The following is a 72,089-nucleotide window of genomic DNA, read 5'->3' on the forward strand; positions in this document are numbered from 1 at the left end:
CTTGCTTCGGCCTCCCAAAGTGCTTCGATTACGGGAGCCACCATGCCCAGCCTCAATGTCAGAATTATGCTGTTGCCCAAAATTGCTTAATTCTTTATGGGTTTATTATAAGAATGAATGTCCTTTCTCCATCTATCAATATTCTTTTCATGTATCTAAACGGGAGCCTTCTCAATTCTAAAATAATAGAACCTTCACATACAATAATATCTCTTTTTGGTTAATATAGCATAATAAATCTTGCAAACATATTAAGCTACTGGAGTGAAGTCTTACGGTTTTCATTATTTCTAGTAATTGAGTCCATATTGATCGCATACGTGAACACAATAATGACTTGTGGCCAAACAGGGTAGTTGGTCTTTGCCTGAACTTTCCAATGCTGTTTATCTTTTTAAGACCTAATTTGAATAGCTCCCTTAAAGTCTAATTTATTCAGTGGAATGTTTTAAATGGGATTAAATATGAATTAGGTACTCTGCCAGAATTATGGAACATTTTAGGCTTACACAGTACAATGCTAATGATGTAGTATTTTAAACCCTTTTCCTTCTGGGTGCCGACTTATTTTAAATTTGATATTGCATGTAACCATTATGAGATTAGATGCTATATTTTGAAATTAGTTCTGTTATGGCAAATTCATATTGCTTGTAACTGAAAATTAGAGGTTCAGAGGTACACATTGATTAAACAATTTAAAACAATTAACAATGGATCTTCAGAACATTGTAAGGCTTAATTGCATTATGAAAATTAATACATCTTATATGCTAATATCTCACTTTATCAAATGATTATTGAATTTGGTACTCACCATGTTGATCTTTTAAGTAATAGCTGTGAAGTGATGGCAGTAATTTACTGAAGTGATTGAAATTAGGGGTAGTTATTTTGAAGAAAAATGAATGCTTTTGGTCACCAGGAGGGTGCCTGCACATCACAGCCATGTTCATAATTCATTATTCATTATTCATTTTACACTTATTACAAGGGTAAAAAGTCTTTATCTAGAAGTTTGGTGATGTTTTGGGGACCAGAAATATCCCTTAGGAACTTAACTCTTGTTTATATGAATTACCTTAAGATAAAATTGGTTTCTTTTTCTTTCTTTTTCTTTTTTTGGGACATGGTCTCACTCTGTCACCCAGGCTGGAGTGCAGTGGTACAATCTCAGCTCACTGCAGCCTCTACTTCCTGGGCTCAAGCAATCCTCCACCTCCACCTCCCAAGTAGCTGGGACTACAGCTGTGCACAACCACACCCAGTTAATTTTAAAATATTTTTTGTAGAGATGAAATCTCACTATGTTGCTCACACTGGTCTTGAACTCCTGGGCTTGGCCTTCTGAAGTGCTGGGATTACAGGCATGAGCCACCACACCCGGCCAGAACTGGTTTCTTTATACATTGTTTGGCTTAAAGTCTCTGTTTCCGGAAACCTGTTCACAATTTTAAGTGAAGACTTCACTGTAATCCTGAAAGTAGAAAAGGAGAAAAAGCTGAAAGTATAAACAGAGCCAAGTGTATGCATTTTATAAATTTTGATAGATCTGCAGAAATATCCAAATATATTGCAAGCTGATAAAAGTACCAAAGGGATATTGAAGTTAACCTACTTCTTCCTGCAGAATGGAACACACTCTCTGTTTACATTCCTGTTAGGTGTAGTCACCTTGAAAAGTTCCCAGGAGTATAATCACCGTACACATAAAATACAAAGGATGGAAATCATTCTCGTGGGGCCATTTTCCAGGACATTCCTATGAAATATGATATCCAGGCACACTTAAGGCAGTTACGTGACTCTGCTGTGGTTTATTAAGATTATCAAAGCAATAGAAGATCAGAGAATAAAGTGTCCAATAAAATAGCTGTTTTCATGAATAGCCTACCTCAATATACTAGATAAAAATACGAAGAAGTCAGTGGCCACTTATATGGCCATTAAAGTAGTTGCATCATTAAAGTAAAAAGGATTAATTTGGTATTAAGTTGGCTATTAACAGATATGAATTTGTGCTTTCTGTTATAAATTATATATTAAAAATTATAATAATACAAATAATACAGGCTATATTAATTAATGTATCAATATTTAAATAATATAATGTATATTAATATAGTATTAGGTTTGTGCAAAAGCAATGGCAGTTTTTGCATTACTTTTAATGACAAAAACCACAATGACCTTTGCACCAACCTAATAAAATATTGCAATTTTAATTAGATGTTACAAATTATGTATTGACATAATTTCTCCTTTATTAAAATAATTAACTCTTACAAAAACATCAATTTATTTACATTTTATTATCCCACTTGTTTTAAAACCTTTAAATGCCTTACATTTCTAAGCCCACTATTCTGCAACAAATTTACTCCATAATAGATTAGAAATAACAAAACACAAATATGTATACATACATGATGTGTGAGTGCATATACTGCAGGGGTGAGTTGTATCATTGGACATATTTTAGCAGTAATTTATTTTATTTTATTTATTTATCTATTTTGAGACAGGGTCTTGCTCTGTTCCCCAGGCTGGAGTGCAGTGGTACAATCATAGCTCACTGTAGCCTCAACCTCCTGGGCTCAAGCAATCCTCTCTCCTCAGCCTCCTGAGTAGCTAGGACAATAGGCGCATGCCAAGATGACTGGCCAATTTTTTTTTTTTTTTTTTTGTAGAGATGAGGTTTTGCCATGTTGCCCAGGCTGGTCTTAAACTCCATGCTCAAGTGACCCTCCTGCCTTGGCCTCGTCAAGTGTTGGGTTTACAGGCATGAACCACCATGCCTGGCCTAACAACAATTTCTCTCTTTTTTTTTTTTTTTTTTTTTTGAGACAGAGTATCTCTCTGTCCCCCAGGCTGGAGTGCAATGGTGCAGTCTTGGCTCACTGCAACCTTTGCCTCCCGGAGTCAAGCGATTCTCCTGTCTCAGCCTCCCGAGTAGCTGGGACTACAGGCGACTGCCACCACACCCAGCTAATTTTTGTATTTTTAGTAGAGACGGGGTTTCACTATGTTGGCCAGGCTGGTCTTGAACTCTTGACCTCGTGATCCGCCCATCTTGGCCTCCCAAAGTGCTGGGATTACAGGCGTGAGCCACTGCACCCAGCCCCAGCAATTTCTTATATTTCATAACTTTAATCACCCAAGTATATAAGAATTTATAAAATTCGAAGGTAAAATTAGTGAATAATAAAACACCTTATAATATGTAAACCTCCACTATCTATTTATTTGTAAAATACATTCCATGATTAAGTAGTGGATATACAATAATCAGAGTGGAACTCAGCAAGGACCCCCAAAAATAAAATAATGAGAAAAAATGGTTTGCTATTGTTTGGTGTTAGGTTAAGGCATTTTCTTGGCAATCACAGGAGCAGTAACTTCAAAATTAATGTTAAATATATGAGGCATCGTATCAGGATTGGCTAAAATTTTAAATTGTAAGTAATCATTTTATTAAATAATGTTCATATCTCACATTTTAGAACGACATATCTTTGTGAGGTTCATAAAACTAAGTATGTTTGGGGTTTCTCTGTCTGCTTTAAAATTTTTAAGTATAATTCTTCAGTCATTCATATCCTTTTAATCAAGAGGACCTTCTGGTTCAGGTAGATTAAATGATGCATCTGAAACAAAAAACTGCTACACATTGACTAAAATGATTCATCGCCTAGTGAGTAGGGGAGCCAACATGTCAGCCATGCCGTTTATATTAAATGCTATCCCAAACCAGGAGTCATGTCACTTTGCTATGGCACATAAACGTCCTTAGGCCATTGAAGACAATCGGTCCAAAATGCCCTATAGCTGGAGAAAATGAAGTAACTCAGTGATGACTGACATACCGAAAAGAAACATGATAGGAATTGAGCAATTCCAAGGAGTCCAGACACTCCAAAAAGATGTTGGAAGGCATGAATAACCTGTTTGATGAACCAAATCCCTGCGGTTTGTATTTTCTCCTTTTCACTGCTTAGCATGAATGGGGCTCATCTTAGCTAAAACGTCAATATAAAATGTTTATAGGGAAAATATCATGTCATGATTTTCCTTGGAACCCTCAAATTGTTTATGAATAAGTTTTAACACTGAAAATATCATTTATATATATTTATATACATTATATTTTATATATTATATATTTATATTATTTATATAAATATGTTATACAAAATATAAGTATTCATATTTATTTCACTATATATAAATATATGACATCTATAAATGTATATGCACATTTTTATACATAAATTTTATATTTAAATGTATATATTTATAGATCTTATATATAAATGTATAACATCTATATATCTATAGGTGTTACATATAGATATCGATATAACATCTATATATCTATAGCTATTATAGATGTTATATTTATTATATATAATAAATATATTTATTATATATAATAAATATATTTACTATATAAAAATATATTTACAGTAAAATACATAAAAATATATTTACTATATATATAGTAAATGTTTATATATATATATAAGCAAAAATAAAATTTAAAGGTCCCTCTAACCATCTGAATGGACCCCTCCTCTTAGCCAAGGTCATTCCAGAGTGAACCTGAAAAACTGGTTCAAGCCATGATGGAAGAGGGGGTAGGACATGCCTCCTTATACCCCTCCAGCATTAACATCAACACAGATCTTAAGTATAAGAAACATATATAATCTATTCTATCTCTGAGGCCTGCTACCTGGAGGTTTCATCTGTATGATAAAACCTTCGTCTCTACAACCCCTTATCTTAACCCAGACATTCCTTTCTACTGATAATAACTCTTTCAATCAATTGCCAATCAGAAAAATGTTAAATCTACATATGACCCCACTTCCAGTTCTCCTGCCCTTCCAGATTGAACCAATGTACATCTTACACGCATGGATTGATATCTTATATCTCCTTAAAATGTATAAAACCAATCTGTGCTCTAACCACCTTGGGCACACTTCATCAGGACCTCCTGAGGCTGTGTCACAGACATGTCCATAACCTTGGCAAAATAAACTTTCTAAATTGACTGAGACCTGTCACAGATATTTTGGGCTCACTATATATGTATGTATAAATGTAATTCCTATAAGAAGGCATCACTAAATAGGGTATCAGAACATGATTTCCAAGAAGTATCCTCAGTTAATATTGGTGGTTCCAGCCACAACAATCATTCTGAAAAATGCTCAAGACTGTCTTCCATCAGTGGTGAGAGCTGAAGTTCTGCTAGAGCACCTGCTTGGACATCTTGGCTTTCCAGCATAAAGAATCTCATTATTTTATGAATTTCTCAAGACACATACAGTAAAATAGCCATATTAAGGTTAAAGGACATATCTTTTTATTGCTCAAATTTTCTTCTACTTTGTCTTAGAATATAAAGCAATTCTGATATGCGAGTTAATTCCTAACATTGCTGAGTAGGAATGGACTGTGCATATTTTATTTGGAATCTCCATTTATTGAGTTCATATTGTATGTCCAACTCTTTAATGAACTTCCAGATAATCTAAATTGATTTCCACAATCATTTTTGGAGTTAGTGCTGTAATCTCTAATAAAGTAATGGGAAGACTTAAGGTCATGAAGATCCTAGCACCTATCTCATTCCACATTTCTAGAAGTTTTAAGGCTCGTTTTCAGTACATCTTTAATAATTCCATGATGGGGTATAGTTCTGTTTTAGTGATGGTCCATTTCTACCAATGTTTAGTCCTAGATTTTTAGACAGCGTGAATTCTGTACTTATTCCCAAATTCCCAGTCACTCTTGTTTTGTTGGTTTGTCATAGTTGTTGTTTTATTCTGTCCACATTTCTCTTTGGATGCAAATTACACATGAAAACATGGCATATTCATATTTCAGACTATGGCAATATTAACTGTAATTTTTACTCTCCCATTGAAGATTGCATGATAAGCTTGCCAACAGTTATCAAAGAATTTGTCCAGCCTTATTTTGTAAACAGTATCCACTGGTGGTTTATCCAATACAAAAAGAGAATGGATAATGCCCTTCCATCAGAGACACTTAAGAGTTTATTAAAAACATTGACGCATTCTGTTGAAACTCAGGCTGGAAGATTTGACTACTATAGCATTCTTAGAAATGGTCAAGTGGTCAAAGCTTTTGGAATGTTAAATATTGCAAGAGTATTTGGCCCTCTACAGTAAAACGCTTTCTCATGCAAATCTCCAATGGAGGTTTCTCTGTTTAAATTGATTTATAATATTTACATGAGAAAGACAAATTATTTCCGTCAACGATCTGTTCTGATCCTTCACTCCAGAATTGTGCATTATTTCTTTGATCTATACATAAGTATTTGCAACCTCTATGTTATTGAAAGTAATTTTGCCATTTGTTCACTTAATCTCCCAAGTAGTAAAATCTCTGGCCTATTCTTTGGTAGTAATGAATTTGATTTTCTGAGTTTGGAAGATTAAAGGCACTCATTTGTATTTCAAATGCAAGGGAGCCCCTATTAGCTTCTCTTGACAAACACCGAAAAGGGCAATCTTACATCAAATGTCATGGCCCTTCAGTTTAAATAGCAATCACACAATAAAAGCTGTTGATTTCCTCTACAAATAGTGAAATCTCAATGTGGATTGATATTTCTGGTTGAATATTGTGGCTTTTCTATTGGACTTATGATTGGTAACAATTTATTATAATAAATATGAGTTTTAAAATATATTTTTAGAAAAAAGCACATTATTTTTCAATTTCACACGTTTTAAGATTGCTTTACAAAATTCTGTATATGGATTTAGGAAGCAAAGTTATAAACATCAGATACTTCAATCTGTACCAAACCATTAAATCTGTTAGTCTGTTTCAGCATATGTTCAATTGTTTCCAGAACAATAGGTAACTTATACTGAACTTGACAGTTTCCTTCACCTTCTATTCAAGTTCAACCAGTGATGGATCAATGTTAAATAGATTTTAAATATAAAGTAGGCATTTTCAGAAAATAAAGATATAATCAAGATCTCTGTCTTTCACCTAATTCACGGCTGAGGTTGCTCATGGGTTCTGGAGCAAAACACACATAGCCTAAAACATAAGAAGACTTTGAATAAAGAATGTAGTGAACAAGGTCTGTACTGACTGGCCACATAAAGCAAAGGAAAATAAAGTTATTTGACAGTAAGCTCTAGATTAAAGAAAGGAGACCAACTTCAGGGTGACAGCTTCCGACTGAAATAGAATTTAAAAAATGCACAGGTTCAAGCCTTGAAGATATAATTAATATTTTTTCAAAGTTGTGTTTGGAGAATGTAATTTTTAAGTACAATATGCTAAATAAAAAAGTATCCATAGTGGTAAGCAAATATAAGAAAATGCACATCACAGGAAACTAAATTATTCTAGAAGATTGAATGCAGGGATTATCGTAAAACGTAAGAAAAAATTACGTATGCTATGAACAAGAAAACATAGAAACATCAAAGGCAGATACAGCAGAACCCAAAATGACATATAAAGTATAAATATTCCTGTAAAAGAAGCATAAACAGTTGGATCAGGAGTATAGCCAAAGATGTATAAGAAGAATACATTCCTGACCCTAAAAAGTCTTTCTGACTTTTCAGAAAAAGAAAAAAAAAGATTGTGTGCAGACACCTGTCTCTCTCTCTCTCTCTCTGTCTCTCTCTCTCTCGCATACACTTACACTAACAAATTCTAACAGCAGAGAAACCTTTGAAAGGAGCTAAAGATAGGTGTTACGCGCCCACACACACACACACACACACACACACACACACACAAATCGGTGTTGAGAAGGGCAACGGTGGAAACTAAGAATCTCTGGAATCATCTTTTAAAATAGTTGACGGACAAAAATTAACAGCCAACAATATTAAAACCAATTAAGCAGGGGAAAATGAACACTTTTACACTGTTGGTGGGAGTATAAATTAGTTCAACCATTATGGAAGACAGTTTGGCAACTCCTCAAATATGTAGAAGCAGAAATACCATCTGACCCAGAAATCCCATTACTGGGTATATACCCAAAGAAATATAAATCATTCTACTATAAAGATACATGCACACATATGTTCATTGCAGCACTACTACAATAGCAAAGACATGGAATCAACCCAAATGCCCTACAATGATAGACTGGATAAAGAAAATGTGGTACATATACACCATGGAATACCGTGCAGCCATTAAAACGAATGAGATTATGTCCTTTTCAGGGACATGGATAGAGCTGAAGGCCATTATCCTCGGCAAACTAACACAGGCACAAAAACTAGACACCACATGTTCTGACTTATAAGTGGGAGCTGAACAATGAGAACACATGGTCACATGGGAGGGAGAAACACACACTGGGGCCTGTGAGAGGGTGGGGGTGCAGGAGGAAGGACCGCATCAGGAAGAGTAGCTAATGGATGCTGGGCTTAATACCTGGGTGATGGGTTGATCTTTGCACCAAGCCAACATGGCACATGTTTACCTATGTAACAAACCTGCACATCCTGCACATGTGCCCAAGAACTTAAAATAAAATTTGAAGAATAAAAAACAAGCTATTATTCATGGAAGTAATTAAACATATCTTTACTTGTAACGATTCAAAATTATTGCACGATTATGCAAAAAGTGGAAGAGATTTCCTGCTGTACTCGGATATTCATTTTCCCACTCCCATAGAAGAAGACCCAAAATGTTGTCTTTTACTGGGCTGGCCAGAATAAGCTCTGCTTAGTTCTAGCCCGTGGGAGGTGAGCTCACTTTCTCCTCCTCCTTGGAATGAGATTGTGGTGGTGAACATTTAGAACCATACAGAGAAGAGGAATTCCCTAGATCAAACAAATAGATACTTGTATATTCAACGACATGGGCAACCTAGGGATCCTTCTCTGTTGTCAACTGGTGTCTCATAGGAGGATAATAAGAATCTATTTTAATTATTCACTCCATTACTATTTTGAATTTCAGTCATAACGGAAGAGCTTGGGACCTAAATAATACTAAATTGTTTCACACCTTACTTGGAAAATTATTGGAGTTTCTGAAAGAAAACACAGCCTTCCAGACAACAGAAGACCAAGAAGAGTTGAAACTGTGCTAGGACTGCCATAGCGAAATAGAATGATGAAGTATGTGAACCCCGAAAATCTGAGACAGGTCTCAATTAATTTAGAAAGTTTATTTTGTCAAGTTTGAGGACACGTGCCAGTGACACAGCCTCAGCAGGTCTTCACAACATGTGCCCAAGGTGGTCAGAGCACAGTTTGGTTTTATACATTTTAGGGAGACATGAGACATCGATCAACATATGTAAGATGAACATTGGTTCCATCTGGAAAGGAGGGACAACTCAAAGCGGGGAGCTTTCAGGTCAAATGGTTGCATTCCATTGAGTTTCTGATGAGCCTCTCCAAAGCAGGCAATCAGATATGCATTTATCTCAGTGAGCAGAGGGGAGACTTTGAACAGAATGGGAGGCAGGTTTACCCTAAGCAGTTCCCGGCTTGACTTTTCCCTTTAGCTTAGTGATTTGGAGGTTCCAAGATTTGTTTTTCTTTCTTTCACAATTATACAAGAGAAATTTAGTTCCTCACAGTTCTTGGGCCTGGGAAGTCCATAATCAAGGTCCAAGAAGGTTCTGTTTCTGTGAGGGCTTCCTTCTTTGCTTACAGACATCTAGCTTCTCACTGTGGCCTCACATGGTGGGGAGAAAACAAGAGGTATCTCTCTCTCTTCCTCCTCTTATAAGGCCAGTAGTACTACAGAATTGGAACTCCATGGATATGTCCTTATTTAACCTGAATTGTCTCCAAAAAGTCCTATATCAAAATATAGTCACATTGTGGGTTGGGACTTCAACATATGAAGTGTGTGTGTGTGTGTGTGTCTGTGTGTGTGTGTGTGTGTGTGTGTAAGGGGTATAATTCAGATCATAATATTTCATTCCTACCTATTCAAAATTCATGTCCATATATCATACAAAATACAGTCATGCTGAGGAGAGAGGCCATTTCTCTTACTGTCTCCTGTCTCTAAAGAGAAGGAGGAAGTAAAAGCTGAAAAACAACAGGAATGAAGTCAGTGGCAAGACCAACCGGCACCACTGACCAGGCCTGAGGTTAAAGATTAACCCCCCACTCTAACCACATGTGCTATCTATAGATCTCAATCTATCACAACCCTTTCAAGTGTACCCCTTAGAGTTGTAAGCCAGGAACTCTTTCTTCAGAGAGCTCAGTTCTTGAGACGCAAGTCTGCTGATGCTCCTGGCGGAATAAAGCCTCTTCCTTCTCTAACCCCAGTGTCTGAGGGGTTTTGTCTGTGGCTTGTCCTGCTACATTTCTTGGTTCCCTGACTGGGAAGCCAGGTGATTATTGGATGGTCGAGGCAGCCCCTTAAGTGACTTAGGCCTGTCCCACAGAGCATCACTGCAGGGAACTCCAGCCAGTTTGAGCCATGTGGATCCTGAGAGCACTCCTGGGTAGGCATTTGCCCTTGTGGAGTGCCTCGTTAGAGCGGTTCATAGCAGGCCCCCACAGAGGATCAATGCAGTGGCTGAACACCAGGAAGGAACTGGCGCTTGGAGTCCGGACAACTGGAATATGCTAGGACTGGTCCTGGGAACTTGCCCACTCCATTTGAATGGAAGCGTGGCCTGATCACCCATGGTATACCCTTATCGGCTCTTTGGTCTCAGTATTGATTTTGATTTGGCTTGACTTGTTTGCAAAAAGGAAAGTGAAAGTGAGTGAGTGCTTGAGTTTGAGACAGGCGAGGTGAGTGAGTGACCCCTTTACCCTTTCCTTCTTGTGGTATAAGTGTTGTTTTGTCTTGGGAGGAAGACGGGTGGAACACAAAGTAAGCCCACTCCACTAGGAACTATGTTGAAAAATTTCAAGAAAAGATTTAATGGAGACTATGGAGTTACTATGACACCAGGAAAACTTAGAACTTTGTGTGAGATGGACTGGCTGGCGTTAGAAGTGGGTTGGCCGTCAGAAGGAAGCTTAGATAGTTCCCTTGTTTCAAAGGTATGGCACAAGGTAACTGATAAGCCAGGACACCCAGACCAGTTTCCGTACAGAGACATTTGGTTACAACTGCTTTTAGAGCCCCCACAGTGGTTAAGAGGACAGGCAGCAGTAGTACTAGTGGCAAAGGGACAGACAGCCAAGGAAGAATCCCACTGCACCCGCCGAGGGGAATTGGCTCCTAAAGTCCTGTCCGACCCTACATCAGAGGATTCATGGCAAGAAATGGCACCAGTGGCTCCCCCGCCCCTTTCACCAAGAAGGAAGGCCTCCCACTCCTGAGCCCACTGCGCCTGAGCTTCCCCAAGGCCTACATACCGCTAGGCCACCCAGAGTAGAAAAGAAAGGATGTGAGACCTCAGGAGAAACCCCTCCCTTGGCAGCCCATTTGAGGCCTAGAACTGGGTTACAAATGCCTCTGAGAGAGCAATGGTATACGGGCGTAGACGAGGATGGGCATATGGTGGAAAGGCATGCCTTTGTGTATCAACCCTTCACCTCTGCCGATCTCCTCAACTGGAAAAACAATGCCCCATCATATACTGAAAAGCCTCAAGCTATGATTGATTTGCTCCAAACTATTATCCAGACCCACAACCCCACCTGGGCTGGTTGCCACCAGTTGCTCATAGACCTCTTTAACACAGATGAAAGGAGGAGAGTGCTCCAAGTGGCAACTAAGTGGCTGGAAGAACATGTTCCAGCTGATTACCAAAACCCCCAAGAGTATATGAGGATCAAATTACCAGGAACAGACCCCCCAGTGGGACCCAAATGAAAGGCGAGGTATGCAAAGGCTAAACTAGTACAGGGAAGCCCTTCTTGAAGGGTTAAAGAAGGGATCTCAGAAGGCTACAAATGTTAACAAGTCTCTGAGGTCATTCAAGGGAAAGATGAGAGCCCGGCACAATTCTACGAGATACTATGTGAGGCCTTTTGTATGTATACTCCCTTTGATCCCGATAGCCCTGAAAATCAGCACATGATTAACATGGCTTTAGCTAGTCAAAGCACAGAAGACATTAGAAGAAAATTGCAGAAACAGACTGGATTTGCAGGCATGAATACTTCACAGTTATTGGAGACAGCCAACCAGGTGCTTGTGAATAGAGATGCGGTAAGCCTCAGAGAGAACTGCAGAAAGAACGAATGCCAAGCCCGGCAAAGCGCCGACCTGCTAGCTGCAGCTATTAGAGGGGTCCCCCCAAAGGGGCAAGAGAAGGGGGGCCCCAGCAAAAATACCCAGTATGGCCGTCCACACTTGCAGAGTAACCAGCGTGCTTACTGTAAGGAAATAGGACATTGGAAGGACAAGTGCCCCCAGTTGAAAGGGAAACAAGGTGACTGAGCAGGAGGCCTCAGACAAGGACGAAGGGGCCTTGTTCAATCTGGCAGAAGGGTTACTGGACTGAGGGGGACTGGGCTCATGTGCCCCCAAAGCGCCCATGGTCAGGATGACAGTCGGGGTCAAGGACATTGAGTTTCTTGTCGATACTGGTGCTGAGCATTCAGTAGTAACCACCCCGGTTGCCCCCTTATCCAAAAGGACTATTGATATAATCGGAGCCACAGGGGTTTCGGCAAAGCAAGCTTTCTCTTTGCCCCGGACCTGCACTGTGGTGGGGGGGCGGGGGGGGCATGAAGTGATTCACCAGTTCCTGTACATGCCTGACTGCCCCTTGCCTTTGCTAGGAAGGGACCTACTTAGCAAGCTGAGAAACACCATCTCTTTTACAAAACACGGCTCTTTACAGCTAAAGCTACCTGGAATGGGAGTCATCATGGCCCTTACAGTCCCTTGGGAGGAGGAATGGAGACTCTTCTTAACTGAGCCAGGCCAAGAAATAGGACCAGCTCCGGCTAAGCAGTAGACAAAGGTGTGGGCGGAAGACAACCCTCCAGGGTTGGCAATCAACCAGGCCCCAGGACCCATAGAAGTTAAGCCCAGGGCCCAGCCGGTCAGGCAAAAACTACCCAGTCCCCAGAGAAGCACTTGAGGGTATCCAGGTCCATCTCAATCGCCTGAGGGCCTTTGGAAATATAGTCCTTTGTCAGTCTCCATGGAACACTCCCCTCCTGCCTGTTCCCAAGCCAGGGACCAAGGACTACAGGCTGGTACAGGATTTGTGCTTGGTCAACCAAGCTACACTGACTTTGCACCCAACAGTACCTAACCCGTACACGTTGTTGGGGTTGCTGCCAGCTGAGGACAGCTGGTTCACCTGCCTGGACCTGAAGGACGCTTTCTTTAGCATCAGACTAGTCCCTGAGAGCCAGAAGCTGTTTGCCTTTCAGAGAGAGGATCCAGGGTCAGGTGTCACCACTTAGTACACTTGGACCCGGCTTCCCCAAGGGTTCAAGAACTCCCCAACCATCTTGAGGGAGGTGCTGGCTTGAGACCTCCAGAAGTTTCCTGCCAGAGACCTCGGCTATGTGTTGCTTCAGTACGTCAACGACCTCCTGCTGGGACACCCCACGGCAGTCAGGTGTGCCAAGGGAATGGATACTCTGCTCCAGCACCTGGAGGACTGTGGGTATAAGGTGTCCAAGAAGAAAGCTCAGATCTGCAGACAGCAGGTACATTACCTGGGATTTACTATCCGACAGGGGGAGTACAGCCTGGGATCAGAAAGAAAGCAGGTCATTTACAACCTACGGGAGCCTAAGACCAGAAGGCAGATGAGAGAATTCTTAGGAGCTATGGGGTTCTGCAGGTTATGGAACCCAAACTTTGCAGAAATGGCCAAACCCCTGTATGGAGTCACAAAGCGGGGCTACAAGGAACCTTTCAAATGGGGGACCCAACAGCAACAAGCTTTTCATGAGTTTAAAGAGAAACTCATGTTGGCCGCAGCCCTGGGGCTGCCTGACCTGACAAAGCAATTTACACTATATGTGTCAGAGAGAGAAAGGATGGCGGTTGGAGTTTTGACCCAGACTGACTGTGGGGCCCTGGCAGAGGCTGGCGGCCTACCTCTCTAAACAACTAGACAGGGTTTCTAAAGGTTGGCCCCCGTGTTTGAGGGCCTTGGCAGCAACTGCCCTGCTAGTACAAGAAGCGGATAAGCTGACTCTTGGGCAACACTTGAACATAAAGGCCCCCCATGCTGTGGTGATTTTAATGAATGCCAAAGGACATCATTAGCTAACGAATGCTAGACTAACTAGGTGCCAAAGCTTGCTCTGTGAAAATCCCCACATAACCATTGAAGTTTGCAACACCTTGAACCCCACCACTTTACTCCCGTTATCAGAGAGCCCAGCTGAACATAACTGTGTAGAGGTGTCGGACTCAGTTTATTCTAGCAGGCCCGACCTCCAAGACCATCCTTGGACATCAGTAGACTGGGAGCTGTACATGGACGGGGAGCAGCTTCGTCAACCCACAAGGATAGAGGTGTGTGGGATAAGCAGTGGTAACCCTGGACGCTGTCACTGAAGCCAAATCATTGCCCCAGGGTACTTCAGCCCAGAAGGCTGAACTCATTGCTTGAATTCGGGCCTTAGCGCTAAGTGAAGGTAAGACTATAAACATTTACACTGACTCTCGGTATGCCTTCTTAACTCTGCAAGTGATGGGGCATTATATAAAGAAAAAGGTCTTTTGAACTCTGGGGGAAAAGGCATAAAGTATCAGTGAGAGATCCTGCAAGTATTAGAGGCAGCGTGGAAGCCCCAAAAGGTGGCAGTCACGAGCTGCAGAGGACACCAGCGAGCTTCCACCTCGATTGCCTTGGGGAACTCCCGAGCTGACTCAGAGGCTCGAAAAGCAGCATCCATCCCTTAATGGGCATCAGTCACAGTCCCCCGGCTCCCTTAGGCACCTGACCTTGTACCTACTTATTCTAAAGAAGAGAGGGACTTTCTCCGTGCAGAAGGAGGGCAGATGATAGAAGAGGAATGGATCCGATTATCGGATGGAAGAATAGCTGTGCCACAACTTCTAGGAGCTGCAGTCATATTGGCTGTGCATGAGACCTCCCACCTAGGCCAAGGGTCACTTGAAAAGTTGTTAGGCCAGTACTCCTACATCTCGCGTCTGTCAGCCCTTGCCAAAAGAGTGGCACAGCAGTGTGTCACCTGCTGACAGCACAATGCTAGGCAAGGTCCAACCGTCCTGCCTAGCATACAAGCTTATGGAGCAGCCCTCTTTGAAGATCTCCAAGTAGGTATCACCGAGATGCCCAAATGTGGGGGTAACAAGTATTTGCTAGTTCTAGTGTGTACATACTCTGGGTGGGTGGAGTCCTATCCAACACAAACTTGGAAAGCTCGTGAAGTTACCCGTGTGCTTCTCGGAGATCTCATCCTTAGGTTTGGAGTGCCCTTACAAATCGGCTCGGACAATGCGCCAGCATTTGTGGCTGACTTGGTACAGAAGACAGCAAAGGTATTGGGGATCACATGGGAACTACATACCGCTTACCAACCACAGAGTTCCGGAAAGGCGGAACGGATGAATCGGACTATCGAAAATAGTTTAGAGAAAGTGTGTCAAGAAACAGGATTAAAATGAGTACAAGCTCTCCCTATGGTATTGTTTAAGATTAGATGTACCCCTTCTAAAAGAACAGGATATTCCCCTTATGAAATATTATATCATAGGCCCCCTCCCATACTACGGGGACTCCCAGGCACTCCTTGAGAGCTAGGTGAAATTGAGTTACAGCGACAGCTACAGGCTTTAGGGAAAATTACACAAACAATTTCAGCCTGGGTAAATGAGTGGTGCCCTGTCAGCTTATTCTCCCCAGTTCACCCTTTCTCCCCAGGTGATCAGGTGTGGATCAAGGATTGGAAAGTAGCCCCTTGTGATGGTGGAAAGGACCCCAGATGGTCATCTTGACCACACCCACAGCCGTAAAGGTAGAGGGAATCCCAGCCTGGATCCACCACAGCCATGTAAAACCTGTAGCACCTGAGACCTGAGAGGTGAGACCAAGCCCGGACAACCCCTGCAAAGTGACTTTGCAGAAGACAACAAGCCCTGCTCCAGTCACACCCGGAAGCTGACTGGTCCATGCATGGCTGAAACATGAGGAAACTGATCGCCGGACTCATTTTCCTTAAATTTTGGACTTGTACAGTAAGGACCTCAACTGCCCTTCCTCAGATTGAGGACTGTTCCCAATGACATCAAGTTACTGAGGTAGGGCAAAAAGTTAAAACAGTCTTCCTGTTTTATAGTTATTATGAATGTACTGGAACTCTAAAAGGGACTTGTTTGTATAATGCCACCCAGTACAAGGTATGCAGCCCAGAAACTGACCAGCCTGATATGTGCTATAACCCATCTGAGCTCCCTATAGCTACAGTTTTTGAAATAAGATTGAGGACTGGCAACTGGGGAAAAGCTGATATGAGTAAAGTAATAACCAGAACAGAAGAAAAAGGAGTCCCCAAACAAATTATCTTAAAATTTGATGCCTGTGCAGCAATCAACAGAGACCTGTATGGAAATAGAATAAGTTGTGGATCTCTAGATTGGGAAATGGGCTATATAGTAGAAAATAAGCATGTTTGTCATGAATTAGGACTGTGTAGTGATGAATGTAGTTACTGGTCCTGTGTCATTTAGGCCACCTGGAAAAAGATGAGAAGGACCCTGTCTGCCTTCAAAAAGGAAAGAGTAACTCTTCCTGCACTAGTGGTCACTGTAACCCATTAGAACTACTAATTACCAATCCCCTTGATCCCCGTTGGAAAACAGGAGAGTATGTAACTCTAGGAATTGATGGAACTGGACTGGATCCCCGAGGAAATATTTTAGTCCAAGGGGAGGTCCACAGGCACTCTCCCAAAGCAGTGTTCCAGACCTTTTATGATGAGCTGAATCTACCAGCACCAGAGCTTCCACAAAAGAAAAAAAAAAAAAAAAAGACAAAGAACTTGTTTCTCCAGTTAGCAGTAAATGTAGCTCATTCCCTCAATGTTAATTCCTGTTATGTATGTGGGAGAACCACTATGGGAGACTGATGGCCTTAGGAAGCCCGAGGATTGGGGCCTACTGATCCAGTTCCAGTCCAGAAGGCCCAAACTAGCAACTTCCGGGTCTCGAAAACCTCGATTATTGGATAATACTGCATAGCTAGAGAAGGAAAAGACTTCACCATCCCTGTAGGAAGGCTCAATTGTCTAGGACAGAAGCTGTATAACAGCACAACAGGGACAGTCACCTGGTGAGGTCTAAACCATTCTGAAAAGAATCCCTTCAGTAAATTTCCTAAATTACAGACTGCTTAGGTCCATCCAGAATCTCATCGAGACTGGACAGCTCCCGCTGGACTATACTGGAGATGTAGGCACAGAGCCTACAATCAGTTACCTGATCAATGGGCAGGGAGTTGCGTCATTGGCACCGTTAAAAACCTGCATGTTACTCCCCTGTATGTTACCCGTATTTCTCCAGTTACTAAGAGGCTTCGTTACCACCTTAGTTCATCAAAAGACCTCAGCACAAGTGTATTACATGAATCACTATCAATCTGTCTCGCAGGAAGACCTGGGTACTGAAGATGAGAGTGAGAACTCCCACTAGTGCGTGAGGTTCTCAAAGCGGGGAGTGAGGAGAGAGGCCATTTCTCTTACTGTCTCCTGTCTCTGAAGAGAAGGAGGAAGTAAAAGCTGAAAAACAACAGGAATGAAGTCTGTGGCAAGACCAACCGGCACCACTGACCAGGCCTGAGGTTAAAGATTAACCCCCCACTCTAACCACATGTGCTATCTATAGATCTCAATCTATCACAACCCTTTCATGTGTACCCCTTAGAGTTGTAAACCCTTAAGAGGGCCAGGAACTCTTTCTTCAGAGAGCTCAGTTCTTGAGACGCAAGTCTGCTGATGCTCCCGACTGAATAAAGCCTCTTCCTTCTTTCACCCGCTGTCTCAGGGGTTTTGTCTGTGGCTCGTCCTGCTATAATTCCAACTACTAAGCCATAAAAAAGAATAAAATAATGTCTCTTTTAACAACTTGGATGTCACTGGAGGCCATTATTCTAAGTGAAGCAGCTTAGGAATTGAAATCAGACACTGCATGCTTTCACTTATAAGTGGGAGCTAAGGTATGGGGACACAGAGGCAAACACAGTGTTATAATGGACACTAGAGACTCAGAAGCAGGAGGCTAGGATGAACGTGAGGGATGAAAACTACCTATTGGGTACAATGTACATTATTCTGGTGATAGGTCCACTAAAATCCCAGATTTCATCACTATATGATTCAGTCATGTAACCAAAAGCCGCTTGGAGTTCTAAATCTATTGAAATTAAAACACACACACACACACACACACACACACACACACAGAGAGAGAGAGAGAGAGAGAGAGAGAGAGACAGAGAGAGAGAGAGAAGCAAAACAGGATGAAAGTGGCATGCACACAAATGCCCCCAACTCCAAGGTCTCATTCAAAGCTTATCTCCTTCTTTACAAATTCATAAAAGGCTTCAGCTGTCTCATTCTCAGGACCAGCATCCAGGGGATATGGCTTCTAGTCAGGTGTTCGTTATGTCAAAATCTATAAGAAAACATGTCTTTTAGGACTCATTACACTGGTATTGAGTCCTTGGGTGATAATTAGAGTAAGTAGGTATGAGAGAAGAGGAACCAGGAAAGAAGTTATTGAAAGAACAGTCCAGTAGAGGAGGTTGGGATTTTCTTATTAAGAATTTTACAAAAATTGTGTTGTATTTGTATATAATATACACAATAAAAATCCAGGTTGTTATTAGCACTGTAAAAAATGCATTCATTTCACCTCAGTCATTGAAATGGTTTAGCCATATATCTGGTATATTATATTTAATATTAAAAGGATGAGACACATATGTAATACATGAGTTCATAAATGACCATTTGCGGAAGTTGATTCTGAAAAGATAATACCTCTAACACAGCTTGATTCACCTGCACTCCAAGTTCCAGCAACTGGACCCTCCTTGACTCAATGGCTGAGGCCCCCATAAAGTTGTACATGAGTGAAGTTTGGATGTAGTTGGAAGAGCAGCAATGAAATTTACGTGGAGCGCTCTCCTTCATGGATGCCATAAGGATCAGAAATGCAATTCCAGGGAATCTCAGGGTGAGGACCAGAATGTGGCAGATTATGGCTTGAAGATTTCCTCCAGAAATGCCAGAATGATGGAAAGTGAGTGAGCCTGACTTCTGTTATCCACAGACTTCCTCCAGGAACTTCCACAGGCTGCGGATAGTGTTCTCTACTGACGAATGGTCCCATGGTGGTTGAGACCATTTTATCTGTAAATTCCAAGAAGGCACAGCCATTTAGAATACTCTAATGGCATGGCCTAAAATCCAGTGAGTCAGCAAAACAATGAGTTATTCAAGTCAGGAGACCCGGGAATCAGAACACACAGATGACATTCCCAGCAAACCAAGCTGTTGCAGGAAACAGATGGCAAGTTGTACAAACAACAAAATGTTATTAGTAACAATAACATTAATATTAATAATAGCAACAGCATATAATGAAAAACTATAGCACTTAAGGAAGTTCAGCCCAAAAGCTATTTTCTGAGTTAAATAAAAATATTCTAGGTTGGGCACAGTGGCTCACTCTTGTAATCCCAGAAGTTTGGGAGGCTGAAGCGGGAGGATCACTTGAGCCTAGGAGTTTGAGACCAGCCTGGGCAATGTGGTGAGGCCCTGTCTCCACAAAATTAAAAAAAAAACTAGGTGTGGTCGTACATGTCTGTGGTCCCAGCTACTCAGGAGGCTGAGATGGGAAGATCACTTGAGCCCACGAGATTGAGGCTGCAGTGACCTGAGATCACACCACTGCACTCCAGCCTGGGCAACAGAGCAAGACCCTGTCTCCAAAAAAAAAAAAAAAATTTCTAGTAAAAAAAGCACTGAACTAATTAAAAGGATTTTCATTGTTGACACCTAATTTAAAGGTCTGCAAAATCAAATTTGCACATATCTCAACAGAGAAAGAATGAAACCCTGGAGAATGATAAACCAAAATGGATAAGGTTATTATCTATGAATGTGTTACGTAATTGTCAAAATAAAGTTACTGGAAGCAAGAAATATACCATAAAGAAAATTGTAAACTAGACAGGCTTTAATGCACTAAACTGACTCAGTGAAAATTTAGGAGTTGGCAGAAAAATAAGTTAATAATTATATAAAACTAATTTTATGAATGAGAAAGAGAGTAGGAAATAAACAATTTTAGAGACATTCAAACTATAGTGAGAAGTAGCTGGAATTGTATTTGCAAATAATGTTAGCAAAATATATGTACTTGCATATGAAAGAAGTGCTATTGTTAAGAGATAGGAAGAAAGAATGGAATAGGTTCAAATCCTACCTAAGTAGAAATAAAAATAAAAGAATAGGATAACTTATACATTATCAAGAGAGAATATGGAATGAATAGTAATTGAGCCACACCAGCAAAATTGAGAAAGAAGAAAATTTTACATTACATATGACAAGAAAACATGCTAAAATTACAATTAAGGAATCAATAAAGGCAATTAACCACTTGGAGAAAGTATAACCTATAACACCTACAAAAATTTGTCTGGCCAGGCTCAGTGGCTCACACCTGTAATCCCAGCACTTTGGAAGGCCAAGTTGAGAGGATAACTTGAGCTCAGGAGTTTGAGGTCAGCTTGCGTAACACGGCAAAACCCCATGTCAACAAAAAACACAAAAATTAGCCAGGTGTGGTGGTGTGTGCCTGTAGTCTCAGCTATTTGGGAGGCTGAGGTAAGAGGATCACTTGAGCCAGGGTAGTTGAGGCTGCAGTGAGCTTTGATGGTGCCACTGCACTCCAAGTTGATTGACAGAGTCAGATTCTGTCTCAAAAACAAAAAAAGTGCCAAAAGTTTGCTAGTAGGATTCACGTTAAGAAATAATGCTTTTCCCAGAAATAGAAGACAAGATCTCCAGAAAAAAAAAAATTAATTCTCAGCACATTAATAAAATAGACTCACATCAGTACATCATGGTGAACTTTTGAGACAAAGATAAATTCATAAAATCTGTCAGGGAAAAAAGTAACATCAAAAGATCATACAGCTAAATGGCTTTACACTTCTGAAGAGCAACACAGAAATTCTTCAAGTCTTCACATTTCTGAGCACAATAACTGCTAAGCTAGAAATACTTACCTACTTAAATGCTTTTAAATAAATGGGCTGATTAGAGCATTCTTTGTTCAAGAATCTAGTGAATATGCCATTATATTATAATAATCATTATAATAATGATTATAATCACTATAATATTATATTCATTGAGCTGAGATTACTTGCTTATGATTATAAATTTACCTTTATTTTCTCCTAATAAATATTACCAGAGTTTCAGGAAATTTATTCAGCATTGATTCTCTGAGCTGAGGTTCTTTCTTTTGAGATATAAAAGTTATTCAACTGAGATTTATATATAAATAATAAATATATTAACTATAAATCTCAGTTGAATAACTTTTATATAATGAATAAATGTATAAGCATAAGCAAGTAGTGTTGTTGAGAGATTAGTTCTGTTTTGTTATCACTTCTTGCAAAAAGAATAGCTAAGTTACTAATTATTATATTTATGAAGAAATGAGATTAAATGTTTTTATTAATTTGATGTTATGCATTAATAACTATTTTATCTTCTACAAAGTATGATTAGAGTTTAATTGTAGAAACTGTTTAAGTAATATATAATATGATCTGCAGTGTACAAAAATTTATAAAGAAGTTCTGAGAAATTAATAAATAATAACCTTCCCTCTTGATAATCTTTTTATGCATACATACAAAATAATTGAAAAAATGAATTTATTATCCAATCCATACTATGGCTCCAGTTTATAAATTTATGTAATAACTTTATATTTCTGTTGAAAAAATAAACACCACTATTCTTTGCAACTCAATCCTCAATTTAAATATAGATCCAGAATTTACGAGGAACTCAAATAACTCAAGAAGAACTAAAAACCATATAACTCCATTAAAGAGTAGGCAGGGGACTTGAATAGCTATTTTTCAAAAGAAGATAATCAAATGCTTATACAAGCATGTGAAAAATTGTTCTAATAATTAGAGTTAAAACCACAATGGGATACCATCTTACACCAGTTAGAATGACTATTATTAAAGAAAAAAGTAACAGATATTGGTGATGACACAAAGAAAAAAGAATGCTTCACACAGTTGGTCGGAATGTAAATTAGTACAACCTCTGTGGAAAACACTATGGACATTTCTAAAAGAATTAAAAATAGAACTACCATTTGATCCAGCAATCCTACTACTGGGTATTTACCCAAGAGAAAGAAATCATTACATCAAAAACATACCTGTACTCATATGTTTATCACAGCACTATTCACAATAGGATATGGAAACAACCTAAGTGCCCATCAATAGATGACTGCATAAAGAAAATGTGCCTTAATGTGACTCCATACACAATGGAGTCGTATTAAGCCATAAAAAAGAATAAAACCATGTTTTTTGTAGAAACATGGATGGAACTGGAAGTTATTATCTCAGGTAAAACAACTCAGAAACAGAAAGACAAATACCACATGTTCTCACTTATAAGTGGTAGCTAAGTAATGTGTACACGTGGACATAGAATGAAGAACAGGGATCCCTAACCCCCAAGCCATGAACCAGTCAGTACCAGTCTGTGACCTGTTAGGATTCGGGCCGCACAGCAGCTGGCAAATAAACAAAACTTCATCTGTATTTACAGCCGCTCCCCATCACTTGCATTACCGCCCAAGCCCTGCCTCCTGTCAGATCAGCGGCGGCATTAGATTCATAGGAAGATTCACCCTATTGTGAACTGTGCACGTGAGGGATCTAGGTTGTGCACTCCTTATGAGAATCTAATGCCTGATAATCTTAGGTGGAAGAGTTTCATCCTGAAACCATCTCCACTCCCCCTACCAATCCATGGAAAAATTGTCTTCCACAAAACCTGTCCCAGGTGCCAAAAAGGTTGGCGACCACTGGTATAGAACAATGGACATTGGAGACTTGAAAGGGTGGGAAGGTGGGAGGTGGCGATGAATGAGAAATTACTTCATGGGTACAATGTACCTTATTCGGGTGGTGGATACACTAAAACCTCAGACTCCATCACTACTCAGTATATCCATGTAACAAAATTGCACTTGTACCCCTTAAATGTACACAAATTAAAAATAAACGAAAATGGAAAAGCAAAAAAGAAACCCCAAAATGCAGATGAAATATTTATTTCTGGTTCTAAGAAAGCCAGGAATAGTTCCTCCAGTATAATAAATGTAAAGTGTCAAAGAGCTATGAGTATGTAAAGCCTACTTGTCAACAGGTGGTATCTGGATACTCTGAAAAGCAACAATTACCTCTCAAAGTTTATTTAGTATACCAGTTTCTGTATTTGTTGGTAATTGGAATGTAATGACATCTGTATAGATGTACCTTATACTATCTATTGGTTTACACTTCTTTTCATTCAAGCTAGTTGTCTTATTTTTTTCAGTATTTAAAGATAAGCGGCAGATGCCATTACATTCCATTGCCCAACACTTTAGCATACATATTATTGATACTTGCTTATGGTTCTTCTTGTTTTATTTTATATCCTGGGTATACCTGCCCAAAAGTCTTGACAAAGGCGTGTATCTGTATAATTTAAACCTGTATGAAAGTGAAGAACTCGCTCAGCTCTTTCCTGCAACACTCAGTCAATTCTCACTCCCACCCAGTTAGGGAACAACATTTTTTTTCATCCTACATGTTTTTTTCTCTAATTTATGTAAATACAAATATGCAGTTTGTATTTTTGTGACTTCTTTCTTTCAACATCATTTTCTAAAGATTAATCAATGTTATTGTGTATATTAGTGTCCATATTTTTCTTATGTGGGTATCAGTAGTCCATACTAAATATGCCACAGTTTTTCTTTCCTTCTCCTATAATGTCTGGAGTGTTTCTAGTATTGAGCTTTTATGAATCAACCTGCTATGAGCGTTCTTTCACAAATATGGGTACATTTTCATTTTTCTCTGGTAAATATTTAGGAGCAGTTCTTCTAGGTCTTAGGATGTGTGTGTTTGTAGGTTTATAAGAAACTGTCATTAAAATGTGAAGATTATGTTGTAACTTTCTGTATTTATGTAACCTTCTATTATTCTATTATTATGCATAGTGTCCTTTCAAGTTAAACATTGTGCAATCTCTTATTAGACTTTTAATATTTATAATCCTCTAGTTCTTTTACTAGGAAATTCACTGTGACAGCCTGCTGGTCACTTCACAACCTGGATATATTTTAATTAACTTTCTGTTTGTTTATACTCTTCCAGTCAGTTTTATTTCATGTGACATAATTTTATATACAAGCCAGTTAATGCCTTTTACATCAGGGGACATATCAAGTTCATTTTGTTATTGCGAAAAAGATATTAAGTGTTCTAATTTAATACAGACTGCCTCACTTCCAGCTTGTTCTGTTATGCCATTTATGAAGTTGTATAAGTTTTGACAACCTTTTAACATAACTGTACTTGAAAGTATTGTTCCTAGGAAACTACTCAATTTATTAGCCAATGTTAGAGATGAAGCTTCTTTGAGACATCAATTTGTATATTTTCTGCTAGATAACCAGAACTATTATGAAGTGTGTGTGTGTGTGTGTGTGTGTGTGCACGCATTCTTGTGTGTGTAAGACCGAGAGAGACAGAGAGAGGAAGCGAAAGATCAATTCTATGTAAGTGAGTGGTAACAGCTTTTGAATCCAGAAAATTCCTCTTTTAAAAATTTTTAATTTTTAATTTTTGTGGGTCCATAGTAGCTGTATATATTTATGGGGTATATGGGATATTTTGATATAGACACACAATGTGTAATAATTACATCAGGGTGAATGGGGTATTCATCACCTCAAGAATTTATGCCTTGTGTTATAAACAATCAAATTATACTCTTTTAGTTATTTTAAAGTGTAAAACTAATTTTTTTTTACTATAGTCACCCTGTTGTGCTATCAAATACTAGGTCTTATTCATTCTTTCCAAGCATTTTTTTGTAGCCATTAACCATCCCCACCTCCCCCTCCACCCCCTACTACCCTTCCCAGCCTCTGGTGATCATCCTTCTACTCTCTATCTCCATGAGTTCAATTGTTTTAATCTTTAGCTCCTACAAATAAGTGAGAACATGCGATGTTTGTCTTTCTGTGCCTGGTATATTTCACTTAACAGAATGACATCCACTTCCATCCACGTTGTTGCAAATGATAGAGTCTCATTTAGGAAGTTTCTCCTCCACGTCGTTATATTTCCAATATTTGCACAGTGCCTAATTTGGTAAATATTTCTTAAAATCCTATGATAACATGGCATAATTACCCTTCAAATCAGTCATCTTGAAAGATCAAATGAAGACAAATCATCATCAGTCACCCTCATGTAAGAAGCACTGAGAAGCCGTGTGGTCCAACCTTTGCTCATTCATTTCTCTCTCCCTCCATTTCTATTCTTTTTCTCCTCCTACTCATGTTCTCCTCTTCTTTTCCTTCTCCTCCTCACCCTGCTCCTTCTTTTCTTTTTCTTCTATGAATAAAATATTCAGCAGGTGCTTCTGAAACTTTTCCTGCAACCTCAGGTACGCCTGAAGATTTGCCCCTTGCTCTATTTATTTTGCACCAGTAACTCCACGAATTGTTGGGTATTTAGGCATAATATATTCAAGACAAATGAGAGTCCATTTGAGGGCAATGGAGTGGACAAACATCTGTGTGTCCTTGATGAGATCAAGTTATGAGTAGTTGGTTTGAATGAGCTGACCTTACAATTGGGGCAATCACTTATACCCGGGGAGACTCCAGGAACATCTAGACATAAAAGATGAGGGTGCCCCACAGCTGATTTGGTAAATATTTCTAACTTCAGATCACCTGAATTGAGGTGGTAGTTTCATGCTTAGATTAGTCCTTTGGGAATACACATGTCCCAGATATGGAATGACGGAGGTATTAGAAATCTTCCATAAGCTGTCATGCATTATCACCTATGATAAGCTGATGCTGTTCACAAATTGTTTTTCTCCCTTTTATATTTTCTTCACTGGTACTGGCTGAAACTTATTGCATCTGTTGGGTTTCATCATGATGAAATCAAAAAGATTACTGCTGTTCAAGCAGAATGGACCCTATACCAGACCAATAGGCTGTAAAACAATTACCAATATTATATAATTTATGTGTGGGGGGAGATAAACACAATAGAATAATATAGAATACATGAGGGGCATTTAGTTCTTATCCAGGAGTCAAAGAACATTAGCTCCAAAAAATAAAAGATGTGCATTCTTTTAAATAAAAATTTACAGTGAGATATTCTTTAACTACAGATATAAACATAGAAATGACAAAGCTTGCTAACTTCATGCTAAACAGAATAACATGGCAATATAAAAATCACAATAGAAAAACCATCTTATCATCACTATTTTTTTTATTATTATTTAGGTTTTAGGGTACATGTGCACAATGTGCAGGTTTGTTACATATCTATCCACGTGCCATGTTGGTGTGCTGCACCCATTAACTCATGATTTAGCATTAGGTGTATCTCCTAATGCTGTCCCTCCCCCCTTCCCCCACCCCATAACAGTCCCCGGAGTGTGATGTTCCCCTTACTGTGTCCATGAGTTCTCATTGTTCAATTCCCACCTATGAGTGAGAACATGCGGTGTTTGGTTTTTTGTCCTTGCCATAGTTTACTGAGAATGATGATTTCCAGTTTCATCCATGTCCCTACAAAGGACATGAACTCATCCTTTTTTATGGCTGCATAGTATTCCATGGTGTATATGTGCCACATTTTCTTAATCCAGTCTATCGTTGTTGGACATTTGGGTTGCTTCCAAGTCTTTGCTATTGTGAATAGTGCCACAGTAAACATACGTGTGCTTGTGTCTTTATAGCAGCATGATTTATAGTCCTTTGGGTATATACCCAGTAATGGGATGGCTGGGTCAAATGGTATTTCTAGTTCTAGATCCCTGAGGAATCGCCACACAGACTTCCACAATGGTTGAACTAGTTTACAGTCCCACCAACAGTGTAAAAGTGTTCCTATCTCTCCACATCCTCTCCAGCACCTGTTGTTTCCTGACTTTTTAATGATCGCCATTCTAACTGGTGTGAGATGGTATCTCACTGTGGTTTTGATTTGCATTTCTCTGATGGCCAGTGACCATGAGAATTTTTTCATGTGTTTTTTGGCTGCATAAATGTCTTCTTTTGAGAAGTGTCTGTTCGTGTCCTTTGCCCACTTTTTGATGGGGTTGTTTTTTTCTTGTAAATTTGTTTGAGTTCATTGTAGATTCTGGATATTAGCCCTTTGTCAGATGAGTAGGTTGCAAAAATTTTCTCCCATTCTGTAGGCTGCCTGTTCACTCTGATGGTAGTTTCTTTTGCTGTGCAGAAGCTCTTTAGTTTAATTAGATCCCATTTGTCAATTTTGGCTTTTGTTGCCATTGCTTTTGGTGTTTTAGACATGAAGTTCTTGCCCATGCCTATGTCCTGAATGGTATTGCCTAGGTTTTCTTCTAGGATTTTTATGGTTTTAGGTCTAACATGTAAGTCTTTAATCCATCTTGAATTAATTTTTGTATAAGGCGTAAGGAAGGGATCCAGTTTCAGCTTTCTACATATGGCTAGCGAGTTGTCCCAGCACCATTTATTAAATAGGGAATCCTTTCCCCATTTCTTGTTTTTGTCAGGTTTGTCAAAGATCAGATAGTTGTAGATATGCGGCATTATTTCTGAGGGCTCTGTTCTGTTCCATTGATCTATGTCTCTGTTGTGGTACCAGTACCATGCTGTTTTGGTTACTGTAGCTTTGTAGTATAGTTTGAAGTCAGGTAGCATGATGTCTCCAGCTTTGCTCTTTTGGCTTAGGATTGACTTGGCAATGCAGGCTCTTTTTTGGTTCCATATGAACTTTAAAGTAGTTTTTTCCAATTCTGTGAAGAAAGTCATTGGTAGCTTGATGGGGATGGCATTGAATCTATAAATTACCTTGGGCAGTATGGCCATTTTCACGATATTGATTCTTCCAACCCATGAGCATGGAATGTTCTTCCATTTGTTTGTATCCTCTTTTATTTCATTGAGCAGTGGTTTGTAGTTCTCCTTGAAGAGGTCCTTCACATCCCTTGTAAGTTGGATTCCTAGGTATTTGATTCTCTTTGAAGCAATTGTGAATGGGAGTTCACTCATGATTTGGCTCTCTGTTTGTCTGTGATTGGTGTACAAGAATGCTTGTGATTTTTGTACATTGATTTTGTATCCTGACACTTTGCTGAAGTTGCTTATCAGCTTAAGGAGATTTTGGGCTGAGACAATGGGGTTTTCTAGATATACAATCATATCATCTGCAAACAGGGAAAATTTGACTTCCTCTTTTCCTAATTGAATCCCCTTTATTTCCTTCTCCTGCCTGATTGCCCTGGCCAGAACTTCCAGCACTATGTTGAATAGGAGTGGTGAGAGAGGGCATCCCTGTCTTGTGCCAGTTTTCAAAGGGAATGCTTCCAGTTTTTGCCCATTCAGTATGATGTTGGCTGTGGGTTTGTCATAGATGGCTCTTATTATTTTGAGATACGTCCCATCAATACCTAATTTATTGAGAGTTTTTAGCATGAAGCGTTGTTGAATTTTGTCAAAGGCCTTTTCTGCGTCTATTGAGATGATCATGTGGTTGTTGTCTTTGGTTCTGTTTATATGCTGGATTACATTTATTGATTTGCATATGTTGAACCAGCCTTGCATCCCAGGGATGAAGCCCTCTTGATCATGGTGGATAAGCTTTTTGATGTGCTGCTAGATTCGGTTTGCCAGTATTTTATTGAGGATTTTTGCATCAATGTTCATCAAGGATATCAGTCTGAAATTCTCTTTTTTGGTTGTGTCTCTGCCGGGCTTTGGTATCAGGACGATGCTGGCCTCGTAAAATGTGTTAGGGAGGATTCCCTCTTTTTCTATCGATTGGAATAATTTCAGAAGGAATCGTACCAGTTCCTCCTTGTACCTCTGGTAGAATTCGGCTGTGAATCCATCAGGTCCTCCACTCTTTTTGGTTGGTAAGCTATTGATTATTGCCTCAATTTCAGAGCCTGTTATTGGTCTATTCAGAGATTCAACTTCTTCCTGGTTTAGTCTTGGGAGGGTGTATTTGTCGAGGAATTTATCCATTTCTTCTAGATTTTCTAGTTTACTTGCGTAGAGGTGTTTGTAGTATTCTCTGATGGTAGATTGTACTTCTGTGGGATCGGTGGTGATATCCCCTTTTTCATTTTTTATTGCATCTATTTGATTCTTCTCACTTGTCTTCTTTATTACTCTTGCTAGCAGTCTATCAATTTTGTTGATCTTTTCAACAAAACAGCTCCTGGATTCATTAATTTTTTGAAGGGTTTTTTGTGTCTCTATTTCCTTCAGTTCTGCTCTGATTTTAGTTATTTCTTGCCTTCTGCTAGCTTTTGAATGTGTTTGCTCTTGCTTTTCTAGTTCTTTTAATTGTGATGTTAGGGTGTCAATTTTGGATCTTTCCTGCTTTCTCTTGTGGGCATTTAGTGCTATCAATTTCCCTCTACACACTGCTTTGAATGTGTCCCAGAGATTCTGGTATGTTGTGTCTTTGTTCTCGTTGGTTTCAAAGAACATCTTTATTTCTGCCTTCATTTCCTTATGTACCCAGTAGTCATTCAGGAGCAGGTTGTTCAGTTTCCATGTACTTGAGTGGTTTTGAGTGAGTTTTCTATCCTGAGTTCTAGTTTGATTGCACTGTGGTCTGAGAGACAGTTTGTTATAATTTGTGTTCTTTTATATTTGTTGAGGAGAGCTTTACTTCCAACTATGTAGTCAATTTTGGAATAGGTGTGGTGTGGTGCTGAAAAAAATGTATATTCTGTTGATTTGGGGTGGAGAGTTCTGTAGATGTCTATTAGGTCCACTTGGTGCAGAGCTGAGTTCAATTCCTGGGTATCCTTGTTAACTTTCTGTCTCATTGATCTGTCTAATGTTGACAGTGGGGTGTTAAAATCTCCCATTATTATTGTGTGGCAGTTTAAGTCCCTTTGTTGGTCACTCAGGACTTGCTTTATGAATCTGGGTGCTCCTGTGTTGGGTGCATATATATTTAGGATAGTTAGCTCTTCTTGTTGAATTGATCCCTTTACCATTATGTAATGGCCTTCTTTGTCTCTTTTGATCTTTGTTGGTTTAAAGTCTATTTTATCAGAGACTAGGATTGCAACCCCTGCCTTTTTTTGTTTTCCATTTGCTTGGTAGATCTTCCTCCGTCCCTTTATTTTGAGTCTATGTGTGTCTCTGCACGTGAGATGGGTTTCCTGAATACAGCACACTGATGGGTCTTGACTCCTTATCCAATTTGCCAGTCTGTGTGTTTTAATTGGACCATTTAGCCCATTTACATTTAAAGTTAATATTGTTATGTGTGAATTTGATCCTGTCATTATGATATTAGTTGGTTATTTTGCTCGTTAGTTGATGCAGTTTCTTCCTAGCCTCGATGGTCTATACAATTTGGCATGTTTTTGCAGTGGCTGGTACCAGTTGTTCCTTTCCATGTTTAGTGCTTCCTTCAGGAGCTCTTTTAGGGCAGGCCTGGTGGTGACAAAATCACTCAGCATTTGCTTGTCTGTAAAGTATTTTATTTCTTCTTCACTTATGAACCTTAGTTTGGCTGGATATGAAATTCTGGGTTGAAAATTCTTTTCTTTAAGAATGTTGAATGTCAGCCCCCACTCTCTTCTGGCTTGTAGAGTTTCTGCCCATAGATCAGCTGTTAGTCTGATGGGCTTTCCTTTGTGGGTAACCCGACCTTTCTCTGTGGCCGCCCTTAACATTTTTTCCTTCATTTCAACTTTGGTGAATCTGACAATTATGTGTCTTGGAGTTGCTCTTCTCGAGGAGTATCTTTGTGGCGTTCTCTGTATTTCCTGAATCTGAATGTTGGCCTGCCTTGCTAGATTGGGGAGGTTCTCCTGGATAATATCCTGCAGAGTGTTTTCCAACTTGGTTCCATTCTCCCCGTCATTTTCAGGTACACCAATCAGATGTAGGTTTGGTCTTTTCACATAGTCCCATATTTCTTGGAGGCTTTTTTCATTTCTTTTTATTCTTTTTTCTCTAAACTTCCCTTCTTGCTTCATTTCATTCATTTCATCTTCCATCACTGAAACCCTTTCTTCCAGTTGATCGCATCAGCTACCGAGGCTTCTGCAATCTTCGTGTAGTTCTCGAAACTTGGCTTTCGGCTCCATCAGCTCCTTTAAGCCCTTCTCTCCATTGGTTATTCTAGTTATCCATTTGTCTAATTTTTTTTCAAAGTTTTTAACTTCTTTGCTATTGTTTTGAATTTCCTCCCATAGCTCGGAGTAGTTTGATCGTCTGAAGCCTTCTTCTCTCAACTCGTCAAAGTCATTCTCCATCCAGCTTTGTTCTGTTGCTGGTGAGGAACTGCGTTCCTTTGGAGGAGGAGAGGTGCTCTGCTTTTTAGAGTTTCCAGTTTTTCTGCTCTGTTTTTTCCCCATCTTTGTGGTTTTATCTACTTTTGGTCTTTGATGATAGTGCTGTACAGATGGGTTTTTGGTGTGGGTGTCCTTTCTGTTTGTTAGTTTTCCTTCTACCAGACAGGACCCTCAGCTGCAGGTCTGTTGGAGTTTGCTAGAGGTCCACTCCAGACCCTGTTTGGCTGGGTGTCAGCAGGGGTGGCTGCAGAACGGCGGATTTTCATGATACCGCAAATTCAGCTGTCTGATCGTTCCTCTGGAAGTTTTGTCTCAGAGGAGTACCTGGCCAAGTGAGGTGTCAGTCTGTCCCTACTGGGGGATGCCTCCCAGTTAGGCTGCTCGGGGGTCAGGGACCCACTTTAGGAGGCAGTCTGTCCGTTCTCAGATCTCCAGCTGCATGCTGGGAGAACCACTACTCTCTTCAAAGCTGTCAGACAGGGACACTTAAGACTGCAGAGGTTCCTGCTGACTTTTTGTTTGTCTGTGCCCTGCCCCCAGAGGTGGAGCCTACAGAGGCAGGCAGGCCTCCTTGAGCTGTGGTGGGCTCCACCCAGTTCGAGCTTCCTGGCTGCTTTGTTTACCTAAGCAAGCCTGGGCAATGGCTGGCGCCCCTCCGCCAGCCTCACTCTCGCCTTGCAGTTTGATCTCAGACTGCTGTGCTAGCAGTCAGCCAGACTCCATGGGCGTAGGACCCTCCGAGCCAGGTGCGGGACACAATCTCCTGGTGTGCCATTATCCAAGCCCGTTGGAAAAGCGCAGTATTAGGGTGGGACTGACCCAGTTTTCCAGGTGCCGTCTCTTACTCCTTTCTTTGACTAGGAAAGGGAACTCCCTGACCCCTTGCGCTTCCTGAGTGAGGCAATGCCTCGCGCTGCTTCGGCTCATGCACAGTGTGCTGCACTGTCTGTCCTGCACCCACTGTTTGGCACTCCCTAGTGAGATGAACCCGGTACCTCAAACGGAAATGCAGAAATCACCCGTCTTCTGTGTTGCTCACACTGGGAGCTGTAGACGGGAGCTGTTCCTATTTGGCCATCTTGGCTTCACCCTTTTATCATCACTATTTTACCAGTGCATGTCCGTTTGTGATACTTATCTAATTTAGCCATAGTTCAAATGTAGGTACACTTATGATTTAGGCAGAGTTTCCATCAGCAGCATACAGATTTAAATTAGGTCATGTACCACATAACAATGTTTTGATGACAGAACACATAAATGATGTGGGCCCACGGGATTATGATGAAACTGGAAATTTCCTATAGCCTAGTGACATGCAGTCATTGCAACATCATAGAGCAACACATTACATTTTCTGTGTTTAGATTTGTTTAGATACACAAATACTTATCATTGAGTTACAACTGCCTACAGTATTCAGTGGAGTAACAGGCTGTACAAGTGAGTACTGGGGTAGCAAATACACCATACCATATAGCCTAGATGTGTGATCAGCTATGCTATTCAGGTTTGTATAAGCATAGTCTATGATATTTGCACAACAACCAAATTGTCTGAAGACACATTGTTAGGCAATTGTCAGAATGCCTATCTGCATTCTGTCCTTTAGTGATTGATTTCATTTTTAACCCCCATCTGACCGAATCAGGTAACGCTGCATTTCTTTTGTGAATTCATTCAACAGATATTCTTGCACACTGTCAATTTTCTTGTACTATTCAAAAGGCTTGTGAGAAAGTTGTGAACTCCAACTCTTTTTGGCTGACAGCCTACTGTGGGGAGAGGTACACTAAAGAAGCAAATACATCCATCATCAAGATAAGAAATTTGAGAGGAAAAGGTAACCCCTTAAAGAGCCATTGGACCGAAGATGTTTGAACTCAGAACTGAAGAAAGAGAAGGAGCTTGCTCTGGGAAAACCTGGAGGGAGAGCATTCCAGGCAGAGAAAACTGTTGCTATTCCCTGGTGTCTAGGGGAGGTGGAAAGGATTTGGCCTCCTCTGGTAACACACCATGGGCATCATGCCCAGAGAAGGCTCAGGGGCCACAGGGCAGCCACTGTCTAGGTCAGTTGCAGCCTAGTGTCAAAAGATCCTCTCTTCAAAGGGAAACTCCCTTATGCACATGTGTGGTAGCAAGGAGATTGCAGGTAGAATCTGATCACCCATGAATTGGCCAATTTCAGTGAACTGTAGAAAGAGCTCTTTCTGCAATACCAAAGCAAGACACTAGTTAATTGGGAAATGCAATATTCACCTCCAAGCTTTGAAGATATTTATATTTCTGTGTGTAGAAAGGGAAAAAAATGAAAGAAGAAATGACCTCATATTGATAGTTTTTCTTTAGTAATTATTTTACTTTCATGAATCTTTGTGTATGAAATCTTTATTCAGACATAGGATAATAATCTACCAATAGTTTTGGTTTAGGTACATTATCTTCTACTATGCACTGGAGGGTTTGGGTTCTGTTTTTTTTCCCTCCCTGCCAATAAACCCAGGATTCAGTACAATGAGGTTTAAGGGATGAAATTAAGGAATAGTCCATTGATCTGTTTATTTTCATGTGTATCAGAACACTCAAATTTTTAAGTTGCCATTGTTTGAAAATAAGATATAAAATATCAAGTACTAAATCAGTCTAAAAGACAATTTAGGACTATGTTTCTTCTTGGATAAAAGTAAGCACAACTGCAACAGTGTTTCAGAAAACTTATAGCAAAAAATAGTAAACTCATTATCTACCACTGTAATTAATCATTTCATTGAATTTCCCTTAATCGAGCATCAATATTGACCTTTGGTAGCTTTATCTTTATGGTGTGATCTATTACACTTGATATTTTCAAACATGCTTTCTGGAAAAACAAGCATTTATTTTATTTGCTAATGCATTAGGACTAGGTTTATGTGCTGAATTGTGATAGTTAATTTTAAGTGCCAACTCGACTGGATTGAGGGTTACCCAGATAGCTGGTCAAGCATCATTTCTGAGTATGTCTGTGAGAGTGTCTCCAGAAGAGACTGGTATTTAAATCAGGAGATTGAGTACGGAAGATCCACTCTTAGTGTGTGCAAACATCACCCAATTGGCTGAGGGCCCAGATAGAAAAAAAAAAAAAAAAGGGCAAGGAAAGTATAGTTAAACTCACTCTCTTTCTTTCTGTCTCTCTCTCTCTCTCTCTCACCCCTTTTCTGCCTTCCTTCTAGAGCTGGAGCTGGGACACACTTCTCCTGCCCTTGGGCATGAGAACTCCAGGTTCTCTGGCTTTTGAACTCCAGGACTGTACAAGTGGCCTTGCAAGTTCTCAGGCCTTTGGCCTCAGAATGAGAGTTACACCATCAGCTCCCCTGGTTCTGAGATTTTCACAATTGGAATCAGCCATACTCCTGGCCTTCCTGGTTCTCCAGCTTGCACATGACCTGTGGTGGGACTTCTCATTCTTTGTAATTGCATGAGCCAATTCCTCTTATAAGTTCCCTCTCATAAGTTCCCTCTCATATTTCTGTATCTATTCCTGTCAATATCCATCTTTATCTACATCTGTAATCTATATATCTTTTTTGGGGGGGACAGGGTCTTGCTGTGTCACTCAGACTGGAGTTCCGTGGTGTGAGCTCACTGCAGCCTCAGCCTCCTGGGATCAAGCCATCCTTTCACCTCAGCCTCCCCAAGAGCTGAGACTACAGGCTGCACCAACACATCTGGCTAATTTTTGTAGAGACAAGAGTTTCACCATGTTGCCCAGACTGGTCTCCAACTCTTGGGTTCAAGAGATCCTCCTGCCTCAGCCTCCCAAAGTGTTGGGACTGCAGGTATGAGTCATCACACCTATCCTATATCTTTATCTCTACATCAGTATCTATCTATATATCTGTCCTTCTATATCTGTATCATCTATCTCTGTATCCTATTGATTCTGTCTCTCTGGAGAACCCTCACTAATGGAATAAAGTAACAGATTTAATAATATCGTTGTAAAATATTCCAATATGTTCATTAATTTGAAGCTGCCCTTCAACCCTGCTTCAATTTTTTCACACTGTCAGACTCTTTATAAAACTCTTCCTTTTGAGTCTCATGACAACTGAATTTACTTACCTTTTTCTTCTTCCCAGTGCTGTGCAAATATCGCCACTATTTTCAAATCTGCTATGGTTTGAATATTTGTCCACTCCAAAACTCATGTTAAAACAATCCTAGGCCAGGCGTGGTGGCTCACGCCTGTAGTCCCAACACTTTGGGAGGCCATGGCGGGAGGATCACTAGAGGTCAGGAGTTTGAGACCAGCCGAACCAACATGGTAAAACCCTGTCTCTACTAACAATATAAAAATTAGCCAGGCGTGGTAGCAGGCACCCGTAATCCCAGCTACTCTGGAGGCTGAGGGAGAAGAATCTTTTGAACCTAGGAGGTGGAGGTTGCAGTGAGCCAAGATCATGCCACTGCACTCCAGCCTGGGCAACAGAGAAAGACTCGGTCAAAAAAAAAACAAAAACGAAAACAAAACAACAACAAAAAAACCCCTTAATCCTCAATGTGACAAGGTTGAGAGATAGGGCCTTGAAGAGCTAATTGGGTGATGAGGGCTCCACCTTCATGAAAGGATTTGCTGATTTATGGATTCATGGGTTCATGGATTGTTGAGTTGTCACAGCGGTGGGGCTGGTGGCTTTATAAGAGATGAAGAAAGTCCTGAGCCAGCACACTCAGCCCCCTCACGATGGAATGCTCTGCACTGCCTGAAACTCTGCAGGAGAGTCCCCAACAGCAAGAAAGCTCTCACCAGATGCCACTCCTCAACCTGAAACTTCTTTGCCTCTATAACTGTAAGAAATAATTTATTCTTAAATATAAATACCCTGTTTCAGGTATTCTATTATAAGCAATACAAAATGGACTAGTGCCCTCACCAACCATCATCTTTCAGGTGTAGAAAAATAAGGCACTGCTTACTCTCCAACCCAAATATTGCCTTCCGCCTGGGAGGTATATCTTTGATAGGTTCCCATCCAAGGTCTGGTGAGTCATGTCTAATTTAGGAGTAATTCTTTAGTACATGTTTAGAATTGAAAATAATGTTGGCCAGGTATAGTGGCTCATGCCTATAATCCCTGCACTTTGGGAGGCTAAGGTGGGAGAATAGTTTGAGGCCAAGAGTTTGAGACCAGCCTAGGCAACACAGTGATACCCCATCTCTACAAAAAAAATAGTAATTTAAAAATTTTTTTTAAATAAAATAATGTTTAATTGTAAAAGAACAAGCGTTGGTAAGGCTATGGATAAGTTGGAACACTTGTGCATCACTGGTGAGAACATAAAATGCTGCATCCATTACAGATAACAATATGATGGTTCCTGTCAAAATTAAAAGTATAATTACCACATGACCCAGCAATTTCCCTATTCAAATTCAGGTGAAAAGAATTGAAAACAGGTACTCAAACAGAGAATTATACAAGAATATTCATAGAAGCATTCTTTAAATAGCTACAAAGTGAAAACAACTCAGGTGTCCATCAGCAGATGAGTGGCCAAACTAACTGTGGCCTGTCCATACAGTGGAATATTATTCAACCTAAAAAAGGAAGGAGCCTCTGACACATGCTACCATGTAGATGAACACTTTATTATGCTAAATAAAATAAGAGAACAAATATTGCATGATCCCACTCACATAAAATATCTAGAATAGCCCTAATCATAGAGAGAAAATGTAGGATAATGGTTACCAGGGTCTGGGGAGAGGGCAAATAGGGGGAGTCATTCTTAATAGCTGCAGCATTTCTCTTTGGGGTAATGAAAGTGGTTTGAAAATAGTCTTGATGGTTGAGCAGCATTGTGAATGTAATTATTACCACTGAATTGTACACTTAAAATGGTTAAAATAGCAAATTTAGGGTATACGTATATTTAGCACAATAAAATGTATAATTATCCTTAGCAATAAACAATCTTAGTGAGATCACATTTTCCCAGTTGTTCATGCATTATCATCTAGGTTCCACATTTTAAAATTTTGTTGCTTAAAACAAAGAAATATTTCTTTGTAATTTTTCTAATATAAGTGACTTAGGTTTTTATTTATTCCACTTATTTTTGTGACTGGTCCATCTCGCAGCTACAATGCATCTTAAAACATCATCGTTTAATTTGACATGTCAGCTTTCTTAAAAATATTTTTAATATTTTATCTTTCCTCTTTTAAGAGATGTGTATTATTTTAGACATCATTACAAAAAGTAATTTCTGCATATTTCTTTTTTTTTTTGAGATGGAGTCTTGCTCTGTCACCCAGGCTGGAGTGCAGTGGCTCAATCTCGGCTCACTGCAAGCTCCGCCTCCCGGGTTCACGCCATTCTCCTGCCTCAGCCTCTCCGAGTAGCTGGGACTACAGGCGCCCGCCACCACGCCCGGCTAATTTTTTTTTGTATTTTTTAGTAGAGACGGGGTTTCACCGTGGTCTCGATCTCCTGACCTCGTGATCCGCCCGCCTCGGCCTCCCAAAGTGCTGGGATTACAAGCGTGAGCCACCGCGCCCGGCCAATTTCTGCATATTTCTGACAGCAGGCCATTTAATATCACAATCTTCTTTTTGTCTGTCTGTCTTATCACTTGAGCACAATAGATCAGGATTCTAGTCTGTGGATATTTCGAGATGAAGAGAAAATATCATTTCTAAGGAAAGATAAAATTTTAGCACCATAAATATTTTCATCACAATACCATCTTTTTACATTCACCTACATTGTGATTAATGTAGAACATACCTGATTATAAAAACACATTTATTAAATTGAAATAATAACTACCTTCCTTTCAAGTAAGGATTATACTTTAGAATTTAATGTTCCTAACTATACTACTGATACATTCTAAATGCAAAAGATAAAAAATAAAAAGTGAAATTCAATACAATTGCAGATGCCTTTTAATATTAGCATAATAATCTTATATGTTTATTTCCATTATTTGAGCAAGAGTTTTGTTTTTCTCTTATTTATTTCCTAATTAAAGAAGAAACACTAGATTGCTACAAAATTTTTAAGGAATGAATGGATATCGAGAATTGTTTAAATAATATATTTACTGTATCTCCTCTAAATAATACATTGGGACTATTTGGACCTTGTATTACTCTTAGGGCTACTGTAACAAAGGGCGACCGACTAAGCAGCTTAAATAACAGACATTTATCCTCCTCGAGTTCTGGAGGCTGAAAGTCCGAGATCCAGGTGTGGGCAGGGCTGGTTGCTCCTGAGGCCTGTCTCATTATCTTGTAGACACCGTCTTCTCCCTGTGTCCTCACAGGGTCGTCCCTCAGTGTGCCTGCGTCCTCATCTCCTCTTCTTATGAGGTGTCTTTGTCCATTTCAGGCTGCTATCACAGAATACATAGACTGGGCGGCTTAGAAACAACAGACATTGATTCTCCCACAGTCCTGGAGGCTGGAAGACTGAGATCCAGGTGTGGGCAGGGCTGGCTCCTCCTGAGGCCTCTCTCCTGGGCTTGTAGATGCCGTCTTCTCCCTGAGTCCTCACCTGTTGGTACCTCTGTGTGTGTCTGTGTCCTCATCTCCTCTTCTTACAAGGACACCAGTCCTATTGGATCAGAGCTCACCTTAGTGACCTCCCTGTACCTTAATCACCTCTTTAAAGACCCTGTCTTCAGCCTGACCAACATGGAGAAACCCCGTCTCTACTAAAAATACAAAATTAGCGGGACACGGTGGTGGGTGGCTGTAATCCCAGCTACTTGGGAGGCTGAGGCAGGAGAATCGCTTGAATCCAGGAGGTTGTTGCTGTGAGCCGAGATTGCGCCATTGCACTCCAGCCTGGGCAACAGGAGCGAAACTCCGTCTCAAAAAAACAAAAAACCGTGTCTTTAAATATGGTCACATTCTGAGGTCCTAGGGGTTAAAGCTTGGACATACAAATTTTGAGGGGATAGGCAGAATTCAGAGCATAGCAAAGATAAATTCACACATTATAAATAATTTGTAGAATGACAGGATTATAATATGATCTTTTGGACTCGATTTGCAGGAATGTCACAGAGACACATAAGCTTGTGTATGCACACACACTCACACACATACATATAGTTTGTTCACACGCACACACACATCCATATCATCCATGCAGTGCTACAAAATTTCGCTTTTTCCTATTCATGTACAAGAAGCAAAGGATATTCATGTTCAGCAATTTTTGACAGACTGTCTGTCCCATGCCGTTGTGCACTTTAAAAGCACACACAGAAAGTGCAATTTGAGGTTCTCAGATGCTTGACCCACTTTTACTCACTAGGATGGATGCATCTGTAGATGTTGCAGAACTGTTGTGCATCGCAGTGCATGAGCACACCACTCAAATCCCTTATCTCCACTCTCTGAGCCCATGTGCTCATGACATCATACTTGGTGCATTTCACAAACCACTTCCAAAGTATTTCCCTAATCCAGGTGTCCAAGAAATATGTACCGGGCCCTTCTGCAGTTCTGTGCCATGCACTGTGTTGTAGCTGAGTGATTTACTGACTTAAAATTTTAAATAAAACCACCATCTTCATAGCTAAGCCATGTTATTTATCACTATTTTCTAGCGAACTTTAACATAGAACATGTTCTAGATTTTCCTCAGCGTATCAACCTTCGGTTGTTTTTATACAAATTCAAAAGCAGACACTAAATCGGAGAACAGTGGGAAAACACGTTTCTTTTGCAACATATTGATTTCTGACATCAACAAAATAAAATAAACAAAAACATCTCTTAAGTCACAGGGGATTGGATCCACACGTTTTATCTCTGCCCACTTCAACCACACAAAATGTCTATTCATCATCTGTCTAGCTAGCATTTTTGTTTTATTTTATTTTTTAAGGAAAAGAGAAGCACATTTTATTTTACTTCTTTATTTTTCTTTTAACTTTCATTTTAGGTTCAGGGGTACATGTGCATGTTTGTTATATAGGGAAACTCTGGGGCCTACTTGAGATTGGAGGGTGGGAGAAAGGAAATATTTAGCATCTTTCTGTCTATTAAGTTTATTTTACCAAGTTCCAACAATTATCAGGATTTTGCCAGTTTTATTCCGTCTTTTCCATCTGTTTCCGTCTCCCGCAAGCTAACTTCCCAAGTATATTAAGGTAATATATGTATTTAATATTACATCTGAGACACAACATCACTTCACCTGTGTATAATGCACAGCGAATCTGCAATAGGTGATGTTGTTGTCTTTTGAACAACATTGCCATCTACAGGCAGGGTCGATATACACTGTATAAGACAGAAGAATCATCCCCCAAATCAGAATTTTAAGCGTGTTATTTAAACATTTAATAATCACTATCACATCATTGCACGCTGCTTACTCAAGCCTGTGAAGGGGCAAAAATGGTCTATTATTAAATGACCAAGCCAAGGACATGCCTGCTCTGGGTGATTCTCTGCTTCCTAGATTGGCAGAGCCATTAAATACATTGGACAAATTGAGGGTGCAAAAAAGCTGTGGACTGCTCCCGAAACATGCAAAAATGGGATGCTGTCCAAACACAGTGACTTGAACCTGGTTTTTCTTTGTTTATCTTTTTTTCTTTTTTTTTTTTTGCTAAAGCATTCCTTTTCTTTTGTTAAGTACATTATTAAAATGTTTTTAAAATAGGCACAGGTATCTTTTGTGATGGACCTTGATTGCTCAAACTATTACATACAAATACATTGCATTTACATTTGAGGTTTAAATGTATTGTTAAAGGAATTTGTGGACCAGCAATTTGGGATCCTTTGGGAAAATTTATCATAACAACTCTAGATAAATGAGTTGGAAACCGTAGAGATGCAGTTTCTCTGCCTGAGATGTGCAAAGAACAGAGCAATTTTACTAATAATTTGGTGATTTGTATGTTTTTGACTTCTATATCCTAGATGAAGAGACAATTGCAATAATCATGCCTAATGGTGAGGAGGAAAATTATCAACAGTGGTTACTTTTCATTCTCTCTATAAAGTGTTGTTGTTGTTGTTTGTTTGTTTGTTTTGAGACGGTCTTACTCTGTGGCCCAGGCTGGAGTGCAATGGCACGATCTCAGCTCACTGTAGCCTCCACTTCCTGGGTTCAAGTGATTCTCCTGCCTCAGCCTCCTGAGTAGCTGGGATTATAGGCACACACCACTACACCTGGCTAAGTTTTTTGTGTTTTTTAGTAGAGACAAGGTTTCACCATATTGGCCAGGCTAGTATCCAGCTCCTGACCACTGGTGATACACCCACCTGGGCCGCCCAAAGTGCTGAGATTACAGGCATGAGCCACCGTGCGGAGCCTTCTCTGCAAAGTTTTAAAGTAAAACGTGGGAATGATGGACAATTTTGTAAAACAGTGTAAGTTGCAGGATACTACAGTAGATGTAATCAGAATCTATGTCATTGAGTTTTCTGTGGTAATTAAATAAGCAAGAAGTATGGGCGAGGCATGTATTTCTGATATCAAACCCAATATGAATACTACGCAGCCATACAAAAGAACAAGATCATGTTCTTCACAGGAGTGTGCCTGGAGCTGGAGGCCATTATCCTTATGCAGCCATAAAAAAGAAGGAGATCATATCCTTTGTAGGAACATGAATGGAGCCTGTAAACCATTATCCTTAGCAAAGTAACACAGGAACAGAAAACCAAATTCTGCATGTTCTCACTTATAAGTGGGAGCTAAATAATGAGAACAGATGGACACATAGAGGGGAACAACAGACATTGGGGCCTATTGGAGGGTGGAGGGTGGGAGGAGGGAGAGGATCAGGAAAAACAACTAATGTGTACTAAGCTTAATACCTGGGTGTTGAAATAATCTGTATAACAAACCCCCATAACACATGTTTACCTGTGTAACAGACCTGCACATGCACCCCTGAACTTCAAAGTTAAACAAAAAGTACTATATTGTTAATGAGAACACACGTATTTCCTATTTGCCAAATTCTGTTTCGTGAAAAATATGTTAAATATTACATGACATTGAGATTAATTTGCCAATGGTGATCCAGCAATTTTTTAAAAGTTTTTACAGGAAGGTCTCCATTTATAACTCATTCATTGGAGTTTAGGAGGTCATTCCCACTGAAAAACCCACCTCTGGACCTGTCCTAATCTTGCTGGCATAGAGCTTAAATTGGGAAATAGAAAGTATCCAAATATTTCTTTCTCTATTGTGGAATTTGGAATGGGTTGGTTACAGAATTGAAAGTAAATTGAAAACTAGCACATGGAAAATTTATTATAGCATTTGACAATGAACAATGGAAGTTTGAAATGAGGAGTCTGGGAGCAGATAGTGAAGGATGGAAAGGTGGGAGGATGGGCCTGGATGGGCCTTCTCTACTTGTTAGAAAAGCTTTGTGTTCAATTGTATTATTTTGGTAATAATGCTAAAAGTGGGTATGATCTGGGGAAAGATATGGAAACAAGCAAACAGGATGAAGGAGAAAATATTACTACCAACATCACAAAAATAAATGAAGTCTGCTGTTGAGCTTTATTTACTAAAAGTTATTAAAATAGGAAAAAACTTAAAAATAAAATTTATATTATACATTTTCTTTCTTTTTTTTTAGCTTTTAAGTTCACGGGTACATGTGCAGGTTTGTTACACAGGTAAAAGTCTGTCATGGGGTTTGTTGTACAGATTATTGCATCAGCCAGGTATCACCCTAGTACCCATTATTCTCCTGAGCCTCTCCCTCCTCCACGCTCCACCCTCCGACGGCCCCAGTGTGTGTTGTTCCCCACCATGTGTCCATGTGTTCTCATCATTCAGCTCCCACTTAAAAGTGAGAACATGCAGCATTTGGTTTTCTGTTCCTGTGTTAGTTTGCTAAGGATAGTGGCCTCCGGCTCCATCCATGTTTCTGCAAAGGATATGATCTCATTCTTTTTTATGGCTGCATAGTGTTTCATGGTGTGTGTGTGTGTGTGTGTGTGTGTGTGTGTTTTCAGTATGCACCTTCATACAGATCTTTCAAACAAACTGATTTCACAGACCACCATCAATGGTGGCCACTGGAGATCAATACTGGCCAAACTTTGGAAATAAAATAGTAATGGAACTTAGAACCTAGCTATATATGAGTTTGCTAGGGCTGCCATAACAAAGTCCCACAGACTGTGCAGCCTAAACTATGTGTGTATATATATATATATATATATATATATATATATATATATATATATATATAGAGAGAGAGAGAGAGAGAGAGAGAGTGTACATTTTCACCAGTGGTATATCTAAGCCATGCTGTTTGATAAAAATGTTGGCATTTCACCAATTGTTCGGCATTAGTTTGCTTTCATTTGCATGTGAGCAATGTCTACGCAAAATACACATATTAAAGTCCTAACCCCCAGTACCTCAGAAAGTGACTGTATTTGGAGATAGGGCCCTTAAAGTGACAATTAAAGTACAATGAGGTCATTAGGGTGGGCCCTGGTCCAATAGGACTTATAAGAAGAAATTAGGACACAGACACACAGAAAGACAACCATGTGAGGACACGGGGAGAAGACGGCGTCTACAAACCGAGGAGAACAGCCTCAGGAGGGATCAGCCCTGTGACACCTTGATCTCAAATTTCTGGCCTCCAGGATGGTGGGGGAATAAATGTCTGTTGTTTAGGCTGCACAGTCTGTGGGACTTTGTTACGGCAGCCCCAGCAAACTCATATAGCTAGGTTCTAAGTTCTATTACTATTTTATTTCCAAAGTTTGGCCAGTATTGATCTCCACTGGCCACCGTTGATGGTGGTCTGTGAAATCAGTTTGTTCGAAAGATCTGCATGAAGGTGCATACTGAAAACAGAGCACTACGATGTAATCCAGCCACATCCACCAGGTCTCTTGGGAAATCATCCCCCCTCATGTCTCTCTAGTGGATTCAGTTCAAGCATTTGGTTGACCAAAACTTCATTTTAATTTGACATAGTAAGTTAATTTGCAATTATCAATAGATAACTTAGGCAGATGTTGTGTGTGTGTGTGTGTGTGTGTGTAGAAATCAGTTGCCATGTTTTACTTTTTCAAGGCAGTTGCCATTTTTTCTCTGGTTTTTCAATGACCTCAGGTCTATCTTTTTCTATATCCAGACCATGCAGATGGTGTGACCTGAACAAATGTCAAGCCAGAAAGAAGAGGTAACTGTTGTTTCCATTGTTTCTTTATTTCACAAACATAACTAGGACTGTAAAAATGTTAAATTTTTTTCAATGTTCAAATTACTTGAAGACTAGATTTCAGCAATCGTTTCTACAAGTAGTGAAGAGTTATTATCAATGGAAAAATAGCAGAAGTTCTAAATAATCCAACAAAAATTATGTAAATAAGTCTTTATTTGTATATCTATATTTTTATGGACTTGGAAATCTTCCAAATCAGTGCATAACATGACTTAAAAAAAAGTCGTGTCCCAAGTCAATATTTATGCCATGTCAAAATTCTTAGCTTCAGAAAAAGGTTAAGAAAATTATTTCTCAAAGAGAGTGCCTAAGGATATTCAGAAATTACTTCCTTTGCCCTATAGAATCCCAATTGCAATGTCACAAACCCATACATCTTCCACTTTGTCCTTTTTGGATGAGAACTTGAAAGTCTTATTTAAAAAGGATGTGATGAATAGACAGATTGTATTTTAGCATATTTACTCTTCTTTTCTCACTTGTCTCTCTTCATCTTATAGCAAAATTGCATCTTCCTGAGTTTATTGTAAATACTTTCATTCTATCATGAGCCAAAAATGTGGAAGAAACAATTTGAGTGAAAACAACAGATTGGCCAAAGAAAGTTAAGCATTAGCCGGTGTCTATAGATTTAGCAAGCTGATCTATTCATGTTGTGGCATAAGCTAGTATTTAGTGCATTTGCCATGGTATGAATCTCTAGGGATTAACTTTTTAACAAGAAATATGACTCAGTCCTCATTCTCATAATCCAAGTGTGGTTTGCAGCTCAGCAGAGTAATAAACCCAGGGATGTGTTAGAAATTAAAAGTATGTGAAATGTAAAGACATCACACTCTTAGAAGCAGAGAATACAATGGCAATTTTGGAGGCTGGGGTGGGGAAAATGAAAGCTTTGGTGAAAGGATAGAAAATCTCAGATAGATAGAAGGAATCTTTTCCCCTTTTTGAGTTCTATTAATATTACAAAGTGTGGTGAATATAGTTAATGATGGAGTATTTTACACTTCAAAATTGGTAAAAGAAAGAGTAAACTGTAAATGTTCTCACCACAAAAATGTTAGGATATATTAACTGGTTTGATTTAATTATTCTACATTGAACAATACTTCATATCTCATTCATTTATATAATTACAAATTATCAATTTACAACAAAATAAAACAAAAATAAAATAAAATGTATGGACCCAACCTGGACCTTCTGCATCAGAAGGTTTTGTAGAAATCCATGTATTAAAAAGCTTTCCATAATGTTCTTACCCACACTAACATTTGAGAATCACTGTTCTAGTGAGTTACTCTAAAATGTAGAGGGTATCTAAAGAGTGGTAAATGAAATATACTGTAGATAATGGAAAAGAAAAACTACAGACTTAGCAAGGTTCTTTCCAGAAAGATCCATAAAAATTGAGACCGAAAGCTGAGATTTGGGGATTGTAGTTTGCTTGTTTAACCACACCGTTCTCCAAAAGACAATGTGTTTCTATGTAAAGTGCATTTTTAAATATAAAAAAGTGTGAACTCAAATTGCTCACCCTCCACGTTAATAAAATAGAGGCAGAGCCTATCACAGAGGATGCAACTATGGAGACAGTCTGGTGAATATTATTCTTTGTGTGTGTATGGGCACATACTTCACACAAACATTAGGAAAAATTGAGAGAAAGGAAATTGGGGGTAGGCAATTTTGCTTGTCCACCTTGACTTATTCTATAAATAAACGTAAATAACAGCATTTCAACTCCTTGAGAAAAATTATCCAATCAAGACAATGGGAAAATTAAACAGGATTATGTGCAAATTCAGAAAGTACAGACAAGTTAAAACACGTGGGCACACAGGCATACTCGCCAATCCCCATGTGCTCACTAAGGTGAATTAATTTGTGCAGGAAGATAGTAGCGTACCTACTACCTGGTATTTAGTACCTGGTATTTATGGATGGTGAGTTTAGTACCTGGTATTTATGGATGGTGAAGAAGTTTGGAATATAAAAAATTAACTACTATTTGTAAAAATTTGAAATAGGAAATGAATGGTCCTATTGAATAATTGTAATGTGCAGATGTAGAAATAATATTTGAATTCAAATATAAAAACAATTGGAACTAGAATGATGCTTAAAATTTGCCATGTCGTAAACATGACTATAAAGCTATTTTAAATATTAGGATCAGTAAGCTACCCATATATATTTATCATTTGGCATATTTAATGGTTTGTCAAAAAATCTTAATACATTTTTAGGGATTGAGCTATGAATTTCGAGTGATGCTATGTATAATTGTTCTATCTCCTTTAATATATGAATCTATGACTGTGTGGATGCCTGATTAAAAGCCATGAGGCTGATCTTCCAGAATAAATTATCTAATCATCACCAACTATATATTAGTCAACCAGCCACTCAATTATAGAGAACACATCGCAGTCTGACATACTGATACATTTAAGGCTGGTAAGAAATCTATGCATACATTCTAGATAGATATTTTTATATTTAAAATTATGATATAAGGTTAATTTTTATTTAAGAGGATTTTTATTTTAAAAATTCCATGGATCAGCCTGAGCAACACAGTGAAACCCCATTTCTGTAAAAAATAAAAAAGTATTGGTCAGGCATGGTGGCGTGTGCCTCTGGTCCCAGCTACTTGGGAGGCTGAGGTGGGAGGATCGCTTGAGCCCAGGAGTTTAAGGCTGCAGTGAGCCACAGTGGTGCCACCTTACTCCAGCCTGGGTGACAGAGCAAGACCCTGTTTCAAAACCAGCCAACCAACCAACAACAGCAACACAAACCTAACACAAACCAACCAACCCGTGGATGATTTGACACTTGGGCACATTATGCAAATATAGAGCCCTGACATCTACGTCATTGTAACATTTCTTATTATGCTGGCATTCAACTGCTGGGTGCAATTGACAGTATGTTCCCACTGTATAAACTCACTTGCTAAAGATGAACGTAGAAAATAAAAATAGCCACCTGTGTTGAAAAACATGATCTATTAGGTAGAACAGGTTAATTATTTCTCACATGAATGTTTGAATGTAACTATTAAACTCGGAGAGTTACCAGCCCTGTGTTGACTATTGATTCATTAGCTTCCAAATTTCTGTAATTGACAGGCACTTGAAGCTACCTGGTGTCTGCAGATAATAAAATGTTAGCGCAGGAACATTATTTTCATGCTCTGTTGCTTTAGATCTTGAAATAAATACTAACGCACAGGGTCCATTAGGTTCTTCTCCATCTGCATGAAGTGTAGCTTCATTCTACTAAAAGCAACCATTGAGATCATCTTATTTTCCAGGAAAATGAGGCATTAAAAAGATAAAGAACTTGTCCAAGGTCATCGATTTAGCACTGTGGCCATACAAGCATTCTGTGTACTACATTAAAATGAAGTTTTCAAAAGACTTTAAGATTTTTTTCCTCTTGCCATGCATGATCTTGTCAAGTAAAGACAAGGACAACTTACCATTCTGGAAATGAAAAAAAACATAAACTAATGATTATATTCAAGATTTCCTTCTTCTTGGAATATTAACAGAAAACATCCAATTCTGTATTTATTCATGATAATTTTGTTTAAAAATGATACATGTGTAAAAAAATTGGCAGATTGCTGTATTTTGTATGGGATACTGATAAAACTCATTCAGTGAAACTGATAACAGGAATCCAGTACCTTGTAAAAATTGTTTAAATGTATAAACTTACTTAAATAATTTTTAAATGAACTTTATTTTAAGAAATGATGACTTTTTTCAAATTTGCACTGTATTGCAACTTGTTTAATTTTTTCATGCCATTATCACATACGACATGATTTTAATTGAAAAGATAATTAAAATGGACATTATTAAGAAAATAGCTCTTGGGAAATTGTTCATGATCTCAGAGTATTACAGCCCGAGATATTAATGCAATGATTTATCGTGCCATCTGTACAGGCACACTAGTTACCTTGCTGTAAGCACATAACATCTGACCTAGAAAAAAGTCTACTTTTCTTATTTTAATAGATTGTAACATCAAAAAGTACTTTTCACTAAGCTCCAATAAGATAGAACCATGCCCATGAAACTGTGCCCCTAAGTTGCACTGAATTTCAGCTTTTGATCACTGCTGATTGAAAGTACTGTAGGAGTGCTGAGAGCAGAGTTAACAACAAAGACATCATTTTCTTTAATCAGCTCATGCTTCAGAGATGAGTGATCTCTGTCTTTGGGACTGTGAACTTGGGAGCAGTTCAGTATACAGTGTGGCTGGTCAGAGAAGTTTCCAAAGGAGATGATTGACTCGCCTTTCAAAAGAATTCTGTGAGTAATGAATTTGAAAGATAAACTTTTTGCACATGTATATTTGAGGATTTGTATATAGTCCACTGTAGTTTACTGTGATTTAAATGATTTAAGTCACTGAATTTGGTTTTGTAGGTAATGTGATGAAACTGCATCAAACAAAACGAACAATACGTATTACATTCACTCCTTTTTGGCTGGATGACAGAGTGAAATATTTCAGTTCTCAGTTAATTTAGTTTTCTATGAAATAATTAATGGCATAAATTGGACTAATTTTAATCAGTTATTGCTCTTAGTTTTATGAACTTAAGTCCTCTACTGCCTACTGGCCTATCTCTGTAAACAAAGCTACGCTGTTTCGCAAGTAAAGAAACTAGCACTAATGAGACATTTCAAAATTACCTTTGACATGCAGTTTTGGCATTTAGTAGCATAACTGTCACATTAGGCAAGAATGTCCCCTTCTCATAAATGAATTTTTTGGCTCAATATCCATTGGCTAGTAATATGTAGTATATGACAATATGATGATGATGATGAAGATGATGATGATGATAAAGATGATGATGATGATGGTGGAGATGGTGATGATAGTGTTGATGACAATGAGGATGATGGTGATGGTGATATGATAATGATGGTGATGATGATGTTGATGGTGATATGATAATGGTGGTGATGATGATGTTGATGGTGATATGATAATGGTGGTGATGATGATGTTGATGGTGATGGTGATATGATAATGATGGTGATGATGATGTTGATGGTGATATGATAATGGTGGTGATGATGATGTTGATGGTGATGATGATAATGATTGTGGTGATGATGATAGTGACGATGATGATGATAATGGTGATGACGGTTATGATGAAGATGATGATAATGGTAGTGATGGTGATGATGAATATGATAATGATGTTGGTGATGAGGGTGTTGATGATGATGATGGTGATGAAGATTATGATGGTGTTGATGATGATGATGCTGATGGTGATGAAGATTATGATGGTGATGATGAAAATGATGATGATGTAATGATGGTGTTGATTATGGTGATGATGGTGATGATGAAGATGATGTTGATGGTGGTGGTGATAATGATGATGATCGTTATCATCATGATCATAGTGATGATTAAGATGATGACAACAATGATGATATGTCATGTTACATAGACACTCAAGAAAATGTACCCTCATATTATTTAACAAATGGGAAAAAACATTCTATGATCATGGATAGGAAGAATCAATACCATTAAAATGGCCACACTGCCCAAAGCAATTTGTAGATTCAATGCTATTCCTATTAAACTACCATTGACATTCTTCACAGAATTAGAAAACACTATTTTAAAATTCATATGGAACCAAAAAAGAGCCCATATAGCCAAGACAATCCTAAGAAAAAAGAACAAAGCTGGAGGCATCACACTACTGGACTTCAAATTTATGCTGTTTTTTTTTTTTTTTTTTTTTTTTTTGAAAATCAGGTTTAGGAATATATGTCATATTTAATTCATATAAATATTGCATTTTCTTTGACTAGGACTTTTTATAGGGAATATTAGGATTGTCAATTACTTGAAGCTTTGGAGTAAATCTATAAAACCATTGAGCCAAGTGCCTTTTTGAAGGATAACTAGTTTGAAATTTTTCTATGATTTAAATGGAAATTGTTTTGTTGAAGGATTCTTTTTGTACATGATTTGCATTTGGTAAATACCTACTTTTTATTAGATATTTCACGCAAGTTTTCAAGCATATTTGCAGTAAGTTATACAAATCAATCTCTCATGATGTCTCAATTTTCTGTTTGTGTCAGTAGTCTTTTTTCTACTTGCTCTTTCTTAATTTTTGTATTTGTACCTTATTCCTACTTTTAAAAATGTAACTGTTTGTCCATATTTTTCATTGTTTCCAAGTGCCAACAGTTACTTTGTTGTATAGTACATGGCTTAACTGCTCTCATCAATTTCTGCTTTAATTGTGATGTAAGAAAAGATAAAATGTAGGTTCCAAAACACCAGTGATAAAAGGAAATAAGTGTAATACTAAAGCTTCCAATTAACACTAAAGACATATTATTTATGAATATCTATGCTTTAAATAAGAGGGCAACTAATTTTCATAACACAAATATTTAAGATATGCAAGGAGAAAGAGATAGATTCATACTATCAAAGGGACAAAATAATACAAAAAGAAACAATCTATTCATCAGCGAGATGCCCTTATGGGGACATACAAAATGCACCCTTCAATAATAGGCAATATACTTAATCTGCAGTTACATTTTTAAAAATTAATTATGAAAATTGATGATGACCAAGTAAATCTGTATCAATTCCAAAGGAATAAAACTTATAAAAATACTTGCGTTATTTTTTGTGATATTGAGTGAGTGATTTTGGTTATAACTAATACTTTTTTTCTCCACGGGGTTTTTGTTTATATGTTTTATCTATGCGCTTCTAATCAAGAAACACTTGAGGAAAGAACCATTATTGGTATTATTGTTCTGTGCCAAAGTTTTTCTTTACTTTGTTGGGTATTGTGTGAAGCATCTTCTTTAACTAAAAAATTTGAGTTTTACTTTGGTTTTTATTTTAATAGTACCTCCCAGTGAATTCTCTCCTTTTTTTTTCCTATTTTTCAGTGTGCAATTTTCCCGTAGCATCAGGAAAATTATGTTTTGACTTATGAGGGACTGGTGAGGGGCTATTTATGGCTTACTACGTTTTTCAATTCACAGACACCCTCTCGTGTCCATATAATTAAGTTGCCCTAGGAGACGGCTTTTTTTTTGGTTTATTTTATTGTGTTGTGTTCTCTTCTGTTCTGTTTTGTTTTGTTTTATAAAAATACCACCAGTTCTGGCATGCACTTTTGGTTTTGTAGGACTGATACTTTTTACTTGTTTTTTCAGTTTGTTTCTTTGCTTTCAGTGACAAATCCCAAAGGATGCCCACTCTTACCAGGTATCTCTCTCCCCTGCCCCAAGTAACAATTCCTTCCTCAAAGTGCCCCCTCTACTAAATTATAGTCCATATTGATAATCAATCACTTGCATTTTGATATGATAATGTAATTGAACAAAAAAGCCATCATTCACATTAGAAAACAAAAAGAAAATATATAGTATTTTGGAATAGTTCTTTGACCATTAGTGGAAGATTTTCTTTTCCTCCCTCCATGGAGAAAATGTTAGCATGGAATGAAGGATGTTGATGTAGTTGTTTAAAGAAATGACTCAGAGAGAAATGCTCTCCAACACCAGATTCCTGGGGATCTCTGATGTTTGAGGCTCTTCAGAGGGATTTTGACTTCCATTACGGTTTTTCCTATGGACATGGCTAGTTGTTAAAAGATAATTTATTGATCGGGACACCAAGCACATCTCTGAGAGGAAGGTGATATATTCGAGCTCCTGGCAACCCCATTAGTAGAGTCAAAAGAGAAGGTTCTGGAGTTGAAACCTAGTCATGTGCAAAGGGAATATCTGTTGGATTAAGATGAAGCTGGAGATGGGAGATTATCAATGAGGATCAAAGAAAATGCAGTCAGCACAGCTGAGGTGCAAATCCTAAATCTCACCCCAGGTTCCTCTCATCTAGAAGCTTCCTTTGTAATTCCTAAAGCATCTTCAGCCTTACAATTGTCAATAAATCTTTCCCCAGGTCAATTTCTAGCCCAGATATAAAAATGGTGAGGATATGTCTCAGTACTGTGTTTTCAGTCTCAGAAACAAAGAGGTAGGAGGCAAGACTCAACTGTAGAGGAAGGGCTTAGACACCAGACCGAATTGAGGACTAGTTAAAACAGGAACAAGGTGGAAACAGCTCTCCGTAAGACATGTCCACCAGTGTGCCATGTCGGTTTATCATTGCCATAACAACACCCAGGAGTTACCACTCCTTTCCATGGCAACAACCCAACAACCTGGAAGTTACCCTTTTTCTAGAAATTTCTGCATAAACTCCCCTTAATTTGCATGTTAAGAGTGGGTATAAATACGACTACAGAATGGCCTCTGAGCTGTTACTGTGGGCACACTGCCTGTGGGGTAGCCCTGCTCTGCAAGAAGCAGTACTTCTGCTGCTGCAGCACACTGCCACCTCACAATAATTGCTGTCTAACAAACACCACTGGCTCACCTTTGAATTCTTTCCTGGGCAAAGCCAAGAACCTTCCCAGGCTAAGCCCCAAATTAGGGGATTGCCTGCATCACTTTCTTTCTTTCCTTCCTTTCTCCCTCTCTCCTTCCTTCCTTCCCTCCCTCCCTTTTCCTTCCTTCCTTTTCTTTCTGTCTGTCTCTCTCTCTCTTCCTCCCTCCCTTCCTTCTTCTTTTGAGATAAGGTCTGGCTCTGTCAGGAAGGCTGGAGTGCAGTGGCATGATCTCAGCTCACTGCAACCCCCACCTCCTGGGCCCAAGCTTTCCTCCTACCTTAACCTCCCAAGTAGCTGGTACTACAGGTGTGCACCAACACACCTGGCTAATTTTTGTATTTTTTTGTAGAAACAGGGTTTCTCCATATTGCCCAGGCTGGACTTGAACTCCTGAGCTCCAGAGATCCACCCACCTCGGCCTCCCAAAGTGTTGGGATTATAGGTGTGAGCCACTGTGCCCAGCCCATCAGTTTCATTAAAATCATAAACATATACACTATTTAAATGGTACAGCATTGCTAATTTATATTATTTAGTATTAAAGAGTGAAATAAATGAGTTAAAGGAAAAACATAAACTTGGTAGAGTTGAAGATATTTTATATTATGTTGAGTTCTATATATTTTTGCCAAATACAGTTCTTGCAGATGAACAAAAAGGACACATTGCACATTTGCCTTCTGTTGGGATGTTTCTACTGTTCCTAACTGTCGGCTTCCTAGAGAGAAAACACCATATTTTGAGATATAAATATAGATGGAAAATGAAAAATGCAAACTGTCACCCTGACATTATCAAATATTTTATCACATTGGTGCCTACGTTACAAATAACTCTACTGAGTTTTCATATTAAATGTGTTTTTAAACAAATTAAAGAGAACATTTGTGGTTGGTATGAATTTAGACTCTGAATTCAGGTGTCATTGCTATGACTGAATGTGGAGATCAGTGTTCCAAAGAAGTTCATATTGTACTCATTGGTTACTTTTTAAATAAGAACTTTAGTGATAAGAAATGCATTATTAAGATTGTTTCTGTAAACTTAGGAGACAGACATAGAAATCTGATAGTAAAAACAGATGATAATAATGTCATGTAAGATATACTTTAAAGATCTATTCCACAATTTATGCTTGTATATAGGTTACGAACTCCACAATTTATGCTTGTATGTAGGTTACGAACTAGAAGGTAGTGATTTTTTTTGATAAGGCATGGATATCTTTTAAATTTACTTGCTTATTCCTTTGATCTGTTTTAAAATATATGAGTGATGATTATCTATTATAAAATAAATATATTATATAATTTTCTATAATTGAAAGTAGAGGCTTTCATTTTTCCAGGCTTTCCATTTTGATCTAATAATTTTCTTAAAAGTAACTATCAGAAGATGCTATTCTACATACAATATGTTGAGTTTATTTACAGCACAGTTCACAGAACAGCTTAACATGTTTTGTTCATGTAGATCTAACATTAACTGGAAGGGGTGTGTGTGTGTATGTGTGTGTAAAAGCAAATATGTAATATAGATTTTGTTTGAAGTGCACTATTTCTTATGCATTGATTATACTGCTGATTGGCCAAAATATGAATGAATATTCAAAAAGATTAAAGATCATAGACAATAATTTTCCTCATATGGTCTATAAACAAATCTCATCCAAGGTTATTGCTATTCAGAACGATTTGCTTTGGCAAAACAAATACGCATAAAGCATTCTGTCCTCAATACAACAAGTATTTACCTAAAATTACTGATGTATAGCATCCACATGCAGAAACAATTTAATTTAATCAATGCTCTTGACACATGGTTTAGGATCTTGTCCTTAATATGATTTTTTTTCCTAACTGAAATTACCTACCGGAAAAGAAATCACAAACATTTTATTTTTACTTCTTATATTCTTTTATTAGTGTGTTAGTCAATTAGGATTTTTTGAAAAGGAGGAGAAGTACAATTAGGCATTAAGGAAAAGCAATATAGAAAGGTAAATAATGAGCCATGTATAATGAATATTAGCAATTTTATCACAGAAATACTTTAGCCACTTTGTTTTATTATTCACAGAAAAGCAAGTCTTCATGCTGTAGAAACACAACACACAGAGTCGTATATAAAGATTTAGGGCTCATTTACAAATATGAATCTCTGTCTCTCTCTTTTTGCATAATAGCTAATTTATCACAATGTAATCCACACCTTAATTCCCATCTGTCTACTAAGCTGTTACTGACTCATGAAAATGACTGAAACTGACAACACCTTGGGCTCTATCTAAGAGACGGGATCACCACTCAGAGAATCTGGCTGTGCTCGTGGTCATCTTGGCTTCAAGATGACCTTAGGCCTGCTGGAGGTCCTGGGTCACTGTCTGTTGCGACTTCCTCCCTGATAAGGAAACATGACCTAAGGACTGTGATGCTTTACGTTGGGGCCACTGGCCATTTGCCACAAGCAGGGACTCCCCAGTTGGGCTCGCACTTGGTGTATGCATGTGTGTGTGTGTAATTATTCTCCTAATGATGTTTGTTAGAGAAGGTACAGCCTTGTTGTATAGATGGAAGGTGGTGAAAAAGGCACAAATTGGCAATTCAGGGCTGATTTTCTCAGACAGAATCGTAGATGTGCCTGTCTAAATTTCAATGGTGAAAGTCTTGCTTTAATTGTGACTGTGGTTTCTTAGGAGGAGAAGTTTGGACAAGGTGCAGGGAGCGGGTGGTTTGTTTCTCTTGGGGCTGAGGCCAACAGGTAGAGGATGGAACAGCACTTAGTATAGAACATCTTGGTCTGTATTCAGGATGGCTTCTTTGCTCACGTGCCTTGCTGATTGTCTGGACGGAGTCAGCTGAAACCAGGGCTCAGTTGGGATGGTTGACCAGATACAAACATGTGACTTCACCATGGGGCTTGGATTTCTCAATGAATGAAGGCTGGGTGACTGCATGCCAAGAGAAAGCACCCCAAAAACATGTGGCCCAAGGAAGGTAAGATTTAAAACATTTTGTAAATCTATGGTAGTTTATCTCTATTGCTTATGCAAATGGATGACTCCTTAATAATAGTTTATTTATCGAAGCTTCTCCTTTCTGATTTCTTACATCTGCCTCTTGCTTTGCTGGATTTTATTAAGCAAATTTTACTATAAATAAAAACAGGGACTCACTATGGCCACAAAGCATCATTTCTGACCTACTCAACTGGTCCAGGCAGCCACAGTTCATTCCTGATTCAAGGGGAAGAAATTTAAACCCTCAACTTTTAAATAATTAATTTTTAATCGACAAAAATTATTTATGTTGTACAACATGATGTTTTGAAATATGTATCCATTGCAGAATGTCTAAATAAGCTGATTAACATATGCATCACCTCACATACTTTTTTTTTGTGGTGAGAACACTTCAAATCTACTGTTTTTAGTGATTTTCAAGTACTCTCTACATTGTTATTAACTATAGTCACCATGATGTACAAGAGATCTCTTGAAATTATCTTTTAATTTCTGGTGTGATGAATGTTAAAGAATTTGCAGCCTCTTTGTAAAACTGCTGCATATAGACACACTCACTGGATTGCCTGACAATGGTTTAATACCACAGCAAATAAAGGAGAATGTCAGCATTGCTGCAATATATATATGTGTGTATATATATATATATATATATATAGTATATATGTATATATACTATATATATACGTATATACGTATATATGTACGTATATATAGTATATATGTATATATGTATATATATGTATATAAAATATATGTATATATGTACGTATATATATAGTATATACATATATATGTATATATGTATATATATACATACATATATATATTTTTTTCAGACTTCACAGAACTGCTCATGAACTTCAAGATTTCAGCAGAGAGAACTGTGCAGGTATGACTGACTGCCAGATTAAAGGTCTGAGTGATCACTCTAGGATAGTCCACATAAGATTTGCTGTTATCTAGTCCCTCAGAATGCCGAGTATTTTGGAGATTCTGCCTAAGAAGGCAGATGACAAAGACTGTGAACTGTGAAATGTTTGTTTTCAAGAGGAAAGAAAATGAGAACTTTCACTGGCTCACTCAGTACAAATGGCCATTGTTAGCACTGAGGATACATAGTTTACAAAAATACATCTGTGGACATCATCTCCAAAGATTGTACTTTTTTTTGAAATATGTGTATCTCTAGGACGACATGGCGATAAATAAGAGGCTTAAGGTTCTAAGCTTTCAGAATGAATGTGTTACATTTGTATCGCAATACCCTGATGTAGATTTCTAGATGCTGAAAGTTTTTAGTTGTAGCTACTGGTGAATAGGGTATTCCGTACTTTAGCTGTGTTTCTGGAGCTGACTTAATATTTAAATTGGGTTTCCATACAGCACTGTTTTTATTTTATTTCTTCTGCAAGAAAATCAATTGTGAAACTAATGGAAAGCTGTAAGTTTTTACTTCCAAGCTGAAATGACATCAACACTATGATGACTCATCTGTAGTAAACTATTTTTTCTGACATATTTAAATTCTGCAGACATTTTCCATGAAAATACATTTTTCTTAAGGAAGATACTATTTGGGGTAAAAAGAACCATTACAATTTCTCTGAGTTTTTATATAAGAATTAAAGTCAAAACCACTTTCACATATAGGATATGTTACCTTTTTTGCAAGTGAAATATAAAGATTACTTAGAATAACATGGCTACTACTGGTTATAGAATAATATATTGAACTTTGAGTTCTGTATCTGTTTCTGTAAACACACACTCATTCCTATATATATATATATCTGTAAAAACACAAACACACATATAAAAATATACGTGTGTACATACATCTTTATATCTATCTATATCTATATAGAGATAGGTAGATAGATATAAAGTCACAGGATGAGATAGGAGGTCAGCACAAGATACAGGTTATAAAGACCTTGCTGATAAAACAGGTTGCAGTAAAGAAGCCAGCCAAATCCCACCAAAACCAAGATGGCCAGGAGAGTGACCTCTGATTCCAGAGTTTTGTGTGGCTGGAATAATGATTAGCTTTTTATTTCACTCTGGAGATCAATTGAGTGTGCCATGGCTTCAGTCCACTTCAGGGCAAACTTCCTCAGCCTTCAGACTAGGTTGTAGATGATGAGATACCATCTTGGCACAGGGGATATAGCACCAGGTCTCTCCCAGATGACCGATGTCCCTCTTGGCTTTTTGTTGTTTCCAGATCACCTTGCTTTGTGGTTTCTTGGGCTTCCAATATTGTAATCTTAGCTTTTCGGGGAAATGGAAACCTCCAGTGAGATTTTTGAAGGCTTATTTTGGAGTCTTCCCTGGCAAATCAGTGTAAGACTCTCTTACCTATAGAGGGCGCTGTGTCATGAATCCACTGTGGCCTGGAGTGTCCAATTTTATAGCTTTTAGATTTGTTGTTATTAAAGGGGCTATAGGGAAAGTAGGGGAGAAAATTACATTGCTTTTCTTTCCTTTTTCTTTAGAATGTTTCTCAATCTTGGGTGTTATATTTATGGCAGCAATAAGGGGGGGAGTATAAATTTTAATTCATATGTAAATATTAAACCGCAAGGCTTCTTTTTAAGAACTTCAATAGCTTTTGGAGTACAAGTGGTTTCTGCTTACCTGGATAAATTGTATAGTGGTGAATCTGAGATTTTAATGCACTCTTCACTGGAGTAGTGTATTTTGTACTTACTTAGTATGTAGTTTTTTTTGTTTTCGAGACATAGTCTCACTCTGTCGCCCAGGCTGGAGTTCAGTGGCACAATTTCAGCTCTGCCCCGGGTTCAAACGATTCTTGTATCTCAGCCTCCCAAGTAGCTGGGACTACAGGCACATGCCACCACACCTGACTACTTTTTATAATTTTAGTAGAGATGGGGTTTTGCCATGTTGGACAGGCTGGTCTCAAACTCCTGACCTCAGGTGATCTGCCTGCCTTGGCCTTCCAAAGTGCTGAGATTACAGGCCTGAGCCACCATACCCGACCCCCAATATGTAGTTTTTTATCCCTCCCTCTCTCTCATCTTTCCCCCTTGAGTCCTTAATGTCCATTATATCTGTATACCTTTGCATACCTATAGCTTAGCTCCCAATTATAAGTGAGAATATATTGTATTTGGTTTTCCATTCCTGAGTTACTTCACTTAGAGCAATATCCTCCAGCTCCATCCAAGTTGCTGCAAAATACATTATTTCATTTTTTATGGCTGAATAGTATTCCATGGTGCACAGATCCCACATTTTCTTTATCTACACGTCAGTTGATGGGCACTTAGGTTGGTTCCACATCTTTGCAATTGTGAATTGTGCTGCGATAAACATAAAAACTTCAATGCTTCTTTTTATAATTTTATTTTTCTAACACCAGCAAACAAATAGGACATGAAGTTCCATTGATTTAGTCTCAATGGCACTGTAATAAATATAGTCTGAGGGACGTCACTAAGACTATACCTCAAAGAATTCACGGCTCAAAAAAATGTTTCCTGGTATGAATTACTCTTTTAAATTACATAGCAAGGTCTATTTCTAATCTTTAATAAGATGTTTGTGTATGTGTTCCCTTTGACCATTTAATATTTGCCTGAAATTTGTCCTCTAGAAAAGTCCACAATAAAATATCATGATTATGTTATTCTTTGAGTTTTTTGTTTCTTTAGAGTGAACAATATTTTCCTGTTGTCTTTACACCCAAGAGAGCTAAAGATGCAAAATTTTGAGATGCGTGCAAAATGCAAAAACTTTGGGTGCTGGTTGCAAAAATGTTTGGTTCTCACTCTATTCCTTGGATTTTGTTGTATTCACTTTTAGGCGGCAATGGATATCACCAAAGAACAAAACTGAAGCCAGTCTAAAAACACTAATGTATAAAAATCAGCCTAACTTTTTGCCAAGGATACTTATACCCTAGTTTATTTTTTTCTTTAATTATAGCTGATTAAGTATTCATGACACAACTTGAGTCTTTTCAGAGATGGATTTCAGCTGTTATGTTATTTTGGACACATTTGTCTGAATTTCATCGGTAATGTTTGATTGGTGGCATGGTTCTGTTTTCTGGACACTAATCATTTTTTATGCCTTTAAATTGTATTGCACTTATTTTTGCTACATCTATGCTTCTTGTTGTTCTTCATACTTTCCCTACAGATTTTATTCTTTCTATCTGTTCTTTACCATCCTCATTTCTATGATTGATTGATTGGTGTTCTTTCTTCTTCACTAGGTTTTGTTAGCTTATGATCTACATTCTGCCGTTTTCTCATCAGTGTTTTTCTTAGTTATTGTATTTTGATGTGATTTTCTTCTTTTATAGAAGTCGACTGCTTTTGTGAACCTTTTAGACTGCTTTAAAAAGTCATGTATTCAATTTATTGTTTTTAAGAAACTTTAGCTCTTTTTCTGTATAAATCGAGATCCTTTTCGTAAAGAAGACGAGGAGTTACACCTGTACACTTTCTTTAGACTTTAGGATATTAAGTCCTCTTTGTTGTTTATAATTTCTCTCCTGCCTCTTTTCCTTGTGGTTTATTACTACTATAATTACTCTAAGATTCCTGGAATTATCCAATATGGTCAGAGTTCACAAACCCCTTGATATGGCTTGGCCTGTTTCCCACCCAAATCTCATCTTGAACTGTGGCTCCCATAATCCCCACATGTCATGGGAGGGACCCTGTGGGAGGTAATTGAATCACGGGGTGGTTACCTCCATGCTGTTCTCATGATAGTGAGTGCTCACCAGATCTGATGGTTTTATAAGGGACTTTTTCTGCACTTTTCCTTGCTGCCACCACGTGAGGAAGGGTGTGTTTGCTTCTTCTTCTGTTTCCTGACATGCTGAACTATTAGTCAATTAAACCTCTTCCCTTTATAAATTACCCAGTCTTGGGTATGTCTTTATTAGCAGCATGAGAACAAACTAATAGATCCCTCATTATGAAATTGATGGAAGTTATGATTCAAAGGCCAAAATTTAACTGGATATTTGGACAATTTTCTGGTCATCTTTGTGGTCAATATTAGTTCAGTGTGAATTAGGGGTAGAATAGTTCATAGTAAACGAGATCATTTGCAGGATTGCTTTAGCTTCCACTTAACTGATAGAATTTCACTTAAAAAAAAATTTTATAGAGAGACCTGGCTTGCTCTGTCACCCAGGCTGAAGTGCAGTGGTATGATCATAGCTCACTGCAGTCTTGAAATGCTGGGCACAAGTGATCCTCCCGCCTCAGCCTCCTGAGTGCCTGAGACTACAGCTGTACCACCATACTCAGACAATTTTTCATTTTTTATGGAGACTGGGTCTCACTGTGTTGCCCAGGCTGATCTTGAATGCCTGGCCTTAAGGGATCCTCCCGTCTTGGCATCTCAAAGTAAGTGCTGGGATGACAGGTGTGAGCCACCACACCTACCTGAATTTCACTTTTATGGGAACTATCTGGGTACATTTTCGCTCCCAATACTCCAAAGTTTGGTGTGGTTTACCAACTCAGGTGCAATCATAGTGTGAAGTTCCTCTATTTCATTTTCCTGATTCACAATTGTAATTATAATGCACGGTTTTATCCCAGGTAAAAGGCACAGCTTATTAATATCATCCAATGTTAAATAAAATAGGAGTGCTTCTACCAGACAAAGTCTTCTTCCAAGTGGGAAGGCCCAAGTGAGAAATTTGACACGTTCAGGGTTTTTTCCCTCAAGGATCGTAATCAAGTGCTGGAAAAAAATATATCATTTGATTACAATACTGATACATTTTTATGCATGATGCATGAAAGGACACTAACTCAGAGAAAAAGTGTAAGGGGATATTTGTGAAAGAGATTCCATCTGACCCGACTCCATGAGGATGACAAGGCATTAACCAGGGAAGTGGATTGATGCTTTATGGCAGAGAGGGAGCGATGTGTTCCTTGGCATGAGAATTTGAGACAGCAGATCTCATTAGCATAGCTGGTGATAACTCGGGGGACCCAGTGTGAGCCAGGGCATGCCATAAGCGAACACACACAGTGAGCAGAGGCAAGACAGTCACCACAGCCATATGCCTTGCAAAGAGATTCACAATATATCTAGAATATTTTAGAGTGATTGAAAATGATAAGGCAAGAGGATGAATTGGAGCATAGACGAAGACAATTTGTGATTTTGCCAAGAGATGTTTCACTTGTGAGACAGGTGAAGAGGTGTGTTTTTAAGAGGGTTAAGGATTGAATGAGCCACAAGGAAGTTGAGACAGGAGATGCTTCAACTCAGAAAGATGAGCTGTTAAGGAAAAGAAGGAGAATGATCAAATGTAAGATTTATGCTAGAAAAAGGTGTATTGTTGGTAGCGCATCATTTTGTCTTTTTTAAATTGTGAAAGGCCTGAAAGTAGACATGATTTAAGGAAACAAATTTGAGGGAAAATTGGTGAAGTGAGGTCTCTGAGAATTCGGAAAGATGATAGAATCTACATGACAGAGATTAATTCTGAAATTAGAGATAAAGGTAATTTAAGAGTAGATACAATGTTAAAAACTAAAATAGAACTGAAAAATGGACTTGGCCATTAGAACTCAAATACTGATTTTGAACGAGTAGTAGAAGTGAAATGTTGACATCCTGCCCTATGTGCAAGGGTCAAACTGTCAGATTAAATTTGTAGAAAGAAGGTCGTTCTTTTCTAATTTGATCAACAGTCTGAAAGCAGTGGTGATGAGAGTTGACAGTTTTAAATCTTAGGATATAATTTATTCAGACATCATTCTATATTTTGAAATACATGAATGTTTGAGAAAATAAGAGTAAAAAATTAGAACCAAAACATTACAAGTGAATTGGGTTAAAGATTAGGTAGATAGATAAGAGAGAGAGAGAAAGAGAGAGAGAGAGAGAGAGAGATGTATAATGGATGGATGGAGAGATAGATAGGATGATAGACAGATGGTAGATAATAGATGATATATAATAGACATACGTAGGATGATAGAAAGATAATAGAAGATATATATTTATATTTATAGGTGATAGAGATAGATGATAGATAGATAATGGATAAATGATAGATGCATAGACAGATAATAGATGGATGAATAATAGATAGAGACATAAAACAAAAATGTTTTTAAAATCTGTAAAAATTGAAAAGACTGAAAGATCTACCATACTTTCTTGATTGGAAGAATCCAATTCAGAGATTGCCAATTAATACATCAATTATTGCTGGTTGGAACAGACTGAAAGTATGCACACATTTTTAAATTAATTTACCATATAACAAGTAATTCTTTTTCTTGATACTTACTCAAAAAAAAAGAAAACATAAAGGCACACAAATATTTATTCAAGTACCCCCAAATCAGCTTAAACTGAAAAGAAGGCAAATGCCCAACAAAATAGATTAATAGATTAAAAATGTAGTATATACCTGCAACCAGATTAGGACTTATCTGTAGAAAAGAACAGAGGCATGAAAGCCTCAAAACAATATATTGAGCCAAGGAAGATACACACAGGTATATTTTGTATGATTCCACATAGTTGACATTCTGGAAAGTGCTATCTAAATTATGTTGGCCGAAAACAGATCATTGGTTGCCAGGGGCCCCAGGAATGGATGAGGTTTGACTGGAAAAGGGAGAGAAGGAATGTTTTGAAACTATAGAAATGTTCTGCATATTTATTGCAGTAAGTATGTGGTTATGCTAATGTATACATCTTTCCACAGTCATTAAATGATACATTTTAAATGGTTGCAGTCCACCGTATGTATTATGCCTCAGTAAATTAGATGAAAAACATGAATGCCCTAAACATTTTATTATATGGATGCAATAAACAGACTAAATAAAAATAAAAATCCAACAACATACTATTTACAAGAGATGTGTATTAATGATGAGAATCCATTAGGTTCTAAGTAAGTTGACTGGCAAGATACACTATGTAAACACTAGTAATAAGAAATCTGAGGTAGCTATATTAAAATCTGACAAGATAGACTTCAAAAAACAAAATAGGGAATCCCAAACATAAAATAGGATATTCCCTAATGAGAAAGGAGCCAATGCATGAAGAAAGCATGCAAATATGAAACATGTATGAACACAATAATAGTGATTCAAAATACATAGAGCACAATTCTAACAGGGCTAGAGTTGAAAACAGGCAAATCCAAAATTACAGGATCAGATTGTAGTCCGCCTTTCTCAGTAATTGATATAACAAATATAACGTCAGTACAGGTAGAGATGTCTCAAGTAATCTTATCAAAAAACTTGCAATAGTTGACATCTATAGAACGTTCGTCCCAAATTGTAGAATGCATCTTATTATCAAGGGCACATGAAGCATCCACAAAGATAGATTATATTCTGGGCCACAAAATAAATGATGATACATTTTAAAAGTTCAAAACTTTAGCAAGCGTATTGGTTCACCAATTAAGTTAAACACCAAGAAAAATAAGTATATAGAAAATTTTTGAATATTTGACAATTTAAGGAAAATATTCTGAATAGCTCAAGGGTCATAGACAAAAGTGCAAGAAGCTTTCAACATTCAACCTATTAAAATGTGTGGTATACAGCTAAAGCAGTACCCTGAGGGATATTTACAGCATTACAGGCTTTTTGATTCTTTTAAAGATTTAAAGTCAAGGTTCTTTCTTTTTTAGAAGCCAGCGAAAGAAAGCAAATTAAGCCCAACATTAAATCCAGGAAGCAAATAATAAATATATGAACAGAAGTCACTGAAAGAAATCAATGGAGAATATATATATATATATATATATATATATATATATATATATATATATGTTTTCAGAGTAATTTCTAAATTGCATTATATTTTCCTTTGAGGAAAGCCTAAGACCCAGAAAGTTAATTTGTAATTTTAGCAGAAATAAAGATATAAAAAATTATGGAAAAAGACAAGAGCTTCAGAGTGAAGAGGCAAGATGAAGATTTAGAAGATAAGATGGAAGAAGAGATGGAGACATGACCTTTCTCAGCAACCCACATCATTGGTAATATTCCTGAAAAATCTACAGGAGGAGACTTTTTTGTATAAATTTACGCGGTACAAGTGCAATTTTGTTACATGCTCAGATTACACAGTGGTCAAGTCAGGGCTTTAGCTTGCCCACTGCTGGAATAACATACATTGTAGCCATTAACTAATTTCACATCATCCTCTCTCTTCCGAACCTCTCAGCCTTCCTAGTCTCCAATGTCTATCATTCCAGTGTCTCTGTCCATGTGTACACATTATTTAGCTCCCACTGATATCTGAGAACATATGATATTTGACTTTCTGTTTCCGCATTGTTTCACTTAACATAATGACCTGCAGTTCTATGTTGCTGCAAAAGACATGATTTCATTATTTTTTATGGCTGAATAGTATTTCATTTTGTATATATACATTTTCTTTATCCAATCATCTATTGATGGACACAGGTTGTATTCTGTATCCTTGCTATTGTGAATAGTGCTGTGATGAACATACAGCTGCAGGTATCTTTCTGATAAGTTGATCTGTTTTCTTTTAGAAGTCTCTGAATAGACCAATAACAGGCTCTGAAATTGTGGCAATAATCAATAGCTTACCAACCAAAACGAGTCCAGGACCTGATGGATTCACAGCCAAATTCTACCAGAGGTACAAGGAGGAACTGGTACCATTCCTTCTGAAACTATTCCAATTGACAGAAAAAGAGGGAATCCTCCCTAACACATTTTATGAGGCCAGCATCATCCTGATACCAAAGCCTGGCAGAGACACAACCAAAAAAGAGAATTTCAGACTGATATCCTTGATGAACATTGATGCAAAAATCCTCAATAAAATACTGGCAAACTGAATCCAGCAGCACATCAAAAAGCTTATCCACCATGATCAAGTGGGCTTCATCCCTGAGATGCAAGGCTGGTTCAACATATGCAAATCAATAAAATGTAATCCAGCATATAAACAGAACCAAAGACAAAAACCACATGATTATCTCAATAGATGCAGAAAAGGCCTTTGACAAAATTCAACAACCTTTCATGCTAAAAACTCTCAATAAATTGGGTATTGATGGGATGTATCTCAAAATAATAAGAGCCATCTATGACAAACCCACAGCCAACATCATACTGAATGGGCAAAAACTGGAAGCATTCCCTTTGAAAACTGGCACAAGACAGGGATGCCCTCTCTCACCACTCCTATTCAACATAGTGCTGGAAGTTCTGGCCAGGGCAATCAGGCAGGAGAAGGAAATAAAGGGGATTCAATTAGGAAAAGAGGAAGTCAAATTGTCCCTGTTTGCAGATGATATGATTGTATACCTAGAAAACCCCATTGTCTCAGCCCCAAATCTCCTTAAGCTGATAAGCAACTTCAGCAAAGTCTCAGGATACAAAATCAATGTACAAAAATCACAAGCATTCTTGTACACCAATCACAGACAAACAGAGAGCCAAATCATGAGTGAACTCCCATTCACAATTGCTTCAAAGAGAATCAAATACCTAGGAATCTAACTTACAAGGGACGTGAAAGACCTCTTCAAGGAGAACTACAAACCACTGCTCAATGAAATAAAAGAGGATACAAACAAATGGAAGAACATTCCATGCTCATGGGTTGGAAGAATCAATATCGTGAAAATGGCCATACTGCCCAAGGTAATTTATAGATTCAATGCCATCCTCATCAAGCTACCAATGACTTTCTTCACAGAACTGGAAAAAACCACTTTAAAGTTCATATGGAACCAAAAAAGAGCCCGCATCGCCAAGTCAATCCTAAGCCAAAAGAACAAAGCTGGAGGCATCACGCTACCTGACTTCAAACTATACTACAAGGCTACAGTAACCAAAACAGCATGGTACTGGTACCACAACAGAGACATAGATCAATGGATCAGAACAGAGCCCTCAGAAATAATGCTGCATATCTACAACTATCTGATCTTTGACAAACCTGACAAAAACAAGCAATGGGAAAAGGATTCCCTATTTAATACATGGTGCTGGGACAACTGGCTAGCCATATGTAGAAAGCTGAAACTGGATCCCTTCCTTACACCTTATACAAAAATTAATTCAAGATGGATTAAAGACTTACATGTTAGACCTAAAACCATAAAAACCCTAGAAGAAAACCTAGGCACTACCATTCAGGACATAGGCATTGACAAGGACTTCATGTCTAAAACACCAAAAGCAATGGCAACAAAAGCCAAAATTGACAAATGGGATCTAATTAAACTAAAGAGCTTCTGCACAGCAAAAGAAACTACCATCAGAGTGAACAGGCAACCTACAGAATGGGAGAAAATTTTCGCAACCTACTCATCTGACAAAGGGCTAATATCCAGAATCTACAATGAACGCAAACAAATTTACAAGAAAAAAACAAACAACCCCATCAAAAAGTGGGCAAAGGACATGAACAGACACTTCTCAAAAGAAGACATTTATGCAGCCAAAAAACACATGAAAAAATGCTCATCATCACTGGCCATCAGAGAAATGCAAATCAAAACCACAATGAGATACCATCTCACACCAGTTAGAATGGCCATCATTAAAAAGTCAGGAAACAACAGGTGCTGGAGAGGATGTGGAGAAATAGGAACACTTTTACACTGTTGGTGGGACTGTAAACTGGTTCAACCATTGTGGAAGTCAGTGTGGCGATTCCTCAGGGATCTAGAACTAGAAATACCATTTGACCCAGCCATTCCATTACTGGGTATATACCCAAAGGACTATAAATCATGCTGCTATAAAGACACATGCACACGTATGTTTATTGCGGCACTATTCACAATAGCAAAGACTTGGAACCAACCCAAATGTCCAACAACGATAGACTGGATTAAGAAAATGTGGCACATATACACCATGGAATACTATGCAGCCATAAAAAATGATGAGTTCATGTCCTTTGTAGGGACATGGATGAAACTGGAAATCATCATTCTCAATAAACTATCACAAGGACAAAAAACCAAACACCGCATGTTCTCACTCATAGGTGGGAATTGAACAATGAGAACTCATGGACACAGGAAGGGGAACATCACACTCCAGGGACTGGAGTAGGGGGAGGGGGGAGGGACAGCATTAGGAGATATACCTAATGCTGAATGACGAGTTAATGGGTGCAGCGCACCAACATGGCACATGGATACATATGTAACAAACTTGCACATTGTGCACATGTACCCTAAAACTTAAATAATAGTAATTTAAAAAAAAAACAGCTTGACTGTTATGCTTAGAAGGAAAAAAAAAAAGTGGACTTGCTGGATTGCATCGTGGGAGGGGACATCTTTTGTATCAAGACTTCCCTGTGCCATAACAGCTTGCTTGTCCGTGTGCACACTCAGACAACGGAAGCATGAAAACCTTTCAGAAATCATGAGGAGGGTGCAATGATTGCATGCAGTCATTCTGCAAATGCTGATTGGGCACTTTGATAGGCACTGGGCGTAAAGTGCGGAGAAAGCTTAGAAGCCCCCTCTCCTGTGGAGTTTTCCATTTGCATAGGAAAAGGTCAACAAACAGGTAAATAACAAAAAGTGTCCTATGTCAGGTGTCAACCAGAGGGCTGTGAAAAATAAAGTAGAGAGAACAGTGCTGAGAAAGAGATGGGTGCCATCCATGGAGGAAGCCTTAATTGAGGGAAGATTACTCCAGGCAGAGAAAAGAACAGCAACAAATGCCCCGGATAAATATATCTCTCTTTTGTATGGATGCCACAGGCTGAGTTGTGTGCTGCCAGTGGAAGGAATAGAATGGACAGTGGGAACAGATCCGGTTAGGGATGGTGGGAAGACCAAGTCAGGTGTGGCCTTATAGGATTCACATGGATTTTGGCACTTCCTGTGAGGGAGACAGAAGACAACGAAGAACCATGAGCCCATTTGTGCTTTAAAAAGATTTGCTGCTGTGCTTAGAAGGATTCGTGCGGCAACATAAAGAGAGGTCACCTAGGAAGGCATTGTGGTCATTCAAATGCTAGACCACCTGGGGTGAAACAAGGGGAACAGAGAGGCAGAGCTGATAGCAGTTAATGATGGATGAGGGTGGAGGGGAGGGACTGAGGAGTGGAGGGTGATGTTAGGCGTGAAGAATCTAATCAGATCCCCAGAGAAAGAAGATGATGGGCAGAGGGGAGAAGGAGCCCCTGGGAACACTTCTGAATTTCTAGTGATAATGAACATCGCAAAATGTGTGTATCTTCAGTGGTCATGGTGAATGGTGTGTTGGGAATATGTGTGCACAGCAAACAATTTAAAATAGGAATGCTTTGGAAACGATTGCACAGTCCTGAAAAGACAGATGTGATTGCTTTTACATTTTAGCCTGTGCCAAAACGTTGCATTAATACTTTATGCAGCACTCAGGGAAAATTACATTTAGTTTATTTTAAACAAAATATGAAGAGCCAAAGCTGAAATATTTATTTTAAAATTAACATGGGACTTTTTCTTCCTACTTTTTATAAAATAAATGAGCATTTTCAACCAACGGCTCTTTCCTGTGAAACTACCGTATTAGCTATTTACTCTCTCTCTCATTAAAACTGTGTTATAAATGAAAAGATAACATAGTATTTAAACTGGACTTGCAATTTGGACTTATCTTTTCCATATTCATCTCTAGTCTACAAATGCTAAAATCTCAACTACACAAGGAAAATTGAACATAGTTTCTCCGTCTTGTATATTAAAATTTAAAATATGGATGAGTGGTTAAGTTCATTGAAATTTTGATGTAACGCCCTTCTTTTTCCCAGTCAGTACATGAAAATGCATTTAAAGTTAGACTTTTTAAAAGCAGATAAATAAAGTTAGGCCTTTGAATTCTGTCCCTTATAATCATCACTAAACATACCTGAAAGTGAAGCAAAAATGAATGGTGCATTGTTAAACTACTTGTTACAAGGGGTTGTTTACAGGAAATTTTTATACTTTCATGGAGTTTCACTAAAAATGTATATATTCTTGAACGTATACAGAGCATTCAAGAGTACTTATGGAATGAAGACAGTCATCAAAAATCCAGCTTTTAATAGAATGAAAAGGAAATAGCATACAAATGCCCATTTTTGACTTCTCAAGGAAAGAAGATTTGAAAACTATTTGAATTACAATGAGAAGTTATTATTTTTTTTTAAGTAAGAATAAGCCCAACAAACATTTGGTGTGTTTTTAAGAAATTCTGAAAAGGTGGAGGAAGATGTATTGAATGAAGTTTGGGGAGTGAACTCATTTGAATAAAACTTCTTGTCTCAGGAGTGAGATTTAAAATAGCTGGCTCTTACTGTGTTTTCTCTGATATTGGCAGTTGAGTGAGGTGAGACTTAAATATACGGTGAAACGCCGTCTCTACTAAACATGAAAAAGCAGCCGGGCATGGTGGTGCACACTTGTAGTCCCAGGTACTCAGGAAACTGAGGTGGGAGAATTGCTTGAAGCCGGGAGGCAGAGGTTGCAGTGAGCTGAGGTCGTGCCACTGCACTCCAGCCTGGGTGACAGGGTAAGACCCTGTCTCAAAAAAAAAAAAAAAAAAAAAATTGGTGGAAGCAACAGATCTGGTGGTATGATATTCTGCTTCTGACAGAAATTCTAGGATGTAATAACTTCCTAGTAGCTCCCTCCATTTTTACTGCATATCAGTAGAGTAAAAATAAAGCAGAAAGAGAAAAAATGGCCACAAAAAATACATGTCAGTTTCCTTGTGGCTCGATAGTTGTCATATACACAAGTAGACAAGATTTTCCTGAGTAGAACCTGAGGGGAGTGTAAACCAAAAATAATACTCCAAGCCCCTCCCCAACCAGCTGAATGGACCCTGCTCTCAGACAAAGGCATTCCACAGTAAATCTGAAACACTATTTCAGGCCATGAATTCAGGCAGAGCTGACCAGTATTTATATTAAAATAGAGACCTTAAGACAAAGAACAGACTCTGATGAGTCTCTGATAAGACTCTGACAAATCTCTGATAACACTCTGATAACTCTGATAAGAAACATTTACAATCCATTCTCTCTGAAGCCTGCTACCAGGAGGCTTCATCTGCACGATAAAACCATGGTCTCTACAGCCCCTTATTTTAACCCGGACACTCCCTTCTATTGATTCCAGGTCTTTAGAGAAACTCTTTCAACCAATTGCCAATCAGAAAATCTTTGAATCCACCTGTCACCTGGAAACTGCCCACCCTTCAAGTTGTCTTCCCCTTCTGGACCGAACCAACGTACCTCTTACTTGTATTGATTAATGTCTCATATCTCCTTAAAATGTATAAAACCAAGCTATGCCCTCACCACCTTGGGCCCATGTTCTCAGGATCTTCTGAGGCTGCATCATCGGCATATCCTTAACCTTGGCAAAATAAACTTCTAAATTGATTGAGACATGTCTCAGATACTTTTTGGTTTATAGTAGCTAAGAGGGGTAACCATAGAACTGAAGGGATTTTTAATCCATGACAAGGAGCTATATGCAAAATAGACGGAGATGAAAAAGGCAGGGAAATGGGGTTTCTAGCTTGGGAAGCTTAGGCTCTAACCTCCACCTCCAAATCATCTCGTCAATCCAATGATGCTAAGATGCACCTCTCTAAAATTGAAATTAAAATTCCTGTCAACTGAGTTTGCCATGAGTTATATGACTGAGTTTACTCTAAATAAACAAGAGTAGATGTTCTGTTCTTGATACCAAGATAGGAAATACATTTAT

Source organism: Symphalangus syndactylus, chromosome X, assembly GCF_028878055.3.
Source record: "Symphalangus syndactylus isolate Jambi chromosome X, NHGRI_mSymSyn1-v2.1_pri, whole genome shotgun sequence".
In the NCBI taxonomy this organism is placed as follows: Eukaryota; Metazoa; Chordata; class Mammalia; order Primates; family Hylobatidae; genus Symphalangus; species Symphalangus syndactylus.